The sequence below is a fragment of the Pieris napi genome, chromosome 15 (genome assembly GCF_905475465.1).
Source record: "Pieris napi chromosome 15, ilPieNapi1.2, whole genome shotgun sequence".
In the NCBI taxonomy this organism is placed as follows: Eukaryota; Metazoa; Arthropoda; class Insecta; order Lepidoptera; family Pieridae; genus Pieris; species Pieris napi.
This window is the reverse complement of record NC_062248.1, coordinates 10327991-10400079: the sequence shown is the minus strand read 5'-3', so window position 1 is coordinate 10400079 and position 72089 is coordinate 10327991. Positions and strand designations below refer to the sequence as shown.

Sequence of the window (72089 nt, the reverse complement as noted above, 5' to 3'; positions counted from 1 at the left end):
AGACCCGATGTTAAGTAACACCGCCGCCCGTGGAAACTCACCCTGTCAGAAGGCGAATTTGGTACGCAATTTTTGAAGTACCCTAAGTCGAATTGGTTCTACATAGTGGTGGCGCGCGGCAAAAACTGCCTTAAAACGCTCAGTTGTAGTTGACGGAAGTCGGGGTGATACGGAGTAAATGACACCCAGAGTTGAGTTAAATAAATGAAGCACTTTGTATGGGTGTCGGCTGACTTTAATTGTTTAAAACATGAGCTTATTAGCATAATATTAGGGGAAGTGGGCTTGCGACGCTGTACTAACAAAAAACTGTACCTTATTTATGGATTATAAAATTAAGTGACACAACTTTTACCTATAAAGTATATAAGCAATGTCGACCTATTGTACATTAACGGAAACGAGATTATATTAACTAAAATATATATGTAACGTAACTAATGTTAGGTTACATAACTGTAGTTTCCAAGCCTGTTTTGTTATTTCTAAATTTGGTAATTCATATTATGTTGGTTTTCCCTACAATTTATACCTTATAGTTATTTTATCAATTACGGTATATCAAGGGTATGTTTTAAACACAGTCCTTGACAGTGGTTTTCCTTATTCTTTAGCTCCAAAATTAACGATGATATATATAATTTAATAAAGAGTGAGGATAAAGCGTGCTGCAAGGGTTTTTCGAGATGACATAAAAAAACGAGTTGAGCATGACGTTCGGCTCTGTAGGTACGAGTACATCGAGGGCAAACAACGTATATGGCGAGAGAACGTTGAGGTAATTTCTACGGCGGCTAATAAATGAACTACGCAGTTAGCTATTAGATAGCCTAACGTGAACTAACATAAAAAGTAAATTAATAACTACTTTTATATGCATTTGTCGCGTTCCAAGACTGCTATGGTTACATTTATACAAACCACATCGGTTTTCTAATGTAACATATGTATTATGATTTTATTATTGTTCTAATAAAATAAATAAAACAAAAAGTATCCATGACCGAACAATTCATAGATTTTTAATGCTGCTCAAAGCGGTGACATATTTGTATTTTTCTGAGTATTCTTCCACTGGATATTGAGGTGGTTATATCCGCACTCGTGAGTCCAACCACATCAAGCATAAGAAGAGGCTAGCTTTTATAAGTTAGAGTCCTATTAAATCACGGCAATACATCTACTATATCGAAAAGAGTATGATTTATTAAAAATGTATAATAATATGTAAATACAGTAGAACTCCAATTATCCGAATTAATGGGGACCGGGACCCATTCGGATAATCAAATATTCGGATAGTCGGATTTTTTTAAAAAAAATTGCCATTGGAGAGAATAAAAGCTACGTTTTGATATTGCACTATTTTTTTATTGAATTAAATGAAAGAAACATGAAATTTTCACATGTTTTAAATATAAATAAAATGTACTTATGTACAAGTTTAGAAATAAAAATCATTGTTTTTTAAACATCTCCGTCAATGTAAGCTGTTTTGCGGTCTTCAACCGTTTTCGGGCAGCCAGGTCACGCATTCGCTTGACGGTGAGCAGTTGCAAGTGGTCACACTCGGGCTGACGCTCCATCCACTTCAAAGCAGTCTCGAGGCCGGCAAATGCTTCACTAGCTGATGGTCCAGCGTCTACTTACTTCAACATCAGCAGAAAGTTCTTCTTCCACTTCCACTTCAACATCTTCTCTCACACTTACAACAATTTCATCGTCATTGAGAATTTGAAAACCAGGGTCAGACGTGTCACAAGCCATCCACTCTCCTACATCTTCAGCACTTGACGCGCAAACACTGGCTTCGCGGGGGGAAGAATAATAGCGCACTTCGGATAATCGGCGATTCGGATAGTCGGAGTTCGAATAATTGGAGTTCTACTGTATAATGTAATGTAAAAAGGCTTAATAATTAAAACAATTTTTGCGTAACGCGCCAAAAGAAGTTTCTCTTCAAACAATATGTTTCACATTCATACCTATGTCTTCCAGCTCAATAAAGAAAAAATGAAAATAACGGTCAAAGATGATTTTGGGTGGTCATGAAAGTCCACAATGGGGCCTGAATAGGGTTTCCTGGTTAGATAATGTTCGAAGTGATCCCTGACGAGCGCAAGGTCCGCTCTTGAAAATATTGCAATCACCACTAGGAACTAATAAATTGTAATAAATGAATTGTACAACGCAAATGTGACGTATAATATGCGCGAGACCAATCATTCAATTGTATACACCTCAGAGAATAGCGTAATGTAACTAGGTTGACACATTTGATGATAATTTTATTTATTTATTCTCAAAAATGCATACATTATCCTAACTAAATCAATACGACAATGTACAAAAAAAGTGCTTGCGTACAAAGTACACATGTCAGAAGTGAAACTTCTTTGTAAATTAATTATTACTAAGGTAAAAGTACCAATAGATGATCACTCCATGTATTTGTATATATTCACAGTGTTTACACACTGCTTACGTGCTAATGATAATATAAATAAATAAAAATCTGCGTTTACTGCAGAATACGTTATGCGACAGAATTGCCATTGAAAGTTCTAATATGTAACTACTAAACGAATACATCAACCAATAGCGTGTATTTTTTCTCATTCTCCCTTACTCTCTCTCTCTCTCTCTCAATCTTTCTCACTATAGCTCTCTCACACCTCTCGCTCTCTCGGCTATTTGCTTCATGCTACGTTCGCCCTTTTTCACTCTCTTTCAATCGGTCTCAATCAGTCATCTTCGTGACGCTAATATTATTATTATTGCGTTTCATCCTTAAAAATTGTACCCTGATGCGCCTAAAGAAGTTTCACTTCAAAATTTAAAACAATATCGGTGAACGCACTCTGCGGACTTGTAATGATGTCGATAGTATCAGAGAGCATTCAGTAAGCGCAACGTCATTGTACACGGAGATCTGTGCAACAGACTGGTTCTGGTATCGCAAACAACCTTGGCCTACGCCATAACATATCCACCACATATTAACAGTATTTCATAATATTATTGAATATTTCCTTCGTGATGTTATAATAACAGCGTAATAGAATATGGGTGTGTAGCTTGAGTCACAGGACAAAACAGGAAGATGTCATTCGTATTGTGATTCATGGAGGTCCCATGTGGATATCGTGTTGTTAGTTGGTCATACAATATATGTTGCTATATTTTATTTATTTATTAAAGTTCACCACATGCTACATAATTCTATATCTACAGTATACATATGATACATATGACAATTAGAGTCTGTTTCACAATGGATGGATAAAGTACCAAATAGCTATGCAACACATAAATTATTTGGAAGATAAATTGTGCTATTTGACATTTCGTCGGACTCATAAGTTTTGATGGACTTTAATGTGACGAATAGCGCTATCAGACAGTCGTGAAACGCAACGATAGTGTTTATCCTACCAATAAGTAATAAATAGCTTATTTGGAACTTATGTAGAACTTATCCGTACATTTGGAAACAGACCCTTATAATGGATACAACTGTTACTAAAAAATAAATTACAAATAATATATTAAAATATTTTCTTTTGTCAATTGCGGACTAGGTATAGATAGGCACTTGGCAATGATTTATTTTTTAAATTGATCAGCTCACTACCAAATGAATGCGAATTGTCTTTTAAAAAAAAAAAAAATTAGGTATCTCGTTCATAATAATAATAATAATAAATATCAAGCTCTGGATAAGTAGTGTTTATTCTGTTATATTCGTGAACTCAAATGAGAGGTGCCTGAACTCCTAGTTTGGTATTTACAGACGGAATTTGGAAGATTATGTTAATTTGAACCTTGGGAATTAATAAGGGACGTTATGTAAAAAGTTACTGTTCTGCATTTCACCATTTAACAATTTGTACAAGAATGTAACACCGGCTTGAGATCTCCGTACAGTGACATCCACACATTATTATATTATATACAGAAGTACCGACCTCTCTTACAACTTTGAACTGGGCCTTAGATTTCCTTCTGATTCTTCAATAAGTGATCGTCGCTGTTTCTAAAAAGAAAAGTTACCGTCGGTCAGATTGAGGGCTGACTTCGCCAGACTATACAGGCACATCTATAATAAATTAAATAGATTAAATAGGATGATTAATATTATATATACCCGATCACCGTCCACAATCTAAAAAAACCGTTAAAGAACTGGCTTATGAATACACATTACGCAGAGTTAGAGATGCATCTGAGACCTAACATGTACACATTCTTACACGTTACACTCACTCATTCCTCACATCACCCACATACTCACTTACGCACTCACGCGTGATGTAAACAGTAAAAGAATTGTAATCTATATATATAAAAATGAAACCCGTTTTCCGTTGTCACGACATAACATGAAAACGGCTTGACCGATTTGTCTGATTCTTCTTTATAATATTCCTTGAAGTACGAGGATGGTTCTTACGGAGAGAAAAATTTTAAAAGTTGAGTGAAAAAGTCTAAAAACAACACTTTTCTATATTCCCATACAAAATATTCGTAATAATATTTAAAGGCAATTTGAACTTTAATACCATATCATAAAGTTCAAGTGTTAGTGGAGGGGTTCCGGGAAGGTAAATTTTTATTTTTTGACATAATGTATTTGTTGTATTTTCAAGTTTCTTTTTTTTTATCTTACTAGCTAGACCGGTGTCCCGAATAGCAGAATAAGTATTAAAAAAAATAAAGAATCGACTGTTAGGCGGTACGATGTTCGCCAGGCCAGCTAGTAAAATATAAAAAGATTGTTATGGAATTCAGTATTAAGTTTGTTATGGAAGACCTGGAAACAGGTATTTTTTACTTAAAAGGCTTCCCAAATCATTATATGAATTGTTCATAATTAATAAATACATTTTTTTAAAGGCGATGAGATTTTTGTGCCTGACGGCGTGACTACTTTTTATCTAAGTCGGTTTCCTCACGATGTTTTCCTTCACGGTACGAGTGAGTGTTAAATGCACAAATAGAAAATACATCATTTAAATCTTTCTTTATTGTTATAATTATTCATATCATTGTCATCTTTATATGTGTAATAGCCTAATTATAAATTTTATCTCCACGTTCTGTCGTGTTTTTATGTTTGTTTATTCCAACTTAATATTTTTCTTAAACTTTAGTGATTTGTTTGTTTCCTAATAAATAAACTTGACATTTTGTGCTATTGTGAAACTATCAATAATATCAAATATTATACTGTTTTTGAGGCAATAGCGTTTTTTCCTCATTGGAGCTGGGCGCATTTAGTATTTTTACAGAAACAATTTTATTTTTCTTCACATTCTCTTTATTTACAGCCAGTAACGTATTCGTACAGTGTTCGAGATCAACCTCTTTGGTGATTAAAACAATAATAATAATAATAATTACATTCCAAATTTAAACCACATACATAAGGAATAAAAAGTAATTAACCAGCTGCCCACTGAAGTATGTCCGAACCAATTCGACTTAGGGTTCTTTAAGGACAAGCCTACCAATTCTTAAAAGGCCGGCAATGCAATATTTGTGTCTACGGGCGGCGGTATCAAGCGAGCGTTCCTGTCCGTTTGCCCCACTTTTTTTTTAAATAAAATATTTCTGTACTTGTAATAAATACTTTAAAATTATATTTGTTTATTTTATTATTATTTAAGGCCCTTATTAGTTATTTGGTGTTTAACTCTGTCAACTTCCGGTTAATACTAACTCAAATATTAACAGAAATGAAGTCAGACCATGCCTTGTAGAAAAAGTTTTTTAAAACGTTTTTGTCAATATTTTTAAATAAAACTTTTATTCTTATCAAAACAAAACGGACCTTGGGAGCAAGGTTTTACAATTGAACTAAATTTCCCGCTGCGCAAAATAAGTTATTTTTAACTTTAAGTCGCATTTTGAATGACAATGACAATTGTTCTATTTATATCTTGTTGTGGTCTGAGCATCGCGTGATCCTAATAAACATTGATTTATTTTAGGGCAGATACTATGTTTTTCAATAACGACTGCAATCCCGGGTTTTGGTTTTTTACTGATCATATTATTGAAGAACCACATCGGCATCTTTATATATATATAATTGTGTACGTGTTTACGTCACTGAACTCCTCTTATACAGCTGGAACGATTTGAATGATTTTTTTTTAACGTTTGGGTTGGTTTGATTCACAAATCAGCCCGGCAGATGGCGTTGCAGTCAGTACTTTCATACTTTGTTTAATGTCCTAATCGCTTGAGATATCATGCAGGACAATGTCTGTCAGGTCCGCTAGTTTTATATAAAAAAATTATGATAGCTATCGCTATCAGTAGTAACATAGTCAAGCCAAACCTTTATGTATGGACAACTAATTAAGATTGTACAAGAAATACATATTTTTATAATCTTACAGGTAGCAAACGGGCAGGAGGCTGATGTTAAGTGATACCGCCGCCCATGGATACTTCCAATACCAGAGTGCGTTGCTGGCCTTTTGAGAATTGGTACTTGAAGGATTCTAACTCGAATTGGTTCGTAAATACTTCAGTGGGCATTTGGTTCCATATAGTGGTGGTGCGCGGCAACAACTGCCTTAAAAAACGCTCAGTTGTGGATACGTGTGGAATTTCGTAGCATTTCTGCCTCGACGTCTGATGATGAAACTCAGCTGCAAGTTTTAATCCGAACAACTCCTCTGATCGAGCCTTGGTAAATACGGTTCTGGTTAGGAACGTGATTTAAATTTGGAATGTAATTATTGAGCTTCAATCACAAAAGAGGTTGATCACGAACATTAAACGAACACGTTTCTGGCTGTAAAGGCGCACGTGGCACGTGAACAAAAATTAGAAAAGTAAAATTGTTTCTTTAAAAGTACAAAACTCGCGAAATATTATTGTCTGATGAAATACTTCAAGTGCCTCCAACGAGGAAAAAACTCTATAGCCTTAAAAAAACAGTGGTTTGCAAATTGGGAAACAATTTACATTTGACTAAAGTGATTTTATTTTAATTGATGTATTGTATTTTTAAATGCAATATCGACTAATATAATATATCTTATAGTAAATTTCGCAGTTCTTGAATATTTTTTGTTAAGTACTAGGATGTCCTGGGTGAATTCATAGTCGTTACCATGGTTACGTTTTGGTCCTTGTTTTATAACTTATCAAAATGACAATGTACTCATCCATATATGTCAAGGTTATCCTTGACTTTTATAAGTCACACGAACTTCGTCTGAACTGAATATATTTGAGACGCACTTTCCGGGAATTGTCAAAAACATTTCAAAACTCAATAGTTTTGACATAAACTTGGCATCATCTTCCCAAACACATTATTAGCAAAATACACCGAAACGTGAAGATAAAATGTTGAGTTTTGCTTGCGAAAAATCGTTGTTTACATTATCAATGCCACGTGACTTTTAAGAAGTCATCATATTATTGGAACGAGATATATAAAAAATAAATCAGTGGCGCTACAACCTCTTTAGGTCTTGGCCTCAGATTCCTGTATCTGTTTCACGATCATTTGTCAATCTAATAGGCAAGTAGATGATCAGGCTCCTGTGCCTAACACCGCCGACATTTTGGGTCAAGGCAAGCCGGTATCCTCACGATGTTTTAATTCACAGTTAGAGCGCCTATTACGTCCATTGGTGCACAGCCGGATCGAACCTACTCAGGGTTAAGGTGATATAATGAACCTCGTAACATAATCTATATTCAATCTCCAAAGGAAGTGCTGCAGAAGCGGGCTGTTCGGGGTATTTGTTGTGTTTCTCCGAGGGAGTCGGTACGGAATAAGTTTAAGGAATTAAATATTATGACACTATCTGGTCAATATATTCTTGAAGCCTTGTTGTATGTCCAAAAAAATATAAACGATTTTAAAACAAATGGTGACTTTCACCAGTATAATACGCGAAATAGAACTAATTTGAGTGTACGACCAACCAGGCTCCAAAAGATAAACCACTCCTTATATGGAAATTGTATTCGTTTTTACAACAAACTCCCAAGCGCAATTAGAGAATTATCACTAAATAAATTCAAAGTCCTCGTTAAACGAAAATTAATCAACAAAGCTTTTTATAAATTTGAGGACTACTTAAATGATCCTAATCCTTGGGATTGAATTGCTCCAGTTCAAACAATTTGTATGACAATACTTGGCGATTAAAAAGAGTGGCGGAAAGTTTCTTGCCAGTTCTTCTTACCCGCTCTACGCCCTTGACTTGCGAACTGGTAGTAAATGTAAATTTACGATTAATTTAACTTGACTATTCAAAAGTGTACTTGGTTACCTACTTGAATAAAGATATTTTGAGTTTGAGTTTGAGTTTGAGAAGCCCGTCTAATAAGACGAGGAAGCCTATATGTTATGTAATCTTAAACGCCATTTTCACATCACTTACCATAAATACTTAAGTATTCGTATCTCGTTACCATACACGTGAATTGGAGACTACAGAATTGTTTATATGGAAAACTTATGCCAAATAAAATCAATAAGGAAAATGTGTAGCTAGCCTATCATTTATTGTTAAAGTTTCTGTACTACATTTTGTTTTCTGTGTGTTGTTTTAGGAATAAAATATCATTTTATTCTTTATTTTAACTGTCCCAACATGGTGGTGCTCTAATACCACAACTTCCGGGCTATCAGTCTTATCGCCTAACCTTGCGATACACCGCTTGGGTATCACCAGAATAAGTGGTTACCTAGTTATGTAACGCAGCAATCGACGCGCGTTTGTCGGTCGAAATTTCCAGAACGAAAACGTTGGAACCAAAAACGCACTGTGTTTTCTTTTGCGACACCGCCGCCGTACAAATAATTCATCCTTAGAGCCGTTTCTGCAGCACTCGTAAATAACGCGATATTTCATGTTCGCCATTATATAAATAGAGTGACGCAAAGAAAAACAAATAGAACGGTAAAATAAAATGAATCGTGGTTTTCGAAAAACAAATGCACGAGTAAATAGTTGCAAAAATTTAATTTGGAATTCCTAACCAAAGAGGAAATATTTGAGGTCAAAGTGCCAGTACGACAAAACGCCAATTTCATAATAATAATAATTATTATTATTTATTTATACCAAGAATATGGTACAAAAATGTTATGATGGTACAATCGTAAGTTTGCATATTCTGCCGCACACATTGCGCAAATTTGTCTTTAAAGGAATTTTAAATTTTACATTATTAGTCAAATGAATTCGTCAATTCTTATATTATTTGTACATATTATACATATCATACTTTATTAAATTTACATCAACTACAGTGTCTCACGCAAATAATAATTTATTGAATAGTACATTTTTTCCAAAAGTAATACACCATGTCGCTTTTTAAAGACTCTAGTCGGAAGATCTTTTAATATGTAAGGCCCTAATATTTAAAAGCTACAAATAGCTACAAATAACGGTAAATGTTACTTCAAGCACTCTAAACGTTAATGAATTTTGCCCATAAAAATGCACTCTGCGCCAAAAATACCGGATGCGATGTTGCGAGATCATATTCCATTGGAAAACAAGAAATGTGACCAATACTAAATTTAATCCCATTCTGTCTTTGATGTTGGAAATCCTCTTGTCAGTGTTTAGAAATGTTTGATTATAAAGGTCTAATAAAGGGCTCATATAAATGTCTCTTATATTTAATTCTGAAGATTAAACGTTCGTTGCGTTGGCGTGTTGCGCCATGACCGCTACCACCTCCATCAATTAATTATAATGGGTAAAATCCAGGGTAAACGGCGTGTTGGTAGAAGGAAGAAATCATGGCTTCGCAACGTTAGGGAGTGGACGGGTATTGCGACTGCGGAAGACACGCTTCACGGCCAAGCAGTAATGGAGATCACATCAAAAGAAGATATTTAATTCCTTAATAAACGGACTAAAAAAACCAGTAACTAGTGGTTGCCTGGAAGAGATCGCCCGAAAGGAATAAGGCCGCCGGTTGCCCTTATTTTCATTTAGTTATATCAATTGTAATGTTACTGCAAAGAAGTGTTAACAAATAAACAATATTAGAATCTACCTGTCCAGCTGTATTATATTAGTATTTTAAGTTGTTGTTTGCGGTGTTAGAAAACAATATCATAGCATCGAAATTTCCGAAGTTGCGTCACCTATATGAGGTTGTATGAACAACAAACAATGACCTGAAAAATATGTCCATTTTGTAGTAATAGAAACAAGTCCCGTTGGAATTGATTTGAAAATAAGCTTTTTGTAACTGTATTTTTGCACGTGTTCACAAACGTACATAATACATTCAAACGTATTAAAATCTTTGTGGATATTTCTATTACTTAACTATTACCATAGTACTGCCTTGCGATTCTGTAACCCACTTTTCGAACTCGCACAGCGGTTTTCATTCTGATACACAATAAACTACAAGCCTCCTTATCAGAATGCCAACTTCGAAAAGTGAGTTACAAAATCGCAAGGCTGAAGTTAACGATGATTTTACAGAGAATCTAGAACCGGAGAATTGGTGTTAAAATATTCATTCCACCTTATTACTGAATATAAAAATTAAATTTCAAATAAAAAAAATCTGTGGCGCTACAACCTCTTCAAGTCTTGGCCTTAGATTTCTTAATCTGTTTCATGATCATTTTTTAATGTAATAGGCAAGTAGGTGATCAGCCTCCAGTGCCTGACACACGCCGTCGACTTTTTGGGTTTAAGACATGTCGGTTTCCTCACGATGTTTTCGTTCACCGTTCGAGCAAATGTTAAATGCGCACATAGAAAGAAAGTCCATTGATGTAGCCGGGGATCGAACCTACGAACTCAGGTATGGGAGTCGCACGCTGAAGCCACTAGGCCAACACTGCTCTAAATTTCAAATAAAGGAAAGCAAAAATGGGGTAAAAATGTCAAATATCAAAACATCGTCACCTACATTCAGCATGTTGTGATGCATTCACATCATATGATATTAAAAAAAGATCAGTCACTAGACTTGCCCTGGAGTCCACAGCGAGCGGACTGACTTAGGCCAAATTAATACTGCGCTATATATTTAATCACCTTCCTAGAAGATATAGATCACTGCCATATAATGCTTTCAAGGGGATTAAATGTTTAAAGTCATGGTGACTTTATAGTGTGGGCGAGTATTTCGATTTTAGACCATAAGTTTGACACAAATGTTTACTTTTTATTATTATGTTAACCTTATAAATAAACAACGCTGTCATAACTAGACAATATATATTGCTTATAACATTAGAACAATCTTTTGGATTGGTTGACATTTAACAAAAAATAATGATATTTATTGGACAAGACAGAACTTTACTTCGCGGAAGCAGGAAAGCAAGCTTCCATAAATATATTTGTACTGTATTTCCGATACATATAATAACAAATATATATACTTTTTTATATTCGTACAATTATAATTTCATTTAAAACCTTCTTGAAAAATGAAAATAAATAATACGCAATATGATACTCATAGAAATTCAGCTTCTTCCATATTCTTTTTACACTTATAGACTGTTCATTCGAAGATTAAGGCTAGCCTTTTAAATGAAACCTTTCATCTTAATTCAACTTCTCGACTAATCTTAATTAATAATATATTCAAAATTAGTTGTCATATTAATCAAAATAAATAACGTACATTACGTAAAATATATCCAGTAATTTCGAATTTGAAATATTTTTAATAAGATCCACAGATCTTTAATGAGATCTGTTTCTAAGAAAAAACAAAATAATATGTATTTTCATTCATTATCTGTGCTCAAAATGTTTTATTTTTAAATTGCGTTTCCCGCCAGTTTGTCTGTCATTGGACTTGCCCTGAATTCGTTTTGGTTCCTTGAAATTCGGGTATTTTAAAATTCAACGAATACCATCATCTGTATTACGAGTATGGAATGTTATGTCATATTTTATACTGTTTAAATATGTCTTTTATTACTTTTTAATACACAAATCTGTCATTTGAGGGCATTGTCCTAAATTTGGGAGTCGTAAACATGAAATTTATATCACAATAACATGAAGTTATACAATATAGAATATTATTAATCGACAAATAAACTAACCTATCGTCTATGATACCTTGTAGTTATTGATTTTATATTTGCGAACTTCAATATATATTTTAAACTATTATTACGAATTTATGAATAACCGGCTTGTATTGTTTTTTTAGATTAATTCTTTACACCTTGGCTTAATAATAAAATAGAGATAGCTCGATATTTGTAACCATAGATAAACGGTCTTAATACTCTCTCTCTTCTCCCTTTAATTTTCTAATCTCTAGTCTTATAAGGAAACAACAATACTTTTTATCATCAAATGTTAATATTTTATGCACATCAACAACATCCATCATTATAATTCATTCATCAACAACACTATACGGGCCTAAGAATACATGTTTATCAATGACTTTTGTTTATAGGCGACCAACCTTATCTGTTACGTCGCCAATTTTTGTGTCTAAGACATGCCAATTTCCTCAATTCACCTTCACAATACAAGCAATGTTATTGTGAACATAAAATAGGTACGTCAGAAGTTGAAACGCATGACCGCACTCAAACCACTCGCTAGGCTACTGCTCAACATCCAATAAAATTCGCTTGCCCCGGGAACAAAGTCGTAAAAGCAAAATCTATTTAGGAAAAATAAAAGACGGTAATGCTATTATTACTAGGATACTAATTTCATTGCATACATATATCAGATGAAAGCTATCTTTCTCCTATTCGACGATTTAAACATTGTTGTTATGTATTTAGTGTAAAGTTTAATAGTTAAAAAATAACTAAATATACATTACAGTAATTTATATAATTAGATTGAAGAGCAAAACTTTACGAATGTTTCACTGTTCAAACATAGGTAATTACGGTCGACACAGTAACCGCACATTACGACGGTAATTTTGACGAATGTAATAATTTATTACCACTCTTTATTGTTTTTAAACTGTCGCATTAACTTTTATGACTATTTGGTAGAAAGACTAAACTAAAACTATTTTTATTATTGATGCGATCTATTTCAGGAAAGTAAAATTAGGTAAGTAAACCAACATTGTGCACATATTAATTTACGTAAAATAAAGGCACCCTCATGTTTTATATAAGAAAATGTTTTGCTACAATTCTTTTTTTTTTATTGTTCATCACCCAAGGAAGTCAAAAATAAAAATACATTAGAACAGTCGTAATAGTGCTTTACGAGTTTGCAAGCAAAATAGTCTTTAAAATCACAAACATAATTTACTTCACAGATAATCGTAAAGTATAACTAATAGAGTCCTTGGTATGTCCTGGTTTGTTTATCAAAATATTTTGCGTGACCCGGTATACAGTAACACAATGTACCGTTTTCTCAGAAATCGGCCTAAATTTGCATCAATAACATGGCGAAGCATTTACGATTCCAGCTACATGTTTTGCGTCATACGCTTATAATTTATCAGTTACTTCATCTTAATGTATGATTGGCCAGGTTAAGTGCCTGAAAGGTGTATATTTTTATAGGCTGAGCCTGAATGGTCATGAATTGTTGGTAGTTTTTCATAGAGATTTTCTTTTATAATAATAATAAAATGATAGAAGTAGAATATACAGCTAAAAACAATAAGTAACCTTAAAATATAATAACTAAAATATATTATTAAAAGGAGTCCCTTTAGGTAAGGTTCCGAAGATACTGGCAGAGCTCCCCCTTTGAATAGCTAGACTGTGATGTCGACTAACCTTTTTGCTATCTCCTTAAAAAGGCTTATAGCGCTACATCCTTATAGATTATACAGCTTAGATTTGTTACATATATAGTTTTTCTTCTTGTTATTCTAATTTCCTAGCTTCCTTCAGTACCGTTGATAGGAACCCCTTCACGGGTAAAGGTATCCTCCAGCTTTTTCCAAATATCTCTGTCCATGACTTACTTTCTCCATTCGCTTCCTGCTATCGCTTTTATTTCTTCTATCCACCCTCTTCTCCTTCTTCCCCTTGGTCCTTTCCATATAGTTGTCTTTAAAGTCCAGTTTTATCTGTGCATCGTGCTATAGATAAATAATCTGCAAGCCAAGTTTCGTAACGTTTTTTTTCCTGAGCGGCAAAAACATATTGAAATTATTGTTTTTCGTCTGGATTTTTTAATTTTGAACCGACAATTGTTTTAATATTGATAGATAACCAGTGTTAAATCGTATGTATAAATCAAAAGAAAAAATCAGATTTAAATTGATACTTATTTTTATTTATATATTGTATTTTAAATTATTTTGATAACAGATAAAACCCTGATAACTCAGAAATGGCTTAATTTTGCATTGCATAAGAGATTCAAATTCTCACAAATCGTCACCCCTATAGCATATATGGAATATACATACATAGCATAGCATTATGTTTTTCTATAATTCGATATATTTGTTAGATAAATTCGTTTTGACATCTTGTTATATCTTCCTCATTAATATTTGAATTTGTAAAAATTATTTGCAATAAGTAATACCTGGAAAACATCAAACGAACTTATGTGTGAACACAAAATATAACATAATGCGTTCAATTTATCGCTTTTTCCCCGAATTCGCCCCAATTTCCCCCCCTCTCCGCCATGATGGATTTATGAGGGAACACTCAGGAACTTGCGTCATTCGTATAAAATACACTTGAGTTATAATAAACTGAGGTTACGCGGACGCCGTGCTGTCTCACGATTTTAAATATGGCGTCATTGGTGACATTGGTTTTATTTTAAAATATTGTACCAATCAATTACTGACGTCGACATACGCCGCTCTCTTGTCTCTGTCAATGTTCCAGCCATTTTGGAGCCAACAGGCATCGTTAGAGACGATGGCAAGCTGCCGGATGGGATGTCTTTGATCCCTTAAAGGATGGGGCTTTGGTATGCGATGCTGGCGGGGCCGCAAAGCAGGAAAATAATAAACGACTCAAACATAAGAGTCTTTCCTCCAACTTTGATTCTGATCCCTTTGGATTTGGTTTTGGGGCGTGAGATTTAAGTTGGCACCTGGTAGATAGTACCGGTGCCCCGAGCTGGTGCTTTCCTCGCTCGACGAATAAGTATCGCAATACAGCGAGGAAATGCCAGCATTAAAGGGACACTGATTATTGTTATTACAATATATGTAGATTAATAATATTATAAATGCTGTATATTTGTGTGTTGGAAGAAAATTATTAATAAAGGAAAATGACTCATGACATACATTTTCCTATCTCTCTGTCTAGTGTTAATCAGTTGGTTAAAACAATAAATGTTTATTAAGACAAGCTACCCTAAGTAACGTTACGTAATGCAGCTAAAACGTTCTTCCATACAATAAATACTACTAGAATTATATTTGAAAGGTATGTTCGTGTGTGCGTTTAGCTGAAAAATATACCCAAGAGGTGCTCAAGATTAAAAATGGAAAATTACTATTACTATTTCATTAACTGGAGTTTATCCAGTTAAGTGTGGATTCGTCCACTGTGTGGAGTTTCGACAGAATGGTCAATTCACATGTCTAGTCGACAAGTTGAAAATGGAACAAAATAGAGATACTGCCCTGCGATTCTGTAACTCACTTTTCGAACTCACACAGCGGTTTTCGCATCGGCGGTCGCTCTCAAATCAGTCGTGAGGCAGACATTTTATGATTTGGCATTCTGATGAACAATAAACTACAAGCTCCCACTTTTTCAGAAGGCCAAATCATAAAATGACTGCTTCACGACTGATTTGAGAGCGACCGCCGATGCGAAAACCGCTGTGTGAGTTCGAAAAGTGAGTTACAGAATCGCAGGGCTGCTCTTAAAATTATGTGCGATAGTTCATTGGAACCGGAATGACGCCTAGAAAAATGTGCTAAAAGCGTGTATTAGCACATAAAAAATTGCAAAAGTTATAGACAATTAAAGATGAAAAAAAAATGGCATTTAGTTTTTTGCCAATATTTAATAAATTATTAATATTTAAGAAATTTCAAATAAAGATTCTGAAAGAAGAGGAAATTTCCAATAAAAAACTCTTGGCCTTCTAAAAGGCTCTACGAAGCGAAATATTTTTACGACCATTATTTAAACATTTTTTTTCACTTACAATTAAGACGGTCGTTCGAGAAAATTTTGTTTGTTAACAATTATTTAACTTGTTGAAAAATTAACTTTAAGTAAAATTTTCAACGGGAATAAATTAATTATAGTGTTCAGAACACACCATAATTTTTTCAAATTAAAAAAAAAATATTCAATACCTTAAATAAATTAATTAATGTGCCGTAGTCGCTTTTGACGTCACGCGCGAATCCTAAAAATGTCACCCGCAGACCTATTTTCAGCGTAAAATTAAAATTATAAATAATGGAGATAGAGTTCCGGGGGTTAGGAGTTTTTTATTGGAAATTTCCTCTTCTTTCAGAATCTTTATTTGAAATTTCTTAAATATTAATAGTTTATTAAATATTGGCAAAAAACTAAATGCCATTTTTTTTTCATCTTTAATTGTCTATAACTTTTGCAATTTTTTATGTCCTAATACACGCTTTTAGCACATTTTTCTAGGCGTCATTCCGGTTCCAATGAGCTATCGCACATAATTTTAAGAGCAGTATCTCTATTTTGTTCCATTTTCAACTTGTCGACTAGACTATATGTCAAAGATACGTCGGACCACAAAAGGTCCCGAGGTGTGTAGGCTAAAGCATTTTAACCTTACAACGAGTATATGCCTTAAATTATCAATAAAAGGGACACTATATCCTAGTAAAAGAGCAGTGTTGGCATAGTGGCTTCAGCGTGCGACTCATACCGGAGGTCGTAGGTTCGATCCCCGGCTATGCACCAATGGAATTTCTTTCTGTGTACGCATTTAACATTTGCTCGAAGGAAAACATCGTGAGGAAACCGACATGTCTTAGACCCAAAAAGTCGACGGCGTTTGTCAGGCACTGGAGGCTGATCACCTACCTGCCTATTAATTTAAAAATGCTCATGAAACAGATTCAGAAATCTGAGGCCAAGACCTAAAGAGGTTGTAGCGCCACTGATTTTTTTTTATATCCTAGTAATGGTTTAAATATTGATTCTAAGCTTCCGCTCACAGATACGCCCGCGAGCGGTTCGTATATTTTTGTAAAACTTTTACAATCTTTTCAAGAATATTCGTTATAATACAATCAATTTAACACCAAATCATTTTTCGGTATCTACACCATCTAGCGGAGAAAACCGTAGAAATCCTTTAGTCAGTTTAGGTGTATATCACGATCATACAGACAGCCAGTGTCTATATTTTATAATATGTAAGGATTAAAAGATATATAGCAATTAGCTTTCACTTCAATGTTGTCCTTGTCAACTTAATACTGCGCACACGCAGCTAAAAGGTCATTGAAACGTGAAGTCATGTAAACAGATACGTGGAGTCAGCTACAAGTTGCAACAAATCCTTTGATCTATTTCAGGATATGTTTATTTTTGATTTGAGTCGCGAGTGTTAACTATAAGTCAACACATGTAGCTTGTAAATATTGTACTTAAATCAAATCTTATTGGCATAGAGTTACTATTATAGTTTCGTGAAATAACACACAAATATACAGTATTGTTAACCTACATATCAATAATAATAATTGCCCGCCCGTTGCCTAATTTTTTATTTTTTTTAAAGACAATTCACTCCAATTGACCTAGTCCCATGCTAAGCTGGTGAAGCTTGTGTTATGGCTACTAGGCAACGGATATACATACATATTATAGATAGATAGACATATAAATACATATTTAAACACCCAAGACCTAAGCACAACACCAAATGCTCATCACATCGATGTTCGTCTCAGCCGGGGATCGAACCCGGGACCCATGGATTCGCAGTCAGGGGTACTAACCACTAGACCAATGAGTCGTCAAATTACTTATGAAACCTGCTTTTTTTGTTTTTTATATGTATGATTTTGTATATTATGGTAACGAAATGTAAATAAATAAGTAATACTTAAAAACGATACGAATACGAATTGAATGGTCAATATTCCAGTAGTATTAGAACGCGGCCAAAACTAACCGATGTCCAAATTGAGCTGGTCTAAGTCTGGATATGAGCGTCCCAGTGGGCAACGCCCAGAAGGGGATTCCCCACGGCGAGCGCGCGTGGTACCCCTCTGGGATAGTCTCTGTTTCTTCTGCACCGTTATATTACTTAGGGATGGAAGAGGGGATGGGCTCCGGGTTTCTCACTCACCGCACGATGAGTACAATAAGGTATACCTATTGAATCACTTCTCGCCGATTCTGTGAGACAGTGGTACTGCCCCGGGCGTGCCCGCCCTTTTGGGTGTAGCCAGAAAGCACTACCACTAGGAAGGGGGTTGACTGAATAATCGCTGTAATAGTTTAGTTTTTCACCAGTGTGCGATGGGGTGTTTCGTCGGGGGCATGTAACGATAGTCTGTCATAGATCTTATCAAAACGTAGACAACTATCAGAAAAGGAAAGTTACAAAGCCCAAAAACAGCAGGGAGCAAGCCCAATACCACCACTGGATCAGATAGAAAATTCATATTTCTTATATGAAAAAAATTTCTTGAAACACGACACAGCCCACGTCTTGGCTAAACCAGACCAAATTAATTGCAATTTTCAACCGCTAAATACATTTTTTAGTAACTGGGTTAAGAGGTGGTTAAGTAAGCCATTCTGGCGTAAGTGTCCTTAACTGGTGTAACTAGACCAAGGACTCTTTACGGGGTGCTGTGACCTCGTGTTTTCCGGAAGCCATTAGCGTTTGGAAAATTAACTCTATATTTCTGTGACCTAGTAAAATTTAGTTAAAATTTCTTTGAAACAATATCAATTATAGTTGATATAAATTTAATAACGTATGATAAGGACGATACAAATAATATAAGAACTGACCAATTCATATGACTAATAATGTAAAATGTAAGTTAATTTGCGCGCCATTTTGTGTGGCAAATGCGAACTTACGTTTATACCTTACACATTTTTGTACCATATTCTTGGAATAAATTATTATTATTGTACGTAATTTGATTAAATTACTTATTTCAAACCGTGCTGACCTTAACCGAATAAAATATTGTATTATATACGCTAACAATATACTGTCATTGCAACATAATTATAATTCAAAAAGATTAAAGTCAAAGTCAAAGTCAATTGTTCATATAGGTAACACAATATACACTAATGAACGTCAAAAAGGAAATTTCTAATGTTTCTAATTTTACATTTACTGCCAGTTCTCAAATCAAGGGCGTAGAACGGATGAGAAGAACTGGCAATTAACTCTCCGCCACTCTTTTTAATCGCCAAGTTTTTTGTTTTACACAACGTTTGTAAGGAGCTGCCTGTATAATAAAACCGATAAAATTTATGAACAACATTTAAATTATAATAAAACTGATTAAAAATTCATAAAAAGAAAATTAATACAAATTTAAAGAGTTTGGTCCGTGTGGTAGTGTATAAATAAAAGATTTTGAACTTTTGACTATTAAAATTATTCGGAATATGAATTTCAGTTTTTCATGTGTTTTTAAAATTTACTTACTGTGTTTCGTTAACTACTTCCTAGTAATTTCTTCCTTAAACCTATCATTAAAGTATCTTAAGTGAACAATTAAGTTTTTTAATATTAAAAAATATATATGTATGGAGCATAAGAATTTTAGAAAGGCTTCGTTTTAGATAGATAGATAATTCAATAGAAGCTCAAAGTAGCAAATATAGCTAAGTTTAATTATCGGACCTCAAGGCAGAATACAAAATACCATCCGTATCACCTCCACGTCAAGTCAAATAAGATTAATAAGAGCATTAACACTAAATATATCTCCAATGAGTCAACTGTCTCACAATTGATGATAGAAATATATTTTTGTTATTCCATCTGATAGCCTAATGTAAATAAGCTAAGTCTAGACCATAAACCCGTATGACTAATGGGAAAGGTGAGTTGGGTTCGCTATATTGGAAAACTGCCAGAAAAGTCACCATTTCAACGAAGCTGTTATTAAAATGTAATAATAACAAGACAAAATAATAATAATAATACCTATGCTCTCTTTGCAAGTGATAAGCTCAACTAAAAAATAAGCCGATTTTGGGCCAAAATAACGAAAGAAAAATCATAATTACATACTTTAATTGAAGGGTTTCAAACTAACTAAAATAACAGATTTTGTTAATGTAGACAAATCATTTTTTTTTTATTGGACAATTCACACCAATTGACCTAGTCCCATGCTAAGCTGGTGAAGCTTGTGTTATGGGTACTAGGCAACGGATATACATACATATTATAGAAAGATAGACATATAAATACATATTTAAACACCCAATACCTAAGCACAACACCAAATGCTCATCACATCGATGTTTGTCTCAGCAATTACATGTATGTAATGTCTTTTTATTAAAAATTTCATGTGTAATAAATAAAATGTAGTTTTATTTTCTACATGCGTATACCACACATTCAATAATAAGTAGGTACATATTAGGTACTTAACAACGTTGTCGGCTGTTATGACTATCGGTTTTTACGACCAAATATGAGTACATAGTCCCTTCGATGTCGTTATAACAGATTTATTTATTTGATTATACAGTTAGGTTTTATTTATGTAATAGGAGGCAAACGGCCGGAGGCTCACCTGATGTTAAGTGATATCGCCGGCCATGGACACTTAAATTAAAGGCAAGTGCGTTGCCGGCCTTTTAAGAATTGATACGCTCTTTTCTTGAAGGATCCCAAGTCGAATTGGTTCGACACTGCAGTGGGCAGCTAGTTCCACATAGTGGTGGTGGTTAAACTGCCTTAAAAAACACTCAGTTGTGGATCTAGGTTGTATGTAGGTCAAAATTCTTGATAAAACCTCATTAGATACACATATAATCTATGTGCTTCCCATTAAAACGATTTAGATTTTATCGACGTCTATCGAACTGTGTCAAGGATTGTGTATATCATGTATACAGTAGTAGAAATTTCCCGACTATGTTAGTTTGAAGGGATTTCAACCTTTAATTAAAAACTCTGAACATACGTATATATAGGTATAACAAATATCACCTTTACCGCTGACAGCATTTCCTCGTTGTATATAGCGATACTTATTCGTTGAAAAAGGGACAATTTTGACCCTTTTGAGGGCAATAAAAAATAAAATGCTACGTATTTTTTATGTTTTACCTACAAAAAGGTAAATCTAATTATTTACTTACTCAAGTGACCTAATACAAAAATAATAAATATTTAAATTTATCGAATTGACTTTAATTACTTTATCTTATTATTTAGCTGGCTACTAAATCCAAGTTTAGTATACCTTTAAAAAAAATGTTATCTTTACTTGTGCGTTTTTTACTGTTTGTGAGGAAAAGGGACGTAATTATCACTCGCCGTAAAACCATATTAAAACCAACTTTTAATGTGACCAACAAATAAAATGTATGTGTAGACTAAAATGTTCAGACTCGTATTGAAATTGAGAAATGTGCCCGGCCAAAAAGGTTTGTAATCTGTGACATTTCAATGATAGCTGTCAGAATTCTACGGAATAAAAAATCAGAGTATTGAGTTACGATGTATAGTCCTTTTCATGAAAGAAGTCCCCCAGACGCGGCGCTGCAATCGCATGACGTAATGTTGCCAATTATGAGTAAAAAATTTACCTATTTTATTTACATTTAGGAGATGTAATTTATCAAATAATATTATTTTCTGCATACTTCGATGAAACAATATTTCTGTTATGTAAAAAGTATATTTTTATTTACTTATATTCGCGGTGTTCTACCTACTTATAGGGAAAAGATGAGAAAATAGGGTAAAGAAAAGCAATAAAAAAATTTATTCAGAGATTTAATGCATAATTATTGTTGGGTTACAAATGTTTTCGAAGTACACGCCGCTGTTATACCTTCGTTTGTAATTCTTGTTACAGTTTTCTCTGACACACCTGCAATTAAATTATGAACAATTAAAAATAATAGTAACTTTAAGTTTATAATGCTTATGTAATATATGTTTTAATTTCAGTTATCTAGTTTCATCACGTTATGTATTTATTCAATTTTGTCGCAAAAACTAATTTATATCATAAAAGTCCCATCAATACAGCAAAAAACTATTAAATGGCCTCTCTAAAAAGTACCTGTTATGGCGGCAACTCTTTTCCGAACATTGTTTAGTGGTGTTAAAACACCTTGATTCTTATGTTCCGCTTCACAGAACTCTTTCACCTTTAATATCATTTCTCGAGCCGAACTTTTTACAACTTTTAGCATTGTAATCAATCTTTAAAATGCACTAAGCTAGTTAAAATTCACAAAAATCTACCACAACAAACGAACTTGATAACATCGACGAATGAATCCATGCGTCATCGCCGGCGACTGGAACGCGAAGCACCCGGCGTGGAATTCGCGGACATCTAACCTTCGGGGCAGACGCCTGCTGCACGACGCCGAGACGCTGGATTTTTCAGTGTCCGGCCCGGACGTGCCGACCCATTATCCGGACATTGCCTACCACCGTGCCGATACGCTAGACATCGTTGTCCACCAGGGAGTGACGTGCCAGATGTCCCAGGACGTGATCGTCGACGAGCTGCTGTCCGATCACCTCCCTGTGGTTGTCACCCTGTTGGACACCGAGCCGAGTCTAGCACCTCTGACACCGCCTCGCCTCAAATGCATCGACTGGAGGGTCTTTGAGCGAGCCCTCGAGGAAGCACCACAACCGCGACCTCCCGAAACCCCTACATCAATCGACAATTTTTCTACCATAGTCACCTCGATGTTCCAGAGTGCACTGCAAGCGGCCACCACCGAGCGCCCTCTGCCGGCGACATACCCGCAGCTGCCGCCTCGTTTGCTGGCGCTCATTCGCCGCAAACGCGCTCTGCGGAGGCGCTGGCAGCAGATCCGCTGTCCGCGCATGCGCGCAGAACTACGCACCCTCGCCGAGCGGGTAAAGGCTGCGCTCGAGGACCACAGCAATGAGTCGTGGGAGCGCTGTCTCGACGAGGCCACAACAGATTGGGTACGGCTGCACCGACTGTGCAGGCGCCTCAATGGCGCAGCCGACCCGATCCGCCCGCTGAGACACCCGGACGGAACGCTGCGCTACGACGCCGAGGCGCGCGCCGAGCTGTTCGCAGACCACCTTCAGCGGCAGTTCTCCCCTAACCCCGCGGCGGACCCAGCACGCGCGTTAGAGGTCGAGAACGCCGTCGTCGAGCAGCTAGGCGCCCCTCCGCCGGCAGACGAAGAGGTGCTGTTCGTCTCGCCGAGCGCCGTCAAGCGACAAGCAGCGCGGCTCAAGCCCAAGAAGGCTCCCGGCCCGGACGGTATCACAAACGCAGCACTGCGTCACCTGCCCCATCGTGCGGTGGTGACGCTCATGCGTCTATTTAATGCGATCCTCCGGACCGGGCACTTCCCCGAGCCATGGAAAGAGGCCAAGGTCATCATGCTGCCCAAAAAGGGCAAAAATATTATGGACCCGGCGAGCTATCGCCCCATCTCCCTACTAGCTACGCAATCCAAGCTGTTCGAGGCCATGCTGCTGCCGACCATCAGGCGGCACTTTACTCCCAGGCCCGAACAGTTCGGATTCCGGAGCGAGCATTCCACGTCTCTACAGCTGTCGAGGGTACTGCACGACGTCGTCTTCGCCTTAAACAAGAAGGAGGTGGCGGCGGCGGTATTCCTCGACATGGAGAAGGCTTTCGACCGAGTCTGGCACGCGGGGCTGGTGCACAGGCTCCTCAGCTCTGACTTCCCGCGGCGCGTGGTGGCGATCATCAGCTCCTTCCTCTCCGACCGGCGTTTCTACGTCTCCGTCGAGGGGGTCAAGTCGAGCTGCCGGCCGATCGCCGCGGGGGTCCCTCAAGGAAGCTGCCTCTCTCCTGACCTATATTCAATTTATACCAATGACGTCCCAGTTGCTGCGGGGTGTGCGGTGGCGCTGTATGCGGACGACACCGCCTACACCGCCTCATCACTCAACGCACGCCACGCAGCCTCCAAACTACAGAGGTCGCTGGACGCCCTCCCAGTCTGGCTGGCAGAGCGGCGCCTCACCGCCAACGCCGCCAAGACGCAGGCCATCGTCTTCGGCCAGGGGAGAAAACTCCCGCCGCCGCTTACCCTGCAAGGGGCCGAGGTTCAGTGGCGCCCCCAAGTCACCTACTTGGGCATCACGCTGGACCGAGGCCTCACGATGCGCCCGCACGTCGCCGCAGCCGCAGGCCGCGCAAAGGCGGCCGCCGCCAGACTGCGCCCGGTGCTTCAGTCGAGCCTCCCATTAAGACACAAACTGGCCTTATACAAGGCCTACATCAGACCACATCTCACGTACGCGGCGCCCGCGTGGTACGCTCTCGCGGCCGAGACGCATCGGCGTCGGTTACGCGCCGTGCAGAGCACCACCCTGCGACGTATCGTCGACGCGCCGCGTTACGTGAGAAACGCGACTATTACGAGAGACTTGAGACAGCAGGGTCTGGATGAGTTTATCGGCGAGCTGGCGAGGCGCATGTTCGAGCGTGCGGACGCCTCCGGCTTCCAGCACCTCCAGCGCCTCGCCCCGCACCATACACGACCTCCAGACCACAGGCGAGCCTTCCCGCGCGAGCTGGTCCGCGCGGAATCGGATGATTCTCTATAACACATAACATCAACATTCAAGACAAAAGGGCTGGCCCCCTCCCGTCGGCGTCTCGGAGCGCGCAGAGGATTCGTCCGCTGGTCTGCCTCGCTGGGCCTCCCTCGGGTAACCGAGGGTCTCACCCGGTGTGGTACGACCGCGCCCGCGCGCGCCCGTTGCCGCCACGGGGGGGCCCCACCAGCCCCACCGACACGTGACTAGAGGCGCTGCGTGAGCGAAGTCGCTCCGCAGCGCAAACGAAGTTCAGGGCCGCTCCAGGCCCGCTCCGACGACCGTCCCGCCGTTGAGCGGGACGCGTACCCCGCAACCCCATGGGCGTAACGGGGTTCCCAGCGCCACTTAAGGGTGATTGCGCGGAAGATAGCAGATTCCCATCGACGAATGACAACATTGCCGACCTGTCAAATTTAGTTCCAAAAATCACCGCGGGACTTCTTTCATGAAAAGCACTATATTGAGTCACAATGTAATGCCCCATTAATCCCATATATAACCGTAGTTTGTACTCTCTGGGATTGCCAATAAAAACCGCTTGGGTATGTAAAATCATGGGGAACAACACGAAAGTAGGACGAGGGAATGTTGCGTAATTGTGTCATTGAAGCTTCAAGAAACTGGAACGAAAATCTTATACAACGCATTTTATGAGACACCTACTTAAATGCAGTACTAAAAACAACATTCTGTTGTAATGGAATTAAATAAGGTCATGCGTGTATGTTCTAGTTGATTCATAGAAAGGACGTGTTATATATAGGGGAAGCCCGGGCAAGACGCATATGTTAGGGGATAATGTAAATTAAAGCCACAATCTGTTATTCAATAGAACTCTTTGTACTATTAATTTGTACTATGGTTTCTCTATTTATTTATTTATTTAATTATAAGTAATTTTACCGCTAACATACATAATATTATAAAACAAACACTTAGACAGTACAGAAAGCCAAAACAGATTACATAGATAAACAATATTATATACGAAAAATAAAACAAATAAGCACATCAATAGACAAAACCATATAAAGAAAACTGAAATTTAACATTATAACATCAAATAATACTAAATATTTCATATCACTACCTAAACAAAATTAGTCTTCCCGCCTCTTCAAATATTTTCTCACGTGTTCTTTGGTGAGGTGGAAAATATCAATATCCTCATAATTAGTGTCATAGTTAGATAAAACCCGAAACATTGGTGAATTATGCAGGTACGTTCGTACGAGGCACATGGAACAATTTTGTGTGTCTTGTCGCATAAGGAGAAGTAATTTTAAAAGAAATTATCGACAGCAAATAGGGGCTATCGATTCGATCTCTATTTTGTATTCTCTATACCATACCAAATGTGAGCGTAATACAAAAAACATTTATTAATTTACATTTCGTTGCAGTAATACAGAATACAATACAGTTACAACAATAATAATAATAATAGCATTTTATTTCAGATACTTTTACATTCAAACACATTTATATTTTATTTTATTCATGACAATAATAAATCGATTAAAATTGTTATCGTAAAAACAATAATAGACCGTCATGGAAAGTTTTCTTAGATACCATATGTGGCACAATTAAACATACAAACATATTATCGCAAGTCAAGATAAGGGATTTAACATGAAAATCGTTTGATACGTAATATAGAGGATTAAAATAATAATTTTAGGCGATACGCCTTGATATGTATTTCTGTCTGCGGTGACCGTTTCATGTCTTGGAACTTCGGTAGAAATATATAGGACCTTCGCAGAAAGGTTTCAGAACCTAGATTATATGTCATGTAATATACAATAGTACCTAAACATAACAATCAAATATACAGTAATACAATTATCTTAACCTACACATTAATAATAAAAATTAATAAATAGAAAATTAAAACAAATTTTAAAAGTTTGGTCCCTGTGGCAGTGTACCTTTAACGCTGGCAGCATTTCCTCGCTGTATTGCGATACATATTCTTTGTGCGAGGAAAGCACCAGCTCTGGGGTCACCGGTACTATCAATCAGGCGCCAACTTAGATCTTTAATTAGCGCCTGTGCACTTGAACCCCTTGTATTAGATTTTGATATACAAAAGTCATAGTTTGCGCTATCTTTAAGTGTCTATCGTTCGTTAAGGTGTAATAGCTCAACGCTTTATTAATTAAAGGGACCTACAAAATGTATATAGAGAGCAGTATTGGTTTCAGCGAGTAACTCCCTGAGGTCGTAGGTTCGATCCCCGGCTGTGCACCAATGGACTTGCCTTAGAACCGACTTGCCCAAAAAGCAAATCACAACTTGTCTATTAAATTGACTAATGATTATAAAACAGATACAGAAATTTGGAGACTACAGACTCACTATTTCCACGAACTCCAAAGCAAGCAGTCTGTTGGCAATTATTGTTTTTATTTGATATACTTGTATATTGAGGACATAACGCCAGCTGCGTAAATTAATACCAGTTATTTACCTGTCTATATAAATACTACTGTGAGAACAACAACTTTTTATTGTTCAAAACCCTGGCCTTCAATATGTCAAAGGACTCAATAATCGTGGGAGATTATTTACGAGACATTAATATGTGTAATTCAAATCGTATGTCGACCTCACTATGTCGATTCTGTGCATATTGCTATGTCTTTTATTAATAGAACATAAATGGTAACAATGAAATTAAATTATTAAAATAAATCAGTGGCGCTACAACCTCTTTAGGTCTTGGCCTCAGATTTATGAATCTGTATCTTGATAATTTTTAAATCTAATAGGTAAGTAGGTGATCGGCCTCCAGTGCCTGATACACGCCGTCGACTTTTTGGGTCTAAGACATGGCGGTTTCATCACGATGTTTTCCTTCACCGTGCGAGCAAATGTTAAATGCGCACATAGAAAGAAAGTCCATTGGTCCAAGTCCAAAGGCACAGCCGGGGATCATACCTACGACCTTAGGTATGAGAGTCGAACGCTGAAGCCACTAGGCCAACACACAATAGGTTTAAGATATTTTTATTTTGAACGGCCTACAACAGGTGTATAATACAAATCTTTATTGTATTCTGATCACGAAGTAATTAAAATACGCTTCCTCATCAACTTCCGACATTATTTTTGGCATTGTTCTGCGTTAAAAATAGCTTGTTTTATTTTAACTCTAAGGACTATTCAGTATAGACATCACAATGATATCTTTATATATTATATAATTCTTCTGTGAGTGTGTATGTCACTGAACTTCTCTCAAACGACTGGAACGATTTTGATGAAATTTTTTGTGTGTGTTCAAGGGGATCTGGGAATGGTTTAGATTCACAAATCAGCCCGCCAGATGGCGCTGCAGTCGGTACTTTCATACTTTGCTTTACTAATTGCTTGAAATATCATACAGGACAACGTCTGTCGGGTCCACTAGTATTTTTATAAAATAGTTATTTTATAACTCTTAGCACATTTTTATCACTTTAATGTTTGAGAGGATTAAGGATAGTCCATGCACACTGAAAATAATCTAGAAAATGGCGTTAAACTAAGATTAATTCTATCACAGATACTGATAAATACTTTAATAATTAAAAGCGTGACCCTATTACAAACATCGACCAAGGTTCAAGACCCTTCCAAGTATAACCTCTGTAGGTATGTATCTCCATAAGTATACTCCGTGCAGACACAATGTTAAATAAATATCCATCCTAGTCGCGTTCTTGTCTTAAAATTAAACTAATTCGATATAAATAATCTCGTTTCGTTCGTGTTTTCAGACTGTTGACGTCGTTTACGTGACATAGGCCTTTCCCCTAAATTTCTAGTCCGACTGGTTTCCCGCGCTTTGTATCGAACGCCTTCCCTCTACCCTCACTAGCTCATCTGTCCACCCAGTAATAGGTCATTTTTGCCCCATCGGTCATCCGTTCTTCGGGCAATAGCAAATAGTAAAATGATGTTACAATTACTATAATTAATATCCGGGAAACTACACCTGACTACAAAACCTATGGAACCTATTTACTGCAAATACGGTTTGACATTTGTCTATAATAGACAAAAAAGAAAAAAATATCGATATATCTTTGACATTGGTTTTTTTTTAGTCTGTGCTCTACTCCTTGAAGTGTGTTTATTCAATGAATGTGCTTTTGTTATGTCATTCATATCCAGTGAGGCCAACTTTGAGGTTTTCCCTACAAATTTAGGGGGAATCAAGATGGTAAGATTATGGGGTTTATAGAGGGTACTTTGTTTAAGAACTTAGTTTTTTTTTAAATCACGCATCATTCTATACAATTTATATTAAGCCTTAAACCCACCTAATAAACAACACCTATAACTGAACTGTACATGTATTGTTGCATATTTGAAATTACCTCTCAAACCAAGTATATAACATAATCTTTAGGGGTTTTCATCAATATTTAGTATTTTTGAACTTGGTTCTAGGCGGAACATTCTCTTGGAGTTGGCTACACTGCTCATATCCTCTATAGTCTATGGCTCACTCCAGTGTCGTGAATTTAACATAAATATTGGAACTAGACGCAACTATGAAAAGAATGTAGATAGAAAAATCTACATTTATCTAGTTTTAAGAAGTCTAGACCGATATCGACTTAGCTATCATAAAATTACCCATTTCCCCTGTTTTATTGCAATTCGTTGAGCCATTAAATGGAAAATGGGTGAAACTATAACAGATAAAAATATGGTCTGCATACTTCCTGTCTCTGATATAGACTTTGCGACATCAATGGATATTTAAAATCTACATCGGATTGAATTATCAAAACTGGGGATAATATATACTTTTTATTTATTAATAAAAAAATGGTGCAACAACCATTTTAGGTCTGGGCCTCAGATATCTGTATCTGTTTCACGATCATTTGTCAATCTAATAGGCAAGTAGGTGATCAGTCTCCTGTGCCTCACACACGCCATCGACTTTTTGGGTCTAATGCAACCCTCCTTTCCTTCACCGTTCGAGCGAACGTTAAATGTTCACATAGAAAGAAAGTCCATTGGTGCCAAGGATCGAACCTACGACCTCAGGGATGAGAGTCGCACGCTGAACCCACTAGGCCAACACTGCTCCATTTCACATTTACACAAATTTTCACATAACGTATATAAGAACTTATTAGCCAGGTAAAAACACAGCACAGTACAAACACATAAATAGAAACTTAGATCTCATTGAGAGCGCAAGCATTTTGGCATTGAGGACACTAATGACGGACTTTGAATAAAGTGCTAACCGGCGCCCATGGAAACCTGCATCTCCTAAGGGCATATACATCAAACACCATACATCTTTATACCATACCGATGAACAGCCATAACCTCATTAAGCAACTAGGTTAGATTACGTGAGCGTAAATAAGTATGACGTAATTGAAAAGTGGGAGATTGTATGTTAACACATCGTAAGAAACTGTTTACGATTTTGTTTACAGCACCTTTTAAAACGAAGTCCTTTTTTTCATAGGTGGGACCCAACATTATTTTTTTATAGGGCAAGGAAAAGGGGCAGGAACCTGATGTTAAGCGATACGTCCGTAGCTCAATGCCAGATGTCTCGCAAGTTAGCCGGCCTTTTAAGAATTGGCACGCTCTTTTCTTGAAGGACCCTAAGTCGAATTGGTTTGCAGCTGGGCAGCTGATTCGAAATACTGCAGCTGAATTTCATTATCGAAGGTGGAAGTGCAAAACAAAATTCCACTCGCAGTTTTTGGGCACCGCGCACCACCTTAATAAACAATTATTGTTTTAACTAAATAATTAACACTAGACAGAGAGATAAGAAAATGTCTGTCATCAGTGATTATTTTATTCTTAATTTATTTCCAACACACAAATATACAGTATTTACAATATTCTTAACCTACATAGTAATAATTTAAAATTGATAAATAGAAAATTTAAATAGTTTGGTTTTATTCGTTGAGCGAGGAAAGCACCAGCTCTGGGGTCACCGGTACTATCCAGCAGGCGACAACTTAAATCTTTAATTAGCGCCTGTGTACTTAAACCCCACGGCCCAAGTCTCTACTCCAAAGGTAACAAAATCGAAGTTGGGGGCAAGACTTATATTTGAGCCGTTTATTATTTTCCGCCTGCTCTACAGCCGCTCCAGCTTTTGTGCGTCCGAGATAGGTAAGACGGGCCTAACAAAAATAGCATCCCATACTAATGCCCGTCCCATCCTCCAGGCGATCAATGACATGCCATCCGGCCGCTTGCCATCGTCTCAAGCGATGCCTGTTGGCTCCATAATGGCTGGAACATTTACAGTTTATTTATTTATAAAAGCTTGCCAACGCTTGGCACACTAATACATTGACAGAAGAAAAATAAAATACAGTTTTTAATGTGTCCAGCAGGCAAACATAGCTTACAAGAAGTAATAAAATTAATTAATCAAAACAATAATATAATATAAACAAACATTTAACGAAAATCGCTCTCAAAGTCTGAGGTGAGCAACTATGGATGTCCAGATCCAGCTCGTTTAACAGAATGTCTGGACATCGGTGAATTTCGGCCAAAACGCGTTCTCACGAATATATTTAATGAATTTTCCGTGAATTTTCCTTATACATACAATTAAAAAAATGTTAAATGGAAATCCACTTGCCTAGAGATGTTAATTGATCCGCCGTTCCTATGACAAATGAACCAGTGAAGACCAGTTCGAGTCGCCAAGAGCACTGTGAGATACCAATTAACAGAATACGTCACGACACGATGAGACTCAACCATATAAAGCAACATTCGATCCACAAGCAAGCCAGAAGTGTGAAGAACGTTTTTATTCATTAATTATAAATTATTACGGAAATAAATTATAGAAAGAAAGTCCATTGGTGCACAGCCGGGGATCGAATCTACGACTGGGATGAGAGTCGCACGCTGAAGCCACTGGTGACTAGGCCAACACTGCTCAATCTTTTTTCTTGTAGTTTCTCTATTACAAGAACAAATATTATTAAAAATGCGCTATGTGATAAAATAGGGTAAATAGACAAAAATAGTCTCCGACTGATCAAAACTTCACGCAGCATTGACGTCATAATATACTTGGTAATGTTCGCTAAATAATTGGATTATAAAGAGTCCTCCCATTACGATCTACGTAATAGAAGGCAAACGGGTGATAGGCTCATCTGATGTTAAGTCATACCGCTGCCCATGGACACATTGCCAGAAGGCTCGCAAGTGCGTTCCTTCAAATAGAATTCGGTTTTAGTACCGTGTACTCTAACTAACGTGGCGTAACTATACCATTTGGGGCCCGTGGCAAATCTTCTTTCGTGGGAATTCTTTTGATGGAGCCCTATCAGTAAGAATCGTCCCTAGTCAGTTTAATTTTAATAAATTTCGATATTTTCAGCGTACTCAATTACACGTTGTATACGGCCCACTAATGGCCAAAGGCCTCCTCTCTTAGGCAAGAGGGAATGGTCGGTAGCCCAATGCGTATTGGAGACTTCACATTCATCGATAGAACATAATATCTCTTGGGCAGGGACCCTCTTGGGTCTAGGGCCTATGGCATTTGGCCAGCCCTGCCACCCACTATATTATTACGCCACTGCGAGTACTCTATTTTCTTTAATCATGATAATATCTTAGTAACGTAGACATATTAGAGGGAAATATAAGCTTGTTTAATACATCTGATAACTATTGTGACGGAAATGATAACAATAATCTGTTGATAGTGTAATCTTAAACGTCAAAAATCAGATCGATTAATCTTTGTTGTACACCTGATATGACTTTTGTATGCAGGAAGAAATATATTTTTGTTTCATTTTAACCCTCTTCTGTGTTTCATGTCTCTCTCTCTGGTACGGTATCGTGGTGAGGCGTACAGTAAGATCTGGAATTCCACCAATCTGCTTCTTTTATCTTCATAATTTTGACGAGTCTTTGAACAGTCCACCTCGCTGGTGAATCTCCACGCGATCTTGTGCCTTCAGTGTTGCCAATCACGATGATCTTTAGGTTCTCTACGCCCCTACCCATATCATCAATTTTGAGCATATATATGTTTTCTCTAAGAAAAGTCAAAAAAGTCTCATTGGTTGTAAGCACATGTTTATGGAGCTACTATGCCAATGTTGTTCATGAAAAATATATATACTTACTTTGATAATTAAATCTGAATAAGCGTTGCTTAACTTTGTTAGTAGTTTGAATGCGATATGTTTTATAATAGCTCAAGTAAAATTTAAACAAGAAAGCTAGTCAAGTTCACATTGTTATGCCAGACAGAGGGATTTAATAAACGCATGAATTTGTGTAGACAATTTCTGGTATTGTAATTTTTAACCACCAACTCAGTGCTTAAACTTTCATTACAATTTTTATACAGAACTGGTCGTTAGGCCACAATCCCGCATGACGTTAAATTTAAAACTACCGCTTAAATGAACCCATATTATATTTATTTATTAACACTTCGTTGCATATACATTAATATAGTACAATCGACATAATTAAATAAAAAGGAGAGCAACTGACAGCCTTATCGCTTTCGAGCGATCTCTTCCAGGCAACCACTGTGAGAAAAGTAAAAAAATAGTAAATATAAAAAAAAAACTATTAAATTACATAAGGTAGGCAAGAAGTGCAAAAATACATGTATTACATATAGTTGTTCAGAAAAAGAAACTAAACAGGAACAAAAAACAAACTAAACTAAAATAGGTAAAGGATACATGAAAAAAAATAATAATATAAAGCGCACATGAATCATTATAATTTAATTTCAGAATTTAATTTAAGATCATTATACTGTCCAGGGAAGATTTCATTTGCTGTTTTATAGGAATACATTTCTGAATTCACGTGGCATGTAATGCTTTCAAGGGGAAGTTGATTAAATTTTTAAAGGCAAGGTGCCTTTATAGCGTGAGTGAGTACTCAGACCATAAGATTGACACCAATTACAAATAACTTAATTATTTATTATTTTGCATGCCTATTTAAATATGGCTGATTGTGCGGATTATAATTAATTAATGGATCTAAGATCAATGGTATTTTATGACTTTGTTAAACTATAATTCGTAAACCGACTTTAAAGACAACCATTTTTTTAAATGTATTAAGAAATCTATGATTTTATAATTAAATACTAAAATAATGGATAGTATTTATACAGAATTTCACAAAAGCTATCTTGTAACAATATCAATTGAAAATTGTGATATAACCCTGTCCAGACCCCAGGGGGTTATAGGTCCATGACCCCCTCCCCTGTCTTCGCCCTTGGATACCAGGGTATTTTTACTGCGAGTCGTGTGTTACATAGTATTGGAGCCACGTGAATCGATGTTTGGGCAAACATCGGATGTTGTGCCGATAACGATCAACAATGGGCGATATGACGTGCAATTGAGTATTGTCTTGTGTGGTTCCATGTGACCAAGGTAATAATAAAGGTTTTGTTCTTTGGTGTTCTTTTCAAATATTTTTTTTTGACGTGACAACGTCTTATAATTCGATGGAGCCGGCTGCACGCACGAAAAAACATGACTCATGCGGCGTTACCTCTGAGGCGTTCCATTTACGGCTTGAAGTGCAAGCGAGACCGCGGAACGAGCGACAAAGAGGCACAATCGGCCTCCGCGTTCGGCTCAATTCAATTGTGATTTCCATTTACCTCCTCTATATCCATACAAAATATCTATCAAACAAATAAAATCAAAATTTTCTTTTAAAAAATGCAACCATTCCATCAGTATTTGATGACGTTGTCACGTTCAACTATCGTCTGTATATAGACAACCGATTTTTTATAAATTGTCTCTGCACATAGACATCGTTTAACATCTAGCCATAGGCTAATAAGTAATTTAAGTCTAACCTAATTTACTAAACAGGATATTTAACATAAGAAAGTGTCCAATAACACTACAGTCTCTATTACGGAAAGACACTCTGTTCTTGTGTTCTATTTTTTCACTGTTTAGCACTTAAGACTAACATGCACTCACACTAATTCACTAATTCGAATGGTGTCAAGAAGTTGAATAGCCTCGATATTAGTAAAAAGGAATAGATATTTTAGTAATTATAACGATATATTTTATACACAATTATTTGTGAAATATTAATTAGGAGGAATTTTACAGAATGTATTATAGTATTATATGTATTATAGTTTATTCTGTTTATAAAGCAGTAAATTGGCTTATCCGGATTTCAGCGTGGTAGTGTATAGATAAGCATTTAATTATTAAAGTAATAAAACATTCATCCATAAAGAAGTAGTCTGTACTTCTATCATAATTACTTTTCATCACCCAACCATTAGACAGAATTCGTAATTCCAACCATATCACCGGACGTCCGTCGTTTCAGTACCTACTGAGCGTTTTCTAAGGCAGTTTTTGCCGCGCACCACCACTATGTGTGTCTGGCATAAAAATTTAATGGTTTACTTTAAGAAAAAATTACTTGGAAATTATAACCGAAACACAGTAAGTAAATTTTCAAAACATAACGAGAAACTGAAATTCAAATTCTAAACATTGTAATAAATTTTCGAATAGCCTTATAACAATCAAATTACCATGGCCCAGTTAGGAAACACTGATCTAGAGTCACCATATCAAGAATATCTGCAAGGTATGGATGCTTAATAATTTAAATAATATAAGGTCAATAACTGGTAATTAATCAGATACGAGTTGCAATTAAGTTAAATAACATCGTGTACGTGATATGTAAATAGTTGTATTTGCGCATTTATTCAATTCCAACCAGTTTAAAAAACTGGCTCCCGTGACTTTAACTGTCTCTTGATATCCTTAGAATTATTTATTATTATTACGCCTTTATTGCTGACACCCAGTATTATATTTTTAAACATTGATTTCAGTTACATAACCTACCTTAATCTAATATATCAGATGTACCGGTTTTGGAGATCAGAGTGTCCTGTAACACGTAGGCCTCTTCCAGCTGCTCCTTTTGTTTTTTTACTTAGTCATTAAAATTAAATAAGAAAGATTTGTTTACATTCCTGAGTGGAGTCCCTACTCCTAAGATTATCTTCAACTTCTAACACTGCCAGTCCAGTAGCTTAATGTCGAAATTGCAAATTTTTAGCAATCTGAAACATTTCGTTAGCGCTATTCAGATATGACTGATTGATGCACTGATTGTAGCCATAGATTACAGGTGTCGACACACGCCTTTGTTTCAGTTGTATGAAGAGTTTATATATAATTAAACTAGCTGACCGGGCAAACGTCGTTTTGCCATGTATATCATTTATAATAAAAAATAGGGGTGATCGTAGAGGGGTGAAAATTAGGGGTTGTATGTATTTTTTAATGTTGTATCATAAAAAAATAGAAATTAAAAATTTTGTCTAAAAAATAAAAAATAAAATTTAGGGGTGGACTACCCCTAACATTTAGGGGGATGAAAAATAGATGTTGGCCGATTCTCATAGATACCGGATAAGCACAAAAAATTTCATCAAAATAGGTCAAGCCGTTTCGGAGGAGTATGGCAACGAAAACTGTGACACGAGAATTTTATATATTAAATAAGACCGTGACATATTCTTCCTAATATACCCAGATTCTAACAAAAGATCACGACATCGAAGTTATCAAACCATAGATTATAGAATGATTAATGGCGCCAAATTACCACAGATAAAATGCAAAGATAATAATAAGTTCAATGTCAAATAAAACAACGCATTAAATATCGTTGGGAGTAAACATATTATTGTAATATGGAAAATAACAAACAATTTTATCATTTTAACGACTCGTTTCATTACTTATTATTAATTATTGTTGCTATGTAGTGTTAATTGTCTCAGTAGAACTTTAGAGAGATAATGAACTTAATAATTATAATTTATTTGTTACGACGCTGTTTTAATTAGACGAATGTTATTGTAGTTGGAAAATTTCTAGAGGAAATTAAGATTTCGCTAGGGACAACAGGAACCGGAACAAGTTATAATTCCTATTTATGACAAGGATTTCGATCGATCATCTATGTTGACTTATTGTAACCATAGTTGCGATATCAGCGTTACGGATACTGACCCTCCGGGTTTGATTCCCGTTCAAGAACTTCCCACAAATAAGCCTTTTTAAGGCACTATTTGCCGTGCTTCACTTTGCGGTAGTTGCCCACTAAAACCAATTCGGCTTAGGGAGAATCTTCATTCCATCAAGATAAGAACGCACTAATTCTTAAAAGGCTGGCCAACCCTCTGGCATTGAGAGTGGGCGAAGGTATCACTTAACAACAGATGAACCTCCTGCCCGTTCTATTAAAATAATGATTTCGATTTTGGCTTACTAGAATCATAGTTCACGCTACGTCGTTTCTGAATCTTCTGAATATTACTCTATGAGAACAGAGAAGCAGACATCGGTATAGCAATGTCTAATGACTGAGGGGCAAACTAGCTGCTGTGGTCTCTAGCAGAATGACCAGCGCTGTGGAACTGTCAGTCCTCACGCTGAGCCAGGGCCAATTACAACCTCAGCACACACGCATTAAAACGTACGTTCTTTAAAAGAAAAAAACAATGTTTTCTGTAAATTTTTTTATATTTTTTTCTTTGTTTCTTTGATTATTGTTATTTTGTTAGTAATAAATGTTATGTCTATGTCTAATGGAAGTTAGTTCGGTACAGAAAGAGGTTCCCGTAGCTGTACATATAAATAAGATATCGAATGCTTCAATACAGAAATTTGTCCCCCATTGAGCGGAAACGCTCGACTTTATATATTATCGTTTGCTGACCGCAAACGATAATATATAAGTCAGATTGCTAATTACAAATAATTTTACAAAGTGTTATTATAATGGTGTACATTTCCGTTCGCACGACAAAGTACAATAAACCACATATATTAAACGGAAGCTGATAACAATGTGAATGGTTTTAATATATGAATACAAGTGATGAATGTGTTTTAATAAACATCTAAAGCAGAAACAAAAATATAAACACTATTTAACCTCAAAATACATATATAGTAAACTAGCGGATCCGACAGACGTTATCCTGTACAGTGTACACACGTATTAAATATCTAATAATGTAAATCATTCACCACTTGAACACACAAAATTTTTTATCAAAATCTTCCCAGCCGTTTAGGAGTTTAATTACGGACACATGCACAGAAGATATTTATATACCAGCTGTTTATTTGCTGTAAAGATAAAAATCCTAGATACCGACTGCAGAACCATCCGCTGGGCATTGTGAATCTAGACCACCCAGGGCGCCATTTAAAAAGAGTTCAGTGAGATACACACGTACAGTAGAATTAGATATATAAAAACAATAGTAGTTCCACTTATAAAAGAGTTGCAATGCGCAAAGACGATAAGGACTTGGAGAAAACGATCGTGGTTGGATCGTGGGGGACAGAAGGCTAAAGATCACGTGGCCGTTCACCAACCAGATGGACCGATCAAAACTAAAACTATACACTGTTATAAGAAACTAGTCAGAAACCAAAGGAAACTGATTGTCTGCTCTAGAGCAGACAATGTTTCCTTGCTGATTAAAACGCTCAGACATGAGCTACCGACGGAAGAGAGAGAGAGAGAGGGAGATTGTACAAAATTAACTGGATAAAGCGGTGAAAATGAAGAACTTTTTGTTCTTTTATGTCCGAGTTTGAAATTATTTAGATATGGATTGCGAATACCCTTACACTATTATTAAAACAGCTTCTAAGCTGGTAAAAATAAAGCAACTCGGATACTTACTCATAAACAAAAAGGGCCCGGAACATCCAACGTCATTGGAACATCCGGAATAATACCTAATGACAAATTAAAGTCCTGGCGGCCAAGGATAGTCACATAAGGGTAAAAAACTGCCTTCACCGGGGAAATCAGGGTTTACTTCGCAGTTCGATAACTCTATCCTATATCTATATCTCGATCTTCCATCCTACCCTGCAGGCGACCAGCCACCGGCGGTCCAAGAGGTTGGAGTCACGCACGCCCTTGCATTAGTCGCGGGAAAATAGCTACGATTGGCAAAATAGCCCGAGTAGAACTGTCAGAACCTTCAGGCTATCGGCGAGATTCCATTCCAAACAAATATATTATTTACGGCTTACTCCAAGTAAATTTAAGTTACTCTTCCAATCCCAGATACAACGTAGATATGTTTTAATTAAAATATAGGCATCTGGTAACTAGTACCGGTGAGCCCCAGTGCTTTCCTCGCTCAACGAATAAGTATTGCAATACAGCGAGGAAATGATGCCTACACACTACACAGCCCTTCCGGAATAACATCTTTTTTTGAAAGAAAATATAATAGAATCCGTTTATTATTGAAGATAATAAAAAAATATCTTCACTAAACATCTACTTCTTACCAAAAAACTCTTAGTAAACGTCTTGCATTAGCACTGGAAATGATTAAGACAATATACTTATTTATTTTATTACACAATACATTTCAAAATCACAGAATATTTAACAAACAAAAACAAAAGAGTATTTACAACTTAAGAAAAGTCTATTCAACGTTTATCTTAGCTATTTATTATTACAATAATGCCACTACTTATGTCTATATAGATGATTAATTAAAGTCTTTATTTATAATACATATTTAAATTTACAAAAAACTTAACTAAAAACTATACCAGAAGACAGTTAGGTAGTTATAATTACGTTTTATATAAATTAAAAAAGTAAATATGAATTATGACTAGTGGGAAACCTTCGCTTTTAGACAAGCTGTCAGCTTTTTATACATTTTTTTTATTTTCTTTACTGCCTGGAAACGAGTTAGCGTTATAGGTAGCTCACCACAGAGACTAAATTTTAAAAAGTATTTATTAAGTCTTCCTCTATAAAAAGTATTTAATGTCATAAAAGATTTCAGTAAGCATGTGCATGTGCACGATCTATGTAATCTACTTTCTATTTTAATCAGACTAATATACTATTAATATATTTGATAAGAATTGTAGACATGATAATAATGTTATCAATTATTAACTTTTCTGAGAATAGAAAATTAATATTATTATAACAAAACAAATGACACACTATTTCAACTATATGCGATTATATCAGGTAGAAGGCGTATCGATTTTATTTTACGTTTTTCCCTTCATATTTGTAGAATAATAACGCGCTGTAAACATGCTTTTATTAAGTCGTTCATAGTGAAGTGCCCATTTAAATTACATTTAATATCTAACTATTAACTATGTTGATTTCGTTTCACTGTAATGGATTAAATGGAAATACAAAATAATTTTAAATTTATATACCTACATACATACTATAAATAAAATTCTGTCTTGTGGTAATAGTATTTAATTGATAAGATAAGAGTAACAAGAAAACAAATAACATAAATTTAATACCTAATTTATGTAGTGATAAACGAACAGCGGTTACTATTGAAATAGTTTTATAACATATAGGTACAATGTTTTTATCGTTAGTGCTCTGTGTGTGTCATTCGTTGTTATGCGCGGGAAAACTGTAACATACTGCCAAAGATAATGTTAATGTGATGATAGGTCGGTTGATAACATGTTTATAATGCCATGGCTTAAATATATATTTTAATTATTAATAAGAATTGTATGTTTTCACTTATCCTATAGTCACGTAGGTTTAAGTAAATATTTTAATGTCTCTCATTAGCATCGAATTATAGGAAATAGATTTATTATATTTTAATTACAAAAAAATATAGATTAAAAAATGTACAGCGTATGTTTTTAACTAAGATCCATAATTTATATTTATAACGTAATGCAATTAATTACATCAATGCATCTTTAAATAGTCTAGTAAGAGATGCAAGTATTTTCCCATTTCCACCTCACTGCACATTACGGCAATAACACTAATAGATAAAACTTTTAATTATTTTATTTATTATAACATTTATTCGCCTTACGAAGTGAAGTCGACCATAACGCTTTGTTTTTAATATTTTTTCGCTATCAAATCAATTCCACGATCTCTTGAAACAAAAATATTTCAGCCCAACTTTCTAGACGATTGCTCAAATCGACAATTCTGATATATCCAATAATTCTTCATATCACTGCCATGCCAAACAACAAACTCATTTCGCATAGATTAATACCATAGAAGATGCTCTATGATACGTAACATTTACGCAAAAACTCACTGCAACCACTTGTGGGCATCAACATCCTCAAACGAAAATGTTTCGTTCAACACTCATCATATTCTGGCACAACAGGTAGCCGGCGTCTCTGTCGACGTCGACGGTTCACCGAACTGCTTTTTCTTAAATCACTATTGCTGCACTCCCTATCTTCAGGCAGTGGTGACAAGCAACGCCTAGGACGTCGTGGGACCACGCATTCCATGAAATTGTCCTTCAACTTTAAAACGCTATCGTATTCCATTTGCATGGGAATATTGACTAACATGTTGGCGTGCGTGCACTATGGCGGCGGACTACAGACTGTATTCAGTTTGCGTATTTTTAGGTTCGTTCAAATGTTATAGGGCAAGCGTTACTATGTGAATCGAGGTTATTGTCGCGTGTTTTTTGTTTTTCTACTTAGATACTTAAAAATATTAAGAAAGTTGGTGTCTAGCGATGAACTTGCTTGTACGTTGACCATGGAAGCAAGCTGAAATTGGAGAGTTGTATAACCTAATTTAAGATTAGAAACTTTAAGTTATTATAATGAAGCTTTCACAGTTATATATCACTACATAGTATAAAACAAAGCTTTTGCTGAAATCTTTAAAACTACGGAACGGATTTTGATGCGGTTTTTTTAATAAATAGAGTGATTGTTGAGGAAAATTTATATGTATAAAAGCATCCATTAATAGTGCAGGTTTCTAATGCGATGTCGTAAATAATTACATTTTTTCCGCTTACATTGCAAACGCAGGCTGAACCCTACGAGATTTATCAAAATAATGTACTAAGTATTGTACACATTAAAAAGGTCTACAGAAAACTCCTCGATGGTAATGTCTATCTCTTATGGATATCCCACAATAAAAAATAAAAAAAATTTTGAAAACGTTCACAGTTTTTCTGTAGTGTATTCAGTATCAGCATTGCACCCGTGAAAGACCAACGTGATAAAAGAATCCGGCGTTATATGCGATCTCGAAAATATGATTATTACGTCGGGAATTGGAATCACAATCACAGCACTGTCACGAAAGCAGTCAAGGCCCAACACATTGCCTTATTAAACAACAGATGAATACAATTGTAACTAGTATTTTTTGAATTTCGAATTATTATTTCTACGATAGTAAACATGGAACGGGAGTTCTGCCAAATGCGCTGTACGTCCTACAATGCTGAAGGTTACACATACTACATAGTACGCGTTTTACGTATAATTAACTAAGATTTATTTACACTACTAATAAGTAATGTTTATAAGCTTGTCTATTGATTATGTCCTTCTAAGCTTAAATTTTGAATACTTTATCAAAGCGTCAATCAAGTGATTAGGACAATATTTTCGTGTTTTATAGTAACCGTCCACAGAATACTGTTGATGTTTTCAATACAATTTTTATACTATTATGTTCGTGCATACTTGCACAGTGACGACGAGTATCAAGTATGATGTAAACTTTACGATAATATTGAGGTTTATAGTACGTATTTAGCAAAACAAATAATTACAAATTACTCATGTTTTAGATAAACGGGCAAAGGTGTGGAATGGAATAAATATTTGGAGAATTATTACGACTGACAGATTATTATACCTCTCCGTGGCAGAGTTGGTAATGGAGATATGAAACAATAGGCTATTTGAAAGTATTAACAATTAATTGTTATTCAGAATAAGCCGTATAAATCATGGCTATAAAAAGCGGTATAGAGTGGAAAAAATCGTAAATAACCATAATTTATCAAGAAATATTGATTTTCATACGTCAGTCACATGACAAATGTCACAGATTATGACGATGACGTAGCATGATTGTTAATAATAAGTCTTCGACTGTCTAATACTAACGCTAATCTTGGAGTTTAATTTCGTCGGAGACTGTTTTTGATTGAAATATATATATTAGTGTAATTTTAGAAACGAAAATGTTATAAACTTTTTGTTAGCGTGTTTGCAAGCATAGTCCGTCATAAGGACTGTTGCAACGCCATCTTGCAACAGTCAAAAGCCGCGGCGGGTTTTTGAAATTATGAACGTTTAACAAAATCTAAAATAACAATTTATATAGTTTCTATATTCACGAATAAATATGCTAAATTAGTTTTAAAAACTATGCCAAATATCCCGTTCTCGGCGAAATAATAATTGTTTCCGATGCTATAAGTATAGAATATCAATGAAAGAGAAATTTATAAGGGTTATATTCATACGACTGTCCAACAAAGATATCGGTAGATACTTGAAATGTTTATATCATGAATACGTACTTGACACCTTTATACAGTAGAACCTCTTTAAGCTAAACCCCATAACTCGAAAAAAAAAATTGTTCTCTTCCTTTTGAAACCTCGATTTCTCGAAATCTGAAGCCTCTAAGTAGTCCAAATAATAATAAATGAGCAAGCCGCTTTGATACATATTTTACATATAATTAATAAAGTTTGTACTCTGGCTGAGTTCATAGTTTTAATATTATTTATAGGTGTAGATACTTACGTATATATTTTAAGTTTACAATTATCTTAGTGTAGGTATTGTTGTGTAATTCTTTCGTATTAGTAATAACTGTAAAATAGAAAAAAAAAATAGTATTACCTATATAACTTGAAAAATGTAATTGGTCTATATTTCGAAGACAAATAAGTTTCTTAGACAAATAGTCTTCAAGGATTTGCCGATAATTAGTCAATGAAAAAAAACACTTTTTTAAAATTATTTATTTGGAAAAAGTTAAAAGTTACGAATCACAAAATATAGGTACCCAAAATGTTTAGTTATATTTATATTTATCAGAAGAACAAATTTGTTTTAATACGAGGTGACGATTTCAAATAAGAATAAAACTCTTGCCACTTTTTTTATATTTTGCTGCTTAAATTTTCGCACGGTTTCTGAAAACGGGACAATTTTGCGTCCCACAAATCATTTCGGGGACACCGGGACTCATAATTAGAAAAAGTTACAGACCCGATCAAAACGGGACGCCTGGTCACGTTATGTATTATATTACTCAAGTAACACGTGCTTGTTTGCAGGTGTCAGGTGTTTATTTTGGTACTTTGTTATTTTTGATTTATAAGTCGAAAACTTGATAAAATGATTTTTTTGGTTTCTTGTCTCTTTTGATGATCAAGTTATAAAGGATCTACTATATAAAACTTCTACGTGTCTCGTAATTATTATGTATGGTAATATTAATATAATATACTTTAGGATACCTAGAAATCATAACCGTTCGATAATTAAAACCATTGCCTTATGCCATTGTAATGAATAATGCAAGGAATAAAACTATATGATTTTATAAGATGTTGGTTGATAGTAAAATTTTCTATTGTACGTTCGAAAATGGCGACTGTAGTAGTAGTAGTCCAAGAAAGTATGTGATACTGTAATATGTAAATGAATAACGCATAACAAATAATATGATACAGCCCTGTCTTTGAATAACATATTGAATAAATCATGTCTCATAATTCGCAACTTTGTTTATTGATAAAGAACTTATTAATCAGTTGATACGGAAGTAAACACACGTTAACTAAAGATAGTTTACGTAAATGCAAATAAACAATTGTCTATTTGAGGCCATTTCTGTTTAGTATGTTAATATTGTAGTAGCGAAATCTCAAGGAGACTAAGAAAATTTCCTGGAAGTGAAAAATCGTTGTTTATTTATTAAAAGAATTGTTAAGGGGCATTTTAATAAAAGCGTACTTACAAAAATAACAATTAAAAATTCATAGTAAACCGTTTAACAGGCAAACACTGCGTGCTTTATACCTGCGTAATAACTTACGAACAGAACTCTTACAAACTATACATTTGTGATGTAAAAACCGGGAAATATAAATTACTAGCGTTCCGTCCCGGCTTCGCACTGGTGGATATTTATTTTTAAAACATTTTTCGGAGATATTCATAATATGTTCTTTAATATTGTGGAACATTTTTTTGTTCTATCATCAATCGTTTTCGCAGCGCATGCGATGAAAGATATTTTATAGGCATTTGCAATTTAAATACTTTTTTGCAATTTAAGTACTTTTTGAGCCAATTCGTTACAAACATACTTACATACAAATCTATCCTCTTTATAATATTAGTATAGGTAAGTTATTGTATTTTGTAAAAGATAGCTTTGTGAAACTGTGACGTGAAGAGGTTAGTTGTCTTATACTCGACTACTAAGAATTTATTACATTATTTACGTAAATCGATATTTTATAGAATTGGGGGCAAACTCGCTTAACCTGATGTTAAGTGATACCGACACCGATGGACACTCTCGATGCCAGAGGGCCCGCGAGTGCATTGCCGGCCTTTTAAAAATTGGTACGCTCTTTTCTTGAACGACCCTAAGTTGGATTGGTTCGGAATTACTTAAGTGGGCAGCTGGTTCTACACAGTGGTGGTGCGCCAGAAACTGCATGTTCTGCCTCGACGTCCGAAGCTCAACTGTATTAATCTGAACAACTCCTCTGAACACTATCCGTGGTTAATGCGGCAGAAGATGCAGAGAAACCCCACATCTCTACGCAACGCCAAGGGATTAAGCCGCTCGGAAAGGTATTGTTCGTGTAACACATAAGCTACATTTTATGAAGATATTATGTGTATTGTCCCAAATATCAAGTAAGTAGGAAAAAATCTACCATGTAATGATTGATCGATATGTTTATCTTAAATAGTTCTACAAAAAAGCCTGTCATAATATATATCTATATCTTACGTGTAAGCCATTAACCAAAATAAAAATTATAATAAATTGATTACTAAATGAAAATAGATACTTTTATCGCTTATGGTATTTACAATTAAAATTTTTAAAGTATATAAAATATGTCTGTCACTCATATTTCAGCTACATCACCACCAGCTAGTCACCAGCACCAGCTAGGCACCAGCTAGTCTTTAAATAAAAAATTGTAAACCGTTTCCGCTATAAAATTTTTGATGTATTACACAATTTCCGTGGACACTGAACTGGACTTCTGCAAAGGACACTTACCCTAGTAAATCTGGCTAACGTCCAGGTCAAGCCCATTTCAGTTTTTGGCAGACATTCGTTGATAGAGTGCATTGTTTGAATCATTAGTGCATTTAATTACTGTTTGTATATTTAGATATTGCATAATAGTATTTCTAGACAATCTATATAGTCTAAGATCCGACCGCGTGATTTATACGTTCATATGTTTGATTAATAAAATATAATTTTTATCGATATTTATAACTAAACCAATGCAGATCCGCAAAGGTGGCCATCCAAATTTGGCCGCAATTAATTTTAATTAAAATGTAATTAATTATTTATTTTTGAACAATTACGTTCACTTGTAATTGTTAAAAAATATATTTCATTAGAAAGAAATATACCTGAGATACCGAGAAAGTTCAAGGTGCCATCCCTCACTTGGCCGCAACCTAATGTCAGCCAGGTGTAAACAGGTATAATTTCGTTAAATATATACGTTCATAATGTATTATCATGTTATACATACCAAATTGAAGATTAATTCTTTCCCTACATGATGAGATATAGGTGCCTATGCAAAAATGCCCGCAAATAGTGACTGCCAACGATTAAAGATAAATAAAAGTGAGAGAAACTTAAGATAAACACCCCATGTCGAATAAAGATAGAGCATCCCAGCTGCTTGTCGTTTTTATGCTACTGCGCATGCGTCCATAGGCAAGGTGCTCAACTAAATACCGTACTGAATATTGCAATCATATCAATATTGTTTTAGTTGAATATAATTAAAAAAATATTGAAAACACTAGTTTGGTAGATTAATTATTATGACATATTATTTTTACTGCTCAATTTTTGGAGTATTTTAAACTCCAAGCAAATACGCGAGCTACTAGTTGAGCACCTTATCTATGGACGCATGCGCAGTAGCATAAAAACGACAAGCAGCTGGGATGCTCTATCTTTATTCGACATGGGGTGTTTATCTTAAGTTTCTCTCGCTTTTATTTATCTTTAATCGTTGGCAGTCACTATTTGCGGGCATTTTTGCATAGGCACCTATATCTCATCATGTAGGGAAAGAATTAATCTTCAATTTGGTATGTATAACATGATAATACATTATGAACGTATATATTTAACGAAATTATACCTGTTTACACCTGGCTGACATTAGGTTGCGGCCAAGTGAGGGATGGCACCTTGAACTTTCTCGGTATCTCAGGTATATTTCTTTCTAATGAAATATATTTTTTAACAATTACAAGTGAACGTAATTGTTCAAAAATAAATAATTAATTACATTTTAATTAAAATTAATTGCGGCCAAATTTGGATGGCCACCTTTGCGGATCTGCATTGGTTTAGTTATAAATATCGATAAAAATTATATTTTATTAATCAAACATATGAACGTATAAATCACGCGGTCGGATCTCGTACTAATAGATGTCATATTTGGAGATATTTAATGGAATTTGACTTTCTTATTTCGTCAACAGATGGCACCACATGCTATTTGCCTTCGTAAAATTAATTAATTAATTTATGATATTGGATAACTTATCCGATATTTTATTACTTATTCTGCTATTCGGAGTGGAGAAGAATCCGCCAAAATAAATAAGTAACATCAGTCAAGCCGATCTTGAGTTGTGTAACTAACGCGACTTTGTTTATAAAACATTATTTTTTTTTTTTCAGTTTTAGATTTTTCTTTGCTTGCAAAACAGCGGATTAGGTATCAGATGGCCCTTAACGATGTTTTTTTTTAAATTGATCAGCCTCCTACCTATTAATTTGTGGATAAGTAGTGTTTATTCTGTTATATTCGCGAAGAATTCGAATGCGAGGTGCCGTGCGTGGTTTTGCAGACGGAATTTGGAAAATTCTGGTGCTTTTTAAAGTTACGGTTCCATATTTGGCCATTTAACAATTTGTATAAGAACGTAACACCGGCTAGAGACCTCTCTCTCTCTCTCTCTTTAACTTGTATTTACATATAGTATTACTGATTGACAATAAGACAACATTGGCACAGTGATTTGTTCCACTTATTTTTTATAATACATACTACGATTGATTTTTGGCAAAACACCAATGACTCACACTTATGTTGAAAGTTTTTCCTCCTATGGTTCGCGGAAAGAAATCTTTAAATTGTGTTCGTAGAACTTGACCGTAAGAGCCAATAAGCGCACATCTTAATGTAAATATACTTTTTGTGTTGCCAGAAATAGGGCACATGAATTAATTATTTATAAACTATAAAGTGCCTCATCGGAAGTCGTTAAGATAGATTGTTAATATAAGATATCTGTACAAGCCGAGGCTGTACATTTTTTACATCACTCAGGCTTTCTACGTTTTGTAAGCGTGGCGATTACTTAAATCGTCGGAGTTAGAGTATAGCACTTAATTATTTCGCATAAATGTATATTCTTTTGTTATACGCCAGTGGGCAGTGGCTAATATAGATTAAAAAGAATTCTCTATTTTAACCATCAAGATGACCCAGGAACCGTAGTCTTTGATTGTATAGACTTTATGGTTTTTTTATGAAGAAAATTCTCTGTGGTGCCTTCCATAGGTAAGATTCGGAAACGTGATTTAGATATGTCAAAAACGTGTTAAGTTCGACTCTGATGCTACCCTTGAAACAATACTGGGGGTCTAGCCAAGATGGCTTAACAGTAGTGTATGTAGAAAGTCGAAAACTAAATTTGTATGAAAATGACAGCTCGTGTCGACAGTCGGTAGCCTAGGCCCTAAAGGCGTGAGTCGGGATACAATAAGCGACGCCATGACAGTGCTACGAAAAGACACACATTAACGCTTACGCTATTCGGTAGCCAACGGCCAATTAATGTTTCGGCAGTGTAGAAAAAACGGCGTTTCTCCGCCATGTTTTAGCGTGATCTCAAAAGCTGCTGTTTGCAATAATTCAGTACAACTATTGCCATCTTTAATGACTACCGTTTTAAAAACATCTCATATTTTGGACGTTTTAACGAAATGGTTTTAATTTGTTATCTTTTTTTTTTTTAACGATCTCGTGTAATTATAATAATTTAAACTAGAGTGAATATTTTTAAGTTAAGAGTTTTAGTTTTTCTATGAATCAATGCGAGGATAACATAATAGACACAGATAAATATGAAAATATCAAGAAAATCAGCAAATTAGTAGAGGTAAATCCTGTTTATATTGGATATCTTTTATTGATATTTATATTGCATGTAAGTTTATAAAATTGTTCTTTAGTTTGAAAAATACATATACCATTTAATATTGCTTATATTATGTAATCACAGAGTAAAATGATTGTACATTTTATTTATATTTCAGATGAGAAAGCAGTCACTAATGAACATAATTAGAAGTTCTAAATATATTTTATTGTAATTATAATAGAAGCTAATGATATAATATTGATTTAAATTAATCAAATAAAGTGGATTTATACTTCTTGAACTTTGGAAATATAAAATCTAGTGAGCAATACTAAGTAATGGTAAGCAGATATTTTCTTTAATTATTTACAAATGTTAATATACTAGAGAAGTTATTATAATATTGTTAATGAATGAGAAGTTTGAATTCAAGTCCCTTGGGAGTTAATGACATTGTTTGGTTATTAAAAACTTTAATTGACATTAAGCAGCAAAGTGACAAATTAAGTATATTTTTAAGTTTAGATTTAAGTAAAGAGTTTTAATATTAAAGTTACCTATTGAACAAACCTTGGACTGATCTTACAGTTTAGTTTGTCAGTTTTCTATTTGATCAAAGTACTAACTAAAATATTTTATTTTCAGAAAAAGAGAAGCTAATAAGACAACTAAAAATATAAAAAAAACCACAAATGGACAAGTCTTATCTTTTAATTAATTTAAGTGTTATATTATGTACCTGAAAATGAATTTGATAATGGGGAATGAAGCATTTTATGAATAATGTAAAAAATAAGACAAGTGGAGTATGAAACATTGCAGACTGCATTATGTTAAGGAAGATATTTGGTGCCTTATTTTAATAAAAACCAACCATAACTGAATCATTTTTATTTTGCTACCTGTTTGTTTAATATTCCTAACTATTAGTAGGTACGGGTCATTCATATATGCATTATCTGTATATTCTTGTAAAATAAACTAATATTGTGAACCACTTTAATGGCTTTTCCTACTAAAGAAGACATAGGTAAATTGACAAAAATACAACTGACAAATACATAAAATACAATGTTTATTCATTTCTTACTTCAACAGATTTTGCATTTACATATTAACTAGTAGCAAATCACTGATATAACCAAAAGTTAATTGACATAAATATTAACTTATATATCTAAGATGTTGGAACATCAATATGGAATCAAAGGTTCATTAAGGGTTTTAATGTCATACCAGACTAAGTTTCTATTTTATAATTTTTATTAATCCCTCTTTTCATTTCATTGAGTACTTGCTGCTTTTCAATTCTCACTTTCTAAAAGTATAAATTTATTATAAACAATCAACCTTTATGACTCCAACTTAAACTGAAATTGTTTGTTGGACATAAACAGAGATAATTCCAACTAGTAGCAAATCACTAATAAAATCTACACTTATATAAAAGTTTGATTTAAACTCTAATTTCAGTGATCACACTAGTCTACATTTTTTTCTATTGTTTTTTAATTCTTTGGACTTTATCAACTTCTAGTCAACCTTATTTTCACTCTTTATTTATCAATCCACAGTACTATTTCTATTGTTTCTTCTAACCGGTAACAAAATATGTTGCTTCTTCATTTTGCAGATTAGTTGTGAGGTCAAATCCTAAAAATATCAAAGTATGAGTACTACTAATTATTATATATCGCGATTATGCAATTTCAAAATATTGTATTTATTTGTAGCCTTAAATTTCCGACAAAACATGAAACAAACCATAATTAATTTAAACATGCAATTAAATTCATATATTTACTTTGCACCTTCCGTAAATTCCACTTAAATCGAAAATTGTTCCGACCTTGCTGACATTCTAATGTCCCTTTTGCAGCTTCCAATTGCAAATTTACAATAATATTGTAAAGTTTTAACTTTTATTTGTTTATAAAAGTGACATTAGGAATACATTTAATCCAGAGACAATATGACGGAATAAGGTGCTACGAACAGCAGCTCGCATCTACGCTGTCGACTTTGCGGTAATGTATCGACATGCCTCTTGGCTACGAACGAAGCGTTTTCGACAGTACAATTACGCAAAAGCGGTAGTGTATGTAGAATACTTTTCGACACCAATATGGCTAGACCCCCTGGGCAAAAATAAATTTGGAACGCCATTTTGGATTTGTTTATTGTTATAATTTCTATGAAACAAATACATCAATATTGTTAATTAATTACTAAAAATTACAATTAATTGCTTTTAATTCGTTTATCACTAACGATATTTCGGATAATGCATTTCCACGAAATATTTTTATCGTTTGATAAAAAGTGACATTGAAAAACCCAATACTAACAACAAACCATTTTCGAATCTTTTCGTAATTTTTATTTTTATATTTATGAAATACTTTAGTAAAGGGGTTTTAAAAGTCGTAATCATTTCCGCGAATCGTATAGATATGATTAAAACGTGATAACATCTATTAAATATATCCATTCTATAAAATTGTACAAAAGGAATATCATGGTTACAATCCAGGGTAAAAGGCATGTCGGTAGAAAGAAAAGACAAATTTTGGGTTTCCTTGTAGAAGTTTGCGGATAATTCATGCCGTATTTAATATAACTAATACTTTTTGAAGGAAATGGAATGGATTTCGCTCTAACAATTTGATAGATTCGTGTAACTGTTTAGGTATTATTCTGGTGGTGGACAAAATTAATCGAGCAGTATTGGCTTAGTGGCTTTAGCGTGCGACTCTCATCTCTGAGGTTATAGGTTCGATCCTCGGCTGTGCACCAATGGGCTTTCTTTCTATGTGCGCATTATCATTCGCTCGATCGGTGAAGGAAAACATCGTGAGGAAACCGCCTTGTCTTCGACCCAAAAAGTCGACGGCGTGCTTCAGGCACAGGAGGCTGATCACCTACTTTGCCTTTAAGAATAACAAATGATCATGAAACATATACAGATATCTGAGGCCCAGACTTAAAAACGTTGTAGCGCCACTACTTTTTTTAATCTTCTCCAAATGCGTAATAAATTGAAAGTTACACGTATTTCACCTATACGTTCACGTGATAAGTGGTTTTACCGCAATTACATCATAAATTTATCATCACATAAACTTTATGGTGCTTGACAAATATAGAGCCATTGTTTATTCTCGAAGACCATTGTGTCATATTTCTAATAACACTTTATTACTCATTAATACTTTGTACGTTTTACCAAATTCAAATTCAAAAATCATTTATTCATATAGTTAACAAAATGTACACTAATGAACGTCTAAAAAAAATATATATGAAATGCTTCTAACACTTACTGCCAGTTCTCACTCCGAAGATTCCAATTATATCCCCAAGCAGGCGCCTGATTGGAACCTGCAAGGGAAGCGGAAGTGTGAACGTCCCAAGAAAACCTGCCGTTCTACAGTTGCAGGTAGAGCCAAGACAGCTGGTAAGACTTGGAGCGAGGTGATATGAGGCTCAAGACCGAACGCGATGGAGACTAAAAGTGTCTACACACGGACCTAAAATCAGTGGCGATATCAGGACAATGGTGGTGGGGAAGAAATCGGTAGTTCGGATCGACAGTAGCATACTCAAATTAGGGTACGATTTGTCTACACACGAGGTGATCTAGGGAGCGCTCTAGAGTGTTCCCCTATTGCCTCTGATTTTAGGGCCGTGTGTAGACGCTTTAAATGTGGCCCTCTGCCCCATCTAGGTATCTATGGGACAGTAAATCAAGTAGAGTAAACTTTCATCACGCATGACTACACATAGATCAATGAATTATTGTTTAAATAATAAACTAACCGTAACTGACGTATTACGTCATGAAATCAAATACATAGATTCTGGAAGTATCTAGTTATTTCAGCTAAAAATTAGTTCTTTATTAACGTGAATTAGACGCACAGCAAAATTGAAAGTCTTACAGACGACTCGTTATAAAGTTGATAACTAGTCACCAGGTTCCAAGGACTAACGGTCAGCTTCAGAGTCGAAACTAAGCGCTAATGACTCGCTAAGGTTCGATCCCCGACTGTGCACCAATAAACTTTGTACATGTACATGTATTAATAATCTTACTATTAATCAAAGTAAACCTTTTTTACCCTTAGCTTACCTACCAACCGTGAAATTTCACGATTTCAGATATAGTGTATAATGTATATGCGGGCGATGCTAGTATTTTGGCACAGATTGTACGGAACCTTCCCACCTGCTAATTTGATTGGCAGATGACAGGTGTCGCAAATTACAATGACCACGATGTGACCCAGTGACATTTGGTTCGGGTGAGTGAAACTAGATTAGAGCAAGAGGTTACTGTACTTGCATACAGCGTTGCTATAAATGATACAATCATATTAATTGATTCAAAAATCACAGAATTAAAACTACGGTTCATATCGTAATTTTGTCACATTCATAATTAATGTCATTTAATATTACAAGGGAATTTACTTCTTAGCACAAAATAATAATCTTTGTTGCCGCGTTAAATCTTTCTATAATTTGTGACTGACTAGGGAGAAAAAAAGGTTAGAATACACAGACTAATAAGTAATATATTATATTTCTATAATATAGAAGTTGTTTGATGAAGAACGTAGTATGTAGTGGGTACTAACCAGTAAAATAAACTAGGCTCTATATACAAGTGGCGCCTACCTGTGGTTGTGACCAGTAAATCCACAAACTACAATGTCTTAGCTAAAATAAAAAGCGGTGAAAATACATAATGCATTTAAGCTGAAAACTTTATTAAAAAGAGATTTTATTACAATGTCTGGTCTATTAGCGACATCTAGTTTAAAACCATGCACTTACCGCACCCAAATATGAGTATAATAATTCACAGTACTGCCTAGATGTCGTTGGTATTACTTTCTTATCACTAAATTAAAATGGTATATAAAATAATTATATTATGTTCAAATTATAAAACAACGAATGCTGAGCCGTAAAAAATATTAACTGTATCAACGCCGAATTTCTTTAATAACAACAATATTTAATTTTTGACATTATGATCATTGGCAATTGACGACTTACTTAAATCATAAGAAAATGGCGTCGCGTTCATTGCTGTGACGCTTTAGTTTATCAATGTTGTGTTTTTTAGTTCTATCGTTTCAGATAAATTAAAGAAGAACTTTTAACATTACAGGTATTAATAAGCTCCTACTTTTCTTGATTTCAATGTAATGTACACTGTCAAATAACTAGAAAGGCGGTCTGCCTACAATAGTTTTTGATCTGTTTTATAAGTTTAAGTTTAAATTTAATCTAATCGTAAATTTGCTTGCATTAGCTTCATAAAACAGTATTTTACAGTACTTTCGAATATTTTTTCATCTGCTCAATAAAGAGACCAATGGAGTAATAATAATGTAGCGAACGAATTTTTCAAACAAAAGAATTGACTGTGCATATGTCTGGGACTATTAATTTATCAATGCCTGAAATTTTACTGATCTTTGAGTTCTTTGAAATGATCTAAGATTGAGATATTGATCGAAATTGCTTCCCAATATCCTTGGTAGATGTATAACTTACTATGAAAGGTTATAATGACCTTAATCCTTATGAATCTCTTCATTCTCTTTCAGAGTGGAATGTGTTATGGCAACACCCAACAGTTATAAACAAAACGCATCAATGTCGATGCCAAGTCCTCAAAACAACCCGCGTTTGTATTTTTTTACAATATGAATATACTTAGATATTAGTATGCCAAATGCATAGATATTATATTCAGTTTTAGTATGTCGTTAGATACTAACATAATTAACCTGACAAGTACAGAATATGACCAATGGCTTGACGGGTGTTAATTGTGGGTTTTGTCTATAAAATATTTTCATTAATTTTTTGATATATATAAAGTGTATATTGTAACTACTAAGTATTAGTGGTCTTAAAAAATGTAATATTGATAAGTTATTGTACCAAAATTTAACTGATACGAGCCACGCTGCAACACAAATTTTGCATGAAAGTGGCTTATTATGGTAAAACATTTTTCGCTATTTTATGGACATACCCAATGCTGGTATCTAACTTAATATATCCTGAGAAGCATGACGCATTCTCCGCTTCATTTCAATTTTTGCATCCGTAACACTCTTTTTTTATTCTTTACGCATAGACTTATTTCTTTTGTTTTTTTCATGTTATGTTATGTTGAAACAGACTACATGATTGCGGGGGCACCAATGAGTTTCGGTATGATGAAAGGTAATGACTCAATGTGAATTTTATATTTTTCAAAATTGTTTTAATATTTTGGAATCTAGGTTCTTTGGGGATTATCACATTTCTGTTTTCCATTCACATCTCGCAATCACTGTTGTTCTTAGAGCCTACTAAATAATTTCGCTGCCATGCAAACTAATAGCTTTAAATGAATATGCCTAGAGGCAGAGGCTGTGAAAAGTTTCACCAAAAGTTATTATGATTACCTGAGAAACTTCAAGCTTAAAACTAACCATAAACCCTTAAAATGGTAAAATATAAATTAAATTTGATCTGTCTGCATGCTTCTCTTCCATCAGTCATCTGTCAACATTGCACATAAAGCATAAAGCCGATTGATTGTTTCACATGATATTACAAACAAATCTACAATGTCATCAAACAGATGTATAAGTAACAAGAATTTATTTAAACTAAGCTTATTTTCAACTAAAACAATGTTTATTGAATTGCATTATTTTATTTTGCTGTCCGCTCCTATCCTCTTCCCTTACGCTTTTTGTTTTTCTTTTCATTGTATTGCCGCGCTGCTTGGCTTGAAGGCGGTATGAATGCACCGCCTCACCATAACCAATACCAGTACCACCCTCAATACCAGGGTGGGCCAATGGGCCACCCAGGATACGGGTGGCAACCACAGCGTTTTGGTGCAGAGAGTGCAAGGCGGGCCACATCAGGGTCTAGCCAAGCGGCCCAAAGTGGAAAAGATGATAAAACCAGTCCATTTGTATCTACTGTTCATTCTCATCCTGGATTCCAACCACAAAAGATTGGGAAGGGGCTTGGTGGGGTAAGTTACAAGGAGGCTCCTACTTTTTACTCGCGGTTAAGACAATGTATGGTTGTAGATGTATAACATACCAGCTGTTCCCTGCCACGCTTCGCTGTGGCACATTGTGATTGAATTGTTGAGAAATGAGAAACAAAACATAGAATACATTTCATATAAGTTTAATTTTGCAATAATTGTGGAAAATAACAGAAAATCATAAAAAAATAAATAAAAGCAATGCTTGATGCGGATGCTAAAATTTCTGCTTGATTGGTGCAGAACTTTTTGCGTTTTTGAACCGTACACAAAACAACATAACATTTTTATATTATATAGATTTTAAATTATAAAACATCAATATAATTTTTTTTAAATAATTATTGAATATTTCCAGAGTGCTGGATTACCAAAGCCCCCAAAACCCCCAGAAAAGCCACTTATGCCATACATGAGGTACTCCCGCAGAGTATGGGACACGGTTAAAGCGGCAAACCCTGATCTAAAATTATGGGAGATTGGACGGATTATTGGTGGAATGTGGAGGGACTTACCTCAAACTGAGAAGTATGCCTTTGTCGATGAATATGAAGCTGAGAAGGTATGGAGTTTATTATTATTGCTAATAGTCTATGCAAGTTATACTTTTAGAATTTTTTTTATAATAATATTGTAACTATGTTTGTAATGGCTTACAAATTTTGGGCCCTGAATGTTGTTACAATTGTTTTATTTATATTTTTTCTATTAATATATTAGAATACCTACATAATACTTGCTTTATTTTAATTATTAAGCAAAAATATACTAAGAATAAAAATAGTCCTGATTTATAATTATTGGCTCACTATCATGTAACAAAACATAGTGAAGTTGACCTCAATTCCAAATGATGGATGCAATTTTTATTTCCAACGTAGGCGCAGTATACAGAAATGTTAAAAGCCTACCAATCTTCATCGGCGTATATTCAATGGCTCGCACATAAGACCAGAGGTACCAACCTAACACGGTTTAATTTGTGTACCCCTTGCATTCACCTCACGCTTGGTTCACCTAATAACAATTGTTTTAGTGTTTCATTCCTTAAAAGTATAATTATGGTGATTTGACAAATTTTCTTGAAATACCTTTCAATAGATTAGGTGACGTCCGGAGAAATTTAAAACTCTTAAATAGTTATCATTTGTTTAGTTGAAAATATATATTTGGCTAGGCGTTATGATTATTTTCTAGCTATCTATCTGTACTTATTTGTCTTATTTTTTCTAAAGCGGGCATAATCAAACTATTTTTATAGTCCCACCAACTGATCTGTGAACTGTAGTGCCACTTTAGTGTTGCAAATGAATAAAAGTTACCTATGATTGGGTATGTCAGATAAGAAACTAGGTAAACATATAAACATAGTTTTATTATTTTAAACAATACCTAACATTGTTTTATAATAATAAATCTTGCAATAAATAATTATTATTATTTAAAAAAAAAAATATATGTATTAAATAGTCTTCAAAAATTAGAAAATTAATGTAGGTAGATACATACATTAGCTTTTTCTCTGGAATTCAATTGATATAATGTAGGTACTAGGTACCCCACTTACAAACTAAATGTTTAGCAAAGTAGGCAAATGGAATTTAGTAACTTGGAAATAAACTTCTTCTTCTTGCCCTTTTCCCACTCTAGGACGATATATTAAAAAAAAGTGGAGTGGAGAGAATTTACGCTAAGCCAAACATACCTATGCGGGAGAGCCCCTCAGATTATTCCAGCGTTATTTTTACGTGACGAGAACTATAAGTACTTGAATCACTCAGCTTTATATTTTTGAAGTTACAATTACGTTAAAAAGTAATCAATGAAAAAATATCGGGTAATTTACAAAAAGAAAGTAGACAACACTAACCTGTAGCTGCCGAAATTCAACATGGCGGCCGTAGTTCCCATTTTTTCCATTTCACAGATAAGTTGGTGGGTCTGGACCTATAATTTTACCTATAAATACATTGTTATGAGTTTTACACAGCAAAAATCTCTGCTCGGTCTCTTAAATTTTGAAAAATTAAAAAGTATAACAGCACTTCTTATGTCAAACACGTGTTAGATCATTTAAAATCTACTATGTCGTGTAAGGTATTTTCCTACTAAAATTATATATGTATGAGTGGGTATAGAAATTTGGCTGTTTGGATTACATAGGCAGATTGTAGCTGTATCAATGCAAATCTCTATAACACTGTAACTCTCAATGGCGATTCTATAGACGAAACTGATAATGATTTCAATAATACTGAATTCAATTCGTTATTTTTACAATAAAGTTCATTTGTTTTCTAGAATTGGTTGGGTTTTGGGGTTCAAGGATTTTCATTAGGGAGCGTTCAAGTATTACGTCACGCAATTTTTGGAGATTATTGACCCCCCCCCCCCCCCCCATGTAACGCGCCGTAACGTTTTTATGTGCCCAAGTATAATAAAACATTTCGTGACCACCTAGTGACTCTTTATACCTATTACCATTATGTGGTGTAAAGTACGGAAAAGTCGAAAATAATATTAACAATAACGCGTAATTCAAACCCCGCTCCGCATCGTAACATTTTACAAAAGGACCCCCCCCCATATTTGTTACGTAATACTTGAACGCTCCCTTATTGGTTTTATTGAGGGTTACAGCCATCCCTTTGAAATCAGCATCCCTTCATAAGCTAAGTGACTAACAGCACACGGTTTGTTTCCATGCACATTCACCTCATAACTAACGCACAGTCGGAGTACGAGAAAACCTTGAAGGCATATCACAACTCACCAACCTATCTTGCATACATTGCTGCCAAGAACAAAGCTGTTGGTAAGTACTTAAGAAATATCAGTCTGATGTAAACTTATTAACTGTACTGACTAAACCATAAACAGGCTGTTTAAACATAGACAATATTGATATTTTAGTATCACTTTTAATAATTTGTGTAGTCGGTAAAAACTGTAGTAATAAAGTTTGATCTGTCATATTTCTTTTTCGAGATTACCTAAAGGCAGTGACGTAACTATACCATCTGGGGCCCGTGGCAAATTCTTTTGATGGGGCCCTATCAGTAAAAATCGTCACGTTGTACTCAGTCTAATTTTAATTAACTTTGAGATTTTCAGCGTACGCAGTTACACGTTGTATATGTCTCACTAATGGCCATAGGCCTTCGCTCTTAGGCGAGAGGATGGTCTGTAGTCCCCACGCTAGCCCAATGCGTATTGGAGACTTCACATTCATCCAAAGAACATAATATCTCTTGGTCAGGGGCCCTCTAGGGTCGGGGCCCCGTGGCATTTTGCCAGCCTTGCCACCCTATTGTTACGCCACTGCCTAAAGAATCATACGTAAACCGGGTTTAAATAAAACTATAACGTATCAAAACGCTTTTTATATAAAAGGTTTTTAATTATTTTAATTAAAAAATGTTCTTAATTTTGAATAAATAACATACTTTCCTAGTGTTTAGCAATTGTGGCAGCAAGTCAACACATAACGCCATTATACCAAATATGTATATGTTTATGATACAACTGGATATATAAATAATAAAATTTGTTTAATGTGTAGTACTCACGAAAATAGCATCAGATAGCGTAGTTGCATAAAAAAATAAATAATAAAAAAAGTTTGTGCTAAAGCCGCCTTTGCTATTGAAAGTGACAGAATTACTCCTTTATAAAGGAATATGATCAATATGACCCTTTTTTAATGGCATGTTAATTTAAAAAATTAATCTAATTCCACTTGTTTCAGTACTCCGACTAGAGTTCCTTACTAGTAATTACGTTACATTAAAAAAGAATAAAAAACAATAGATATTTGATTGTCTATAGAATTTTGAAATAATGCTTGCTTAATTATCATCTATAGTTGGAGCCTTGGAAGAAGAAAGCTCAAGTAAGAAAGGCAGCTCACAAAAAGAACAGCAGGACAGAAGAATTGATATACAGCCTGCTGAAGATGAAGAAGGTGAATTATTTAACATTTCATTTCAAAACTACATACTTATATATAATTGAAACGTGTGGAATGAAATATTTTTTTGCAACCATTAAAATATATAGAATTTTTTAAAGTTAATACATGATTGTATAAGGTTTTTAAACCTAGAACAGAATATAATTTTATTTATTATTTCAAGCATATTTTTAAAAATTGCCTAAAAAATAAAATTTTTGGGGTGGACACCCCATTATCACTTAGGGGTTTGAAAGATAGATAGTAGCCGATTCTCAGACTTACTGAAAATGAATATAAATTTTCATAAGAATCGGTGGAGCCGTTTCGGAGGAGTATGGGAACTAACATTGTGACATGAGAATTTTATATATATAGAGATAATAAATTGGTTAACTTAATCAGCCATTCCAGCCATCACGGCCTCCATGGCATAATAGTGAGATTAAATGTCAATGGGCTGAGGTTTTCCTATGACCACTAGCGCCAGTAGACACTTGTTTTTTTTCTTTTCACTGTTACATATTCTCTAACGTTGTACCTAGAGAACTTTGTAAAGCCCGCAGTTATATTTTTTGTCTGTGGTTATTTTAAATAATAACTTAAAATATTTCAGATCAAGATGAAGGTCTATCAGTGAAGCACGTGTCGTACGCGCGTTATTTGAGGAACCACCGCCTCATCAACGAGATATTCTCCGATACAGTTGTACCGGATGTGAGATCTGTTGTTACTACCGCAAGAATGCAGGTTTGTAATTTTATTTAATTACTGCACTAATGTACGCGATTTTTATGTCCATGCGTCGGGTTGTCTCTCTCCCTAAAATATGGCAAGGGGGCCGATGGCTGGCCATGCGTCATACTCGTGAACGGGTGCTACTTGTGGTGACTGGTTGTACTTGAATTCGTGTATGCGGTGATGTTAAGTATTTCGACTATGTGTTTGCGTGTTGTTCCCACGAGAATGTAAGTGCGTGCTCCTATTTCACCATGCCTCCTGCTGATAGAGGACTAGTCTTTGTTTTTAATTTATGTTATTTTTATTTACTATTTAAGATGTCATGTGGAACATGGTGTAATGGTTGCAGCTCCTTACAAACGTGGAACCTGCTAGTTCAAATTGAGAATTTTGTGCATGTGTATATTGATAATAACATAGACTCTAAATATTTAATTTAAATTAATTTAGATTCTGAAAAAACAAGTTCAATCGCTCACGATGCATCAGAAGAAACTGGAAGACGAGTTGCAACAGATTGAGGAGAAGTTTGAAGCGAAAAAACGCAAGTTTATTGAGAGCAGTGAGGCTTTTCAGGAGGAACTTAAGAAGGTACATTAAAATCATCTTAAAACAACTATAAACATTTATATGATAGACGTTTGGGCAATTTAAAAAAGAACTTTCATTAATAATAATAATAAAAGCCTTTATTGCTGTAGTTACTTATATTCATAAAAAAAATATTATTTTAAATAATTATATCATTAATAAAAATGTGAAGTACTAATAAATTAACACTAATAATTATTCAAGCCGGTTACTTTCTTTAAAAACATTTCTTAATATAATTTAAATTTGCAGTATTTATACATTATAACTTTTTATTCACACTAAAGCTTTAAAAAAATATTAATTAATAATTTGGGTACACTGTAATATTTTGTGAATCAGTATGATGATAAGTTATATTTTTTTTTTAAATTCACTGTTTGTAATAAATTTTGTTTACGGTATCAATAGCTATCGCCCAGTAATTTGCTGCAATTTCAAAAGTAATTAATGATAAAAATACAGTTTTTTTTTTAAATTTTAAAATAAGCTTTTATTATTTCTATATTTTCAGCATTGCAAACCAGCAGTTGATGAAGAGACTTTCACTCGAATGGTTGAGAGAGCCCTTGAGCAGATGAGACGTGGCGTTAATCCAGCTCATACTACTGTCAGAGAGAGAAAGGATGAGGTATTTCTTACTCATATTTCAACCTTTGTAGTTAGGGAGCGTTCAAGTATTACGTAACGAATTTTGAGAGGGGGGGGTCTATTTGTAAAACGTTGCGGGGCGGGAATTGAATTACGCGTTATTGTTAATATTATTTTCAACTTTCCAGTACTTTACACCATATAATTGTAACTTTTGGGTATAAAGAGAAACGTGGTCACGAAACGTTTTACTATTGGGTACAGAAAAACGTTACGGCGCGTTACATGGGGGGGGGGTTCAATTATCTCCAAAAATTGCGTGACGTAATACTTGAATTCACCCTTACGCCCCGAGAGTATGGCCAGACGTAGACACTTTCTTCAACTGTTACATTGCATTAATTACATAGCAATTAACAATTTAATTATTTCGCTTATATTCTATTGTTGTACGCGAGTGGTTAATATAGAGTGAAAATAAAATTTTCTATTTTTTAAACCACCCCGACCCAGGAACCGTAGAACTACAAAAATAAATTATAATGTTATTTGTAATAAATATTTTCAGCCTGCCAATGAACCAAGTCAACAGCCGATAAAAACAGAAACAAACGGACCAAATGCGCCAACGCAAGTTGACAAAGTCTCCACCAGTGAAGTGAAAATGGACGAGAATATGACTACAGAGCTGCAAAAACCGGAAAATAAAGAGGCGATACCGGATAGTACACCGGGGCACGAAAATGAAGGTGAGAGTTTTTATATTTAATTATCCATTAGATATAAAAATATGTATATAAGACTATGTACACACTGTATTAATACAATTTAAGAAATTAAAATGACATTTAAAATAACATGGTGTATAAGAAATTGTTAATTTTTATTAGATTAATAATATTACAATGTTAACTGGAAACTATTTAGGTAGCAGATTTCATAAGTAAAGATTTTTAGTATTTTCTTATAGATTTGGTGATTTACAGAATAAACATTGTTATAAAGTCTTAAGGATTACGCATTATTTAAAATAATACTATGCTATTAATGGAAAAATATGTTAATAAAAGTTTCATTTTATGCACAGTTTATATAGGTACTCAGCCCTCGATTAAAATCCTAGTCAATTAATGTGCCCAAGCACGAGTAGGCGACTGTCATTGATATATAGATAATTAATATAAGAGGTAATACAATATTTTTTATTAGGTGAGCGCAAAGAAGAGAAGCCTCATGAAATAAAAATGGAAACTAAAGATGCGCCTGCGCATGCGCCACCTCAAGCGCATATAGCCCCGCCCAATGCAGGTACATATTTTATAACAGTCATAAAGGTATAATATGTATTTTAAACTATTAGAAACGATAATTGTGGCTTCTGTTTTAGGTATGATGATGCCACCAAACCCTAATGCGCCTGCGCATCAACCACCTCATGGAGGTCCACCTCCACCACCAGGTTAAAAACATACTATACTTATATTATAAAAAAAATTAATTTTTTGTATGTATTGAAATGATTTTATATGTGCTGGTCGGGACGCCCGACAGAAATGATAACTTAAACTAATCTAAGTTGAACTATTAATTATTGAAATTGTTTTACTTAAGAAAATCTTCGGTTATTACATACATTTTATTTAAGTAATCAAAATAAATTAAACTATTTTTTTTTATAATCGCTTTCAAAAACAGTGATAGTTTGAGGTTAAATGCCAACAGTAAATGTCTAACACACACTAAAAACTGAATAGAGAGAGGAAATCGTCTGTCCGAAATACGGCTACCTGGTGCCGTAACGCATTACGTAACGAAGCGGTTTATCCTCCCATAAGAATCACTTTAAAAATGCCAAAACTATCGTTGAGAGTTTGTTTGATTTAAAGCACTAATTCGAGGGCGCAGTAAATACGGTTTTTTTTTTAAGATTAGTTCCTGTATTTTCTATTTATTAAGGAAGTCGCTGACTAAAACAACTTTTGACTTTTTGACTACTACAGAAGTGATGTCTCTTGAGAAATGTTTAGAAATATGACTATTTTAGTATGGGAATAATATGATTAATATTTGTAGGTAGCTACGGTGGTGCATATGGTGGACGATATTACCCGGGGTACGCGGGTGGATACCCGGCCGGATATCCGCATTATTACCCACCCGGACCGGAACATTACCCGCCGCACCACGCGCATCCACATCCTCATCATGAGATCAAGCGTGAGTTGGTTTATTAATAACTTTGTTTTAAAAATATTGGAATGTAAAAATAATGCCATGTGTTGAGTAATATAACTGTTTACCTAAACATACAGTTATAGACCACAAGCCCATGAACAAAAAATACCTGTGAAATGACCCAACGTGAATTACGCTTAGAAGGCTGTTACTATATCTGAAAATAGCTCTGAGCACTATGCCGTCATTTCTGAGCGGTACATGTGAGTACGTGAGTGAATGGACTTTCTCATGTACAATGGGGGAATTTCGACTAATTATTAATGTACGGCTTTGTTATAAGTGTATATATGATTAAAAATAAATGTCGAAAAACCTAGTGCCGTACAAAAGTGATGGTGCCGGAAGTCGGTGCAAATTTTTAATTCGACGACAGTTGCAGAAGCAATATAGGTCATTTATTACTGTACGGCATTTGTGTGATTCCTTTTGGACACATATACAGATACTTTACCCGTAAACGCCGTACATATTCCCAGCGGAGCGGTCGAAAGCCAAGGGTCGCAACATATGTCTGATTAGCATATAGGTGATGATGATATGAATCAACATAAAATTAAATGATCTTGAGAGTACTTCACAAATAGATAACATTTTCCAGCATGCCGTACATTTTTTGTGGAACACATAGGTGTATGGGGTAAATTACTTTTCTCAGAAAAGAGTCATTTTCCGGTGACTTTTATCTGTACGGCAATAACACAGGTTATTAATACTTTAGACAATCTTCAATAAAAGATAAATGCCGTACACTTTCGATAGTCCGCTACCACCGCCTACCAATACAGGGCGTCCCAAAGTTATGGGAAATGAAGGGAAAGTACCTTAAATATCGTAGATAGGGTATTTTACTAAAAGAAGACTTTATGTTATTTTTAAAAGTTATTAATTCTGCATTCAAAGATTTTAAAAAAATTACTTGCCTCGTCTGGGAATCGAACTGACTTAAATGTAAAAAAAAACACCCCTACTTTTATGATGCCAATCGAAAGAATGGCCAAAAACTAATAACTCTTCTTAAGTAACATAGTATTTTAAAAGAAAGGAACAGCGTGAATATATCTTTTTAATCAAATTAAAAACATTATCTATCGTATTCGGCCTAAAAACATCCCCTACGAGTCTGTTACTTTAGAAAAGTTATTAGGTTTTGGCCATTCTTTCGATTGGCATCATAAAAGTAGGGGTGTTTTTTTTTTAATTTAAGCCGGTTCGATTTCCAGACGAGGCAAGTAGTTTTTAAAATCTTTGAATGCAGAATTACTAACTTTTATAAATAACATAAAGTCTTCTTTTAGTAAAATACCCTATCTGCGATATTTAAGGTACTTTCCCTTCATGTCTCATAACTTTGGGACGCCCTGTATTATATATATTTTTGTTAAAAATATTTTTCCTTTACCTCTCTCTGCTGGTACGATAAGGCTGTAAATATACTTTACAGCCTTATGGTAGTATACTCAGATATGTACAGTTATTAATGACCTTAAGGGACACCTCAAACGTCGTCGAAGTTTTTATCAGCTGTAAAGAATAATCTGGAGTAAAATGTACGGCATCTGGTTTTTTTTGTTTATTTATATTTGTTACATATAAAATAACAATAATCTTTGAAAATATTACTCCCCATATTACTCTAGGAGCATTTGAAAAGTCATCTAAATTTCGGAAATTTCATATATTTTTTATCATAATATTTTTATTTGTTACCATTTATAATGAACGGCTATAATGTACAACGGTAATATTTAGTAACATTATGTAAAAAAACAAGTTGCCGTACATTATTCTCTGATCTTACAGCAGTAAGAACTTGGTAAATCCTGAAATTTCGATAAATATTTAATTACACAAATATTAACTATAATATTTGGACGGCATAATTATAAAACATTATTGTCCGTGTTAAATAATATTTTGAACATGTTGCCGTACATTTTACAATGACCTTAGGGTATATGGGTGTAGGGGTAGGGTTCCGACCCTTGGCTTTCGACCGCTCCGCTGGAAATATGTACGGCGTTTACGGGTAAAGTATCTGTATATGTGTCCAAAAGGAATGACACAAATGCCGTACAGTAATAAATGACCTATATTGCTCCTGCAACTGTCGTCGAATTAAAAATTTGCACCGACTTCCGGCACCATCACTTTTGTACGGCACTAGGTTTTTCGACATTTATTTTTAATCATCTATACACTTATAACAAAGCCGTACATTAATAATTAGTCGAAATTCCCCCATTGTACATGAGAAAGTCCATTCACTCACGTACTCACATGTACCGCTCAGAAATGACGGCATAGTGCTCAGAGCTATTTTCAGATATAGTAACAGCCTTCTAAGCGTAATTCAGGTTGGGTCATTTCACAGGTATTTTTTGTTCATGGGCTTGTGGTCTATTAACGTTATGAAATTTCACAAATTTCCATTAAAAACTTGTATATGTATGTAATTACTATATTAGTGGGTTTGGAAGTAACATTTAAACACTTATTTAAAAATTCTAAATCTATGGTCAATTACATTTTTGTGTTTAGGTGCATTGATTATTTTTAATTAACTTTTATTTATTATTCACGAAATGGCTAAGGGAACGTTTAAGTACATATTTCGTAACGCAATTTTTGGAGATTATTGACCCCCCCCCCATGTAACTCGCCGTAACGTTATTCAGTACCCAAGTAAAGTAAACCGTTTCGTGACCACCTAGTGACTCTTTAGTTACTATTATGTGGTGTAAGTAGAAAATAATATTAACAATAACGCGTAATTTAATCCCCGCCCCGCATCGTAACGTTTTACAAAAGGACGACCCCCCCCCTCCCAAAATACGTTACGTAATACTTGAATGCTCCCTAAGGTAATAAAGACGAAAACTATATTAAATGATTTCAGCGGCTGAAGAGCCACCTGTCAAGAAGGAGAATGAATGATTGTCACCGAAACGCGTCGTCAAAAGACGGCGCAAGTCCTCCTCGAAGGAGGGCGCTTAAGCTCAACTCTGGATCCACTCTTGAGTGCTAACTAGCTTCTCCAAAACTCATTGTCAAGTTAAAAACTATGGCATAACAGATATTAACCTACTCTTTAATAATGAGATTCAATCTGGTGGCGAGTGAGGATATGATCAAAAACATGCTTAGTTCACTAAATCTACTGACAGGTTTAAAAATGTCAAAGTGACAGTACATTGTTGTCAGTCAGTCAGTGTTGATGAAATTTTGACATTTGAGTACTGAAAAGTGGATTGTATCTGACATTATTTTTGGACAACCAATATGGTTTCAGATAAGAGACCTTTTAACTTGCTGAGAGTGCACTCAAGTGATGGTTAAGTTTGAGAGTTAAAGACAATTTAATCTGTAAATTGGACTAAAATTGGATAATGTTAGACTTTTTAAACAGTGACAAAAACTTAAGAATTAAAAAATGAATGTCTGTGTGATTGGTTATCTACAATTTTTAATGGAACGCGCGTGTTTTGTATTTTTAAGGTATATTGTTTAGTTTTTATATGTAGGTTATATTGGGCACTAGTATATAAATAATGAAAATATTTGTGGCAGAAATTCCACTTCCATTAGTAACAGATGTTTAGGGTTTAATATAAATTACGAATAATTATGAAAAGGAATTAGGCACTGGAGGCTGATTACCTACCTGCCTATTAAATTTAAAAATGATCATGAAACAGATTCAGAAATCTGAGGCCAAGACCTAAAGAGGTTGTAGTGCCACTGATTTTTTTTAATGAAAAGGAGTAATTTAGATATATCTATTAAACTAGATTTTAAAAATTGTAAATTTCTAGATTCTCATTACAAACAATATCATAATTCCTAATATTACACTTTCAGTTTTGATACCATTATGTGGGATGTAAATAAATACCACTTAAGAAGGAAAATAACTTAGGAATATCTTTATATTATGCAGAATTTGTAATTTTTCTTAATAATTAGGTATAATGTTTATACATAGAGTATAATTAGCATAGTAATACTTATGATTAAATACAATATTTTTATATTTATCTCTCATTCTGTACTCGATTGCTGTTTCTGCCAAACTCAGCGATGATAGGTCGACCGGACATAATTGTACCATTGACTTCGTCTAATGCTTGTATTGCTAAGTCTTCACCTGTTAGAAATAAATGTATATTTAGTATATTCTTTCTTTACATTGATTTTCCTCTTTTAAATCGGTATGTTTATTTGGATACTAGCTGATCCGACAAACGTCGTTTTGCCATGTATATCATTTATAATAAAAAATAGGGGTTGATCGTAGAGAGAGGAATTAAGGCTTGTATGTATTTTTTGATGCTGTATCATAAATTAATTTAAAAAAAAAATTATCATAAAATTAAAAAATAATAATTTAGGGGTGGACCCTTAACATTTAGGGCGATGAAAAAAAGATGTCCGATTCTCAGACATACCCAACATGCACACAAAATTTCATGAGAATCGGTCAAGCCGTTTCGGAGGAGTTTAACTACAAACACCGCGACACGAGAATTTTATGTATTAGATGATAACTGCTATGCCACTCACTACAAGAGAATTTAAGAATTAAGGGTATAATTGCACTGACTATATTATGTAATAATATGTGTCTTTAGTCAGACTTAAAAAATAAAAATAGGCTTTTAAATTGAGTTAATACCGCAGATAACTTATGAGATTTAACTTATGAGGTGAAACTTACTTCTAAATGTAACAAATGCTTGTCCCCTCATACGGCCACTCAGAAGATGAACATCAATTGGGCCACCGTTTTCAAGTTGAAATTGATTGAATAATAGGGAAATCTGATCTTCACTTACAGAAGGTGCAATATTCTTCAAGTATAGAACCTGAAATCATATTAGAAGGAATAACAATAAAAAAGTCCATCAATACTGTAGGCAAGATAAGAGAATGAAGATAAGTAGTAAAAATGAAAAAGAAAACATTTTTAATATAGAAAATGTCCATTATATGGCATTTGCAACAACTACTTAGTCAGAGAGGTGGCAGGTTTGTTATAAATAACAAATAGGCAATATGTATATACCTTTGAAGGAATCCCAGGTTTATAATCTTTGAACCGTTCAATACTTTTAATATCGTCAAGACTCATCTTAGTTCCTTCTAACAATTGTTCCTCTGCCTGATTTTGTGGTAAGACAATGTCAACCGCCCGGAACTCCTCCTGACCTTCCTGCTCCAATCTTACAATTTTATTATCCTTTATGGTATACATAGTCTGTTTTTTTGGGCCAATAAGAGGTCTAAAACATAAATTAAGTTGAAAAAATGCCTAACTTTTCATTAGATACTTGCATTACCAAATTATATTATAGTTTCCATTAACTGTCATATATTTTCAGATCACATTGGCAAATGTTTTTTATTGTTGTTTCATTTGTACCATGCACACTGAAACATGTTTCAAAGCAAAGAATTTTTGCCCTATTTTTCAGTAAATAAAGCCCTGCAAGTAATGGAGTTCCTGTTTCAGTTCAATGACATTGAATGTCTCTTCTTAATTTGTTAGGAATTAACCCGCTTTCCAAATATATTTTTTGTAAATTATGTTTTACCAGGCATTAGATCAGAATTTATTAGACCAATTTAAGACCAAACCAACCTTTTGCTTGGTGGCTCTTTAAGTCTATCTGGTATATCTTTCACATCCCACAAACTACCCAATTTAGCCTTTGAAGAACATGGTATTGGATCTATATGCAGTTCTTTTTGTTGAGACAAAATCCTTTCCTTTTTTCGGTCCAACCTTCGTAAGATCTTTCTTCGTTTAGTAATTGGCAATATGTCATCATTTTTTAAATGGCTAAAAAGACTTTCCTCAATTTTTTTGAGCTCATTCATTGGATGGCCTTCCGGGTAAAAATGTATTGTATTCTTTTGATTAGATTCACTATTAGATGAAGTACTGGGTACTGGATCTTCATTTTTATTTGAGCTGCAACACATATTTGAATAGTACAACTTGTGCAGTTAAGTGTGTTTGGTGTCACCTACTCCTTCGCATTGTTTAATATAAATAAAAACTACAATAACCAATTAAATTGCCAAAAATTTAATGGCATAATGTATATTATAGTTTTCACACACTATTGCACATGTAGATGGTATATCATTGGATAAGGTAATTTGTTACATAGAATATTTCACAAAAAAAAATTAGACTTAAAGTTGTAAACTAATAATAGAATGTAACATACCCGTCTTTATTCTCTTGAAATTCATTAATTTTTTTGTACAATAATTGTAGTTTCTGCTTTAATATACTGGATTCAGATTTACTCTGTTGCTCAAGAAGTCCTGCTTCATTATCTTGATATAACTTAACTTCTTCATTGGTCAAACCAGCTTTCTTTAGCCATTCTAAATGTTGTACCTGCTCTTCCGCTAGTTTGAATTCTTCAAGTGATGAAACTCCATATTTTGAAAATGGCAATACTTCAGATGATTTTTTAAACTCTTTTGGTAAGTCTGGAGTACTAGAAAAGTTATATACATTTGGAGTACTTTATTATAAAAAAAAAACCGTTATAAAATAGTAGCAATGAGAATTTTTTCATAGCTTTCAACTTACCACATTATATAGAGTAAACTTATAACACAAATAATGTATATATTTTTGTATTCAGTATACGAACAGCAGATTTAGAATTTGTTTTTAAGACATAATAGTATTTAATATAAACAGTAAAAAATTTACACCAACGCGATTATCTTGACAATAAATATATATTATATTCTTTATTTACAATATGCATATAAAATTAATAATTTTAAAGTTTTTATTATATGTATTATTAAAAACAATATGTATTTATTTTTTATAAATACAATTTGCAAACATTTTTGACATATTTGGTGTTTTACATATTAGTTTTTGAGTTTTGACAGCAGTCAACATTTTTATGCAGACAATTTACCATAGGCATCATTATTAATTATTTACTTTACACGCATTACAGATTTTGTCTATATTATAATATTAGCTTAGTTCAATATTTTATTCGCTGCAATAGTGATTAGAAACGGGACTTATCGCGATGACAAAATTTACATATGGCATATTTTAGTCCCTTTTGTCTAATTGATTTCAATAGGTAATAACATAATAACTTATTGCTTAGCTTTTTTGAACAGTTGGTTGAAAAATAACTAAACAACATATAAAAAACTAGTGATAAAATTAAATTATCGACGAGCGATAACTTCAACAATTTATAAACTTAACATCTTTGAAATCAATACTTGTGTCTCACTTCTTACCTCCAATATTATCATACTACAATAATTGAGGATATTTTAATAAACTCGAAATTAAAAATATTCCAAAGTATACCATTATATTCCTACTTTACTTTACTTCACTACTGCTTTAATTCAAATTATTTGTTTTAATAAAATTATATTTAATAGGTACTTATTATTTAAAACTTTTTATATTTGAATTCTTCGATCAGAAAAATACAAATTTTGTTGGAATCAAATGGTAACTCACGTGGAAATCTAGACTTCATTTGTTGTCAAAGTACAGTTAAGATTATCACGTGGAACAAATTGATTTCCGTTTTTTAGTGATGTTTCTTAATAATTGAAAATAATTCGTTTGATAATGAATTCTTTTTAATTATTGACAATTACCAACATCATATGGAAATCGCAAAATAAATTTAATCCCACATAATACCTACATATTTATGCACATTACACAGTTCTCTTCCATATTTTACGTACAAATTATAATATTATGTATGTTGTGATAACGTACTAATTTTTGTTATTAATTGTAGAAGTTAGAAGTACTTAATCCCTTTTTGCAATTT

The 72089-nt window shown here is 34.6% G+C and overlaps 2 protein-coding genes across 11 annotated transcripts; one reads left to right on the top strand and one right to left on the bottom strand.

Annotated features, from left to right (window-relative positions):
- Nucleotides 1-54095: 54095 nt before the first annotated feature.
- Nucleotides 54096-68407, top strand: LOC125056413 (SWI/SNF-related matrix-associated actin-dependent regulator of chromatin subfamily E member 1). Of its 10 annotated transcripts, none has more exons than XM_047659480.1 (15): nucleotides 54096-54227; nucleotides 54670-54749; nucleotides 55253-55297; nucleotides 55969-56105; nucleotides 56482-56685; nucleotides 58857-58938; nucleotides 59989-60087; nucleotides 60692-60825; nucleotides 61267-61407; nucleotides 61922-62038; nucleotides 62567-62747; nucleotides 63208-63306; nucleotides 63386-63457; nucleotides 64072-64215; nucleotides 67133-68407. In XM_047659480.1, exons 2-15 carry the CDS (start codon nucleotides 54683-54685, stop codon nucleotides 67168-67170), a joined length of 1560 nt encoding a protein of 519 aa, XP_047515436.1. In that variant the 5' UTR covers nucleotides 54096-54227; nucleotides 54670-54682; the 3' UTR covers nucleotides 67171-68407. The 10 variants fall into 10 exon arrangements, with proteins under 10 accessions (XP_047515436.1, XP_047515430.1, XP_047515438.1 ...); XM_047659474.1 differs by having other exon boundaries at nucleotides 55858-56105; XM_047659482.1 differs by lacking the exon at nucleotides 55253-55297.
- LOC125056414 (RNA-binding protein 41-like) lies at nucleotides 68136-71019 on the bottom strand. The gene is made up of 6 exons (XM_047659483.1): nucleotides 70844-71019; nucleotides 70470-70748; nucleotides 69875-70207; nucleotides 69299-69515; nucleotides 68951-69098; nucleotides 68136-68380 (listed from the first exon to the last, which is right to left on the bottom strand). Exons 1-6 carry the CDS (start codon nucleotides 70846-70848, stop codon nucleotides 68268-68270), a joined length of 1095 nt encoding a protein of 364 aa, XP_047515439.1. The 5' UTR covers nucleotides 70849-71019; the 3' UTR covers nucleotides 68136-68267.
- Between the last annotated feature and the right edge of the window lie 1070 nt (nucleotides 71020-72089).

Bases quoted from the DNA above. Each gene is read 5' to 3' on its own strand.
- LOC125056414 (XM_047659483.1), bottom strand. The intron at 70,208-70,469 runs GTATGTTACATT...TATGTGTTGCAG, and splicing joins TTTCAAGAGAATAAAGACGG to CTCAAATAAAAATGAAGATC. The intron at 68,381-68,950 runs GTAAGTTTCACC...TATTTCTAACAG, and splicing joins AGCATTTGTTACATTTAGAA to GTGAAGACTTAGCAATACAA.
- LOC125056413 (XM_047659472.1), top strand. From the start codon at position 55,141: ATGACGCATTCTCCGCTTCATTTCAATTTTTGCATCCGTAACACTCTT. The intron at 55,298-55,857 runs GTAATGACTCAA...CTTGGCTTGAAG, and splicing joins GAGTTTCGGTATGATGAAAG to GCGGTATGAATGCACCGCCT. The intron at 60,826-61,266 runs GTTTGTAATTTT...AAATTAATTTAG, and splicing joins TTACTACCGCAAGAATGCAG to ATTCTGAAAAAACAAGTTCA.